Here is a 72,089-nt window from a genome sequence, read left to right as displayed (position 1 = left end):
TCCAACGTGATCTTCAAATCCTTGACTTGAGTTTTCAGGCTGGAATTCTCTTCCTAAAGCTTTTGTACATGAGTTGAGGTTTAAGTCTGAATAGGGTCAGTCAAGGATTCGGAGTTAGTCACTTCTTTAAGGGTTGCTACATCCTTTAGAAGTGATTTGATCCGAACGTTAGATCTAGCTAATTTACACATAAGATAATTGATTAGGTTATGCAATTGAGAAATACTTACTACGGGGTTACGCCCTTTAGAAACGGATATGGACCCATGGCTTCTCTAGATTTTGCTTCCGATTTGTTCTTGCTTTCAGATTCGTTGATTTGGTCTCGGGCCATCAGTGCAAGGAAGCTCGTCTGTTCGAGCTCTTCATCGGACTCCTCTAATGAGGACTCGTCCCAAGTTGCCTTCAGAGCTTTCTTCTTTCTTTTTTTCTTTGCATCCTTTTGATTCGGACAGTTGGCTTTGATATGTCCCTTTTGGTTGCAGCCGTAGCAGGTTACTTCGAACTTCACCTTTGAACTTGGTTGAACCTCCTTGGACTGGATCACCTTCTTGATGTCCTTATTGTTGAAGCCCTTCTTCTTTTTGTAGAGCTTTCTTACCAAGTTGATGTAACGCCCGCCCCTCCTGCTAGGGGTAGGGGTTACTTACAAACATACATGCATATTAATCTATTTCTAAAGCAGTGGAAGTATTTATTTATATATTCTTTTATGTTTTTAATTTACTTTTCTTTTTAAACACCAATAACTAATTATCTAAATATTTATAATCATGTGAGCATGTTAAGCATAATTTCAAATTTAAAAAGTCATGACATCAATTTCCAACATAAGCATGAATAGGTAATCATGCAAAACATTAACATAAGATAGGCATAGTTCATATCAAGCATAGACTAGCATAAGCAGGTCTTTTCCTTAACCGAGCCACTACCACACACATCTCTTGCCCCTCCTGTAGCTCCATTAGTTTATCCATCCTTTACCCTTATCTGCGGTACAAGGAAAGTAAGCTATAAGCACACAGGCTTAGTAAGATCCTTTCCTACTCACAAAAACCATGTATCATAGCATAATCACATAAGCATATAGCATGGAGACATAGTTATCTAAAACATCATATCATGTAAAGAGCATCATGTCATATCATATCATAGCATAAAAGAGCATCATGTCATATCATATCATAACATAAAAGAGTATCATGTCATATCATATCATAACATAAAAGTATATGCAAGATGTCTTTCAAAAACATGCGTCATGTCATGTGCGAGATGTCTTTTAAAGAAATATCATATAATACTTAAATATAATCTAAACATGAGGGCCCGGCTATGTACCACATAACATAAATGCGCGCAATCCCTAGGACGGGGTAGCTAATCCCGAACCTACTAGGGATACTAGGTCCGTACTACGTCCGTCGACCTAGGGGCAAACTAAGGACTAAGGTCCGGTATAAGCCACATAAAAAGTAAAGTAGCATGTCATATTTACTTATCATATCTTGAAGAGTGCTCTTAGTCCCAACTAATAGGGAAGCAACTCTTAGGCCTTTACTTGTCATATCATAAGGAATGCTCTTAGTCCCAACTAATAGGGAAGCATCTCCTAGGCCTTTACTGTTGGTGCAACCTTAGGTCAAGGTTGACCTGGTTGACCCGACTCGAGGTGACTTGACTCGAGTTGTATTTTGATGTTTAACTTGGGAAGATTGTCGGTGCAACCTTAGGTCAAGGTTGACCTAGTTGAGTTGCATATTGATGTTTGACACTCGTGAGAGAGTTCTATTCTTGATGTTTGACAAGAATAGGTGTTTGGGAGATTGTAGGTGCAACCTTAGGTCAAGGTTGACCTGGTTGACCTGATTCGGGAAAAGTCCAAGCAGGGAGCTTGGCACGCGAAAAGTCCAAGTATGGAGACTTGGCACTGGAAAAGTCCAAGCAGGGAGCTTGGCACGCGAGAAGTTCAAGTGTGGAGACTTGGCACGGGAAAAGTCCAAGTATGGAGACTTGGCACTGGAAAAGTCCAAGTATGGAGACTTGGCACGGAAAAGTCCAAGCAGGGAGCTTGGCACGAGGGAAAGACCTAACTGGGATGTTAGGCAGGTGGAAAAGTCCTGGTGAGTGAAGCCAGGCAGTAGGAAAGTCCTAACTGGGATATTAGGCAGTTGGAAAGTCCTAGTGAGTGAAGCCAGGCAGTGAGAAAGTCCTAACTGGGATGTTAGGCAGTGTGGAAATCCTAGTGAGTGAAGCCAGGTGGAAAGTCCTGGTGAGTAAAGCCGGGCAAGGGAAAATCCAGATAGATCAAGGGTAATCGGACATCTGGTGTTGAGAAGTCCAAGTGAGTGAAGCTTGGCATATGGAGTCGGAGAGGGCTCGGTAGCTCGTTCTCCGAGCTAGGTTAGAGAGGGCACTCTAAACCTAGGAGTTGGATCGGTCTGCAGACCGATCCAGTGAAACTCAGTGTTTCCTGATCGGTCTGGTGACCGATCAGATTCCACTCAGTAGCATACTGTGGAGTTCCTGATCGGTCCCTGAACCGATCAGGCGACGATCAGAAGTGAAGAAAGAAGCTCCTGATCGGTCCAGGGACCGATCAGGTGTATGCCTGATCGGTCTCCACGACCGATCTGGGAGAGCTGGGATCGGTTTGGGGACCGATCAGAATCCCCACAGAGAGTCGGGGTAAGCCAGACCGATCGGTGAAGCTCGATCGGTCAGTTCTAGCCGCTGCGTTGCAACGGCTAGTTTCTTCACCGCTTCTTCGCAGATATAAAGGCCGAGAGCTGCGCATTTACGCTTCTTTCTCTTCTTCTGCTGAAGCGCTGCATTACGTGTTTGAGCTTTGTTGAGCTCTTCTTCGCAAGCTTCGCGTGAGCTTCATTCCACGATTGGATCCGAGAAGTTGTTGCTTCATCCAGGGTTCTTGCTGACTTCAAGAAGGCAAGCTAGTGTTGTTGCATTCATATTGTCTTGTATTTCTTGTTGTATCTGTACTCTTTGCTGTTGCAAGATTTTGTGAGGTTTCTCCACCCAGAAGGAGTATATTTTAGCCGGGTTTCCGGGGATTCATCCACCGACGGATTTACAGGGCTCGTCCACCTTACGGACACGCCGAGGAGTAGGAGTATCATCTCCGAACCTCGTACATCGCTGTGTTAAGGTTTGATATTCTTCCTTTCGTTTCTAGTTTATTTTTCCGCTGCGCTAACGAAGTGTAGGAAGAAACGCGAGCGATTTGGGGTCGGCTATTCACACCCCCTCTCTAGCCGTACGAAGGATCCTAACAAGTGGTATCAGAGCGAGGTCGCTCTTCATCGGATCAACACTCGTGGGAGCAAAGCTAGAGAATGGATCTCTATGGAGAAGACATCACCATTCCACCCTTCTACGAATGCGGTGACTTCGCTTATTGGAAGGTAAGGATGAAGTACTTTCTTATGACTAACATAATGAATTGGTTTTGTGTACAAGAAGGTTTTATTCCTCCGGTGGATAAGGAAGGAAAACCACTTGAGAAGGAGTGGACAAGAGAACAAATTCACAAATCCGAAATCAATGAAGAGGTAACGAGAATAATTGAATTTTCATTGCCTTCTAACATCTTGTGTAAGATAGGTTACAACAATGCCAAGGAATTATGGGATAACTTGGCCAAGTTCCATGAGGGAAGCTCAAATTCAAGCCATGAAGAGGAGCTAAGTGAGCCAAGTAGCTCACATCATGGAGGAGAGGAATTAGAAGTTGAGGGTTACTCAACATCTAAGGACGAAGAGGAGGAGAGTTCTTCTTCAAGTTCGGAGCAAGAAGAAGAAGCTTCTACCTCCGAAAGGGATGAAGAAGAGAGCTCGCATCCACCCTCAACCCTAGGTAACTCAAGCAATTTAAGTTCAATTAAATTACACATTATGTGCTTTGAGTGTAGGGAACATGGACATTACAAGAGTAAGTGTCCGAAGAGGGTAAGAAAGACTCCACCGGCACCAAAGGTCAAGGAAGCCGGAGTCCCAACACGCAAGGGCAAGGAGCACGTGGTGTGCTTCCAATGCAAGCGAAGGGGACATTATCGGAGCCAATGTCCGAGAGGGAGGCAATCTCACAAGGACAAGAGATCGAGCACATGTATAGGGGGAGCTAGGGCAAACCCTAAGGTAATCTCTAAGGCACATTCTTGCAATTCTAGTAGGATGCATGCTAGTAGCCTTATTGCTATTGTCAAGAATGATAAGCATGTTAATTATAGAAATCGATACACATGCTTAGGTGCCAAACATGTGAGCCTAGATAAGGATAACACTAGGAAAGCCAATCCTAGAATTAACTCATCTAAGGCTAAGGAAAATCTAGGTAGAAATCCCAAATCATCTAGACATATGCCTAGGAATACCTCAAAGAAAAATGACAAATTAACACTTGAGGTATTAGAGAGGGAAAATCAAGTCTTGAGGTCAAGACTTGATAATTTAGAAAAGACTCTTAAAAACATGGAGAAGTCATCTCTAGGGTTTAAGAGTCAAAAACCCAAGTCCAAGGACAAGAAAGGTTTGGGTCACAAACCTAAGTCCCAAGTGGTCAAGCCCACTTATCATAGTGTTCCATTCGATTATGGAACAAAACCTAGGGCTAGGAAGACCATTACCAAGGTCACAAGGGAAGTCACCCCTATAGTTGACCTTGATGAGACCCAAATGACCAAGGCTTTAAAGCCTAAGAGGGTCATTAGGAGGGTTGCTAGGGAAGTTATCCCTAGTGAATATTTAGTGAACCCAATGAGCTCTAATAGGTATTGGGTTCCTAGGAGCATCTTCTCTACCCCATAAATGGGTTAGAGAGTGTCAACTCCAATAAGAAGGGTAGTTAACCCAACTTTGAGGAATTGACACTCAAGGAGCATTTTCAAGGTTTTGTGAACCTTTGAAAATGAAATGGAATTATCATTTACTCCTTGGAAGAGTAAAATGTGCCATTATGGAAAAGAATGATTTTAATGGGCACAATTTGGGAAAATCTAGAGAACTCTCGAGGAAAAATGAAACATGCCAAGTTTTGAGGATAAATTTGATCTTTAAGTGGCATGAATTAATCTAGAGTTCAAGAAGTGTCAAAATTAGGATTTGGGCATTTTAGGGCAATCAAGGGTTAAATTCTAGGTTAGCAAAGTGGTTAAGGATACTTAGATAGGTAATCTAGGTATATTTATTTATGCTAAATCTTGCCATAATTGTTTGCCTTCACATGTCATGACATCATGTTTAGTTTTATTATCATTTGAAATGTCATGATAATGCTTAGGCTAGTTTATATGTCATGTTTATTTAAGTTTCAAACTTTATGCCATGACATCATGACATTGGCACATATTTTCATTTATGATACCATTTTATGCCATGTCATCATCTCTTGCATTAATGATCAATGAAATTGATTTAAGGATGAAAAACACATTTTGATATTGAGATCAAATTTGTATTTAGAAAATGCATGAGAACTTAGCCTAAGTTGACCTTAATCCATATCTCACATCAAATTGACTTGAATGTGGTTTGATACACCTTAGATGCGTGTGAGATATTAGGATCATGAGTTAGGATCAAGGTGCATAGTCCTTGTACCTAGATGACCCTAATTCAAGAAATTGAGGATCATAGGGAAAACTTGTGTACAAGTCATGTACATCTAGCCCTAAGATTATGGTCCCAAATTCAAATGGTTTTAAAAGCATTTTAAAATTGATTTGAAAAACCTTGATGAAGTTTTCCTAGCGATAGCATTCATCATTGAACATTGTGATACAAAGTTGAGTTAAACTTGAACTATTTCAAAGTTTTTAAACTTTGTATCAAGATTGAAAAATGGAAGTTATTTTCATAGAAAACTATTTTTCCATGATAGTATATGTTATGAGGAATGTATCCTCAAAATTTCACAATTTTTCGAATTTTCTAGGAGTTTCTGAATTTCGGAAGGAAATGAAATCGCTTTCAGTGTCCGGATCGGTCCGGGGACCGATCCAGGAAAGTCTTGATCGGTCTATGGACCGATCCGATTGAAGCATGGATCGGTCTGCAGACCGATCCAAGGTGATCGAAGCGTGGATCGGTCTGGGGACCGATCAGTGCGTGCCAGTTTCTGATTTTCAGCTGTTGGTCTGAAATTTCAGCTGGAAGTTGGGTTTTGTGGATTTCTAAAGTTTTGAAACTCTCCAAGACATTGTTGGTGCAATGGTCAAGGGGGAGTTTTACCTAATTGTCAAGGGGGAGTTGACTTTTAGGGGGAGTTTTTACTCCAAAATACTTTTGAGGATTAGTGATATGAGATTATCACTAAGTTGATTGTTGAGTTTAGTATCAAGGGGGAAGTTAAGAGTTTCAATGAAAGGTATGGGACTTTCATTAGGAAGAAACTCTTGACCTTGATACCCTCCTTTTTCCTTTTTGATGTGTGTCAAAAAGGGGAGAGTGTTCATTGGAGAATTATTGGAGAACCCAAGTTAGGTTATCGGGTTAACCTAAGCTAGGGGAAGAATATCAAGGAATGTTCGAGGAAGAACATTGGAATTCTTTTTGATGTGTGTCAAAAAGGGGGAGAATTATTGGAGAACCCAAGTTAGGTTATCGGGTTAACCTAAGGGGAGAATGAGTTAGGTTATCGGGTTAACCTAAGGGGAGAATGTCCAGAGAATGTTCAAGGAAAGAACATTGGACATTGGAAGATGGCACTGGAAAACCTAAGTTAGGTTATCGGGTTAACCTAACTTGATTATGGGTTTTGTCAAACATCAAAAAGGGGGAGATTGTTGGTGCAACCTTAGGTCAAGGTTGACCTGGTTGACCCGACTTGAGGTGACTTGACTCGAGTTGTATTTTGATGTTTGACTTGGGAAGATTGTCGGTGCAACCTTAGGTCAAGGTTGACCTAGTTGAGTTGCATATTGATGTTTGACACTCGTGAGAGAGTTCTATTCTTGATGTTTGACAAGAATAGGTGTTTGGGAGATTGTAGGTGCAACCTTAGGTCAAGGTTGACCTGATTCGGGAAAAGTCCAAGCAGGGAGCTTGACATGCGAAAAGTCCAAGTATGGAGACTTGGCACTGGAAAAGTCCAAGCAGGGAGCTTGGCACGCGAGAAGTTCAAGTGTGGAGACTTGGCACGGGAAAAGTCCAAGTATGGAGACTTGGCACTGGAAAAGTCCAAGTATGGAGACTTGGCACGGAAAAGTCCAAGCAGGGAGCTTGGCACGAGGGAAAGACCTAACTGGGATGTTAGGCAGGTGGAAAAGTCCTGGTGAGTGAAGCCAGGCAGTAGGAAAGTCCTAACTGGGATATTAGGCAGTTGGAAAGTCCTGGTGAGTGAAGCCAGGCAGTGAGAAAGTCCTAACTGGGATGTTAGGCAGTGTGGAAATCCTAGTGAGTGAAGCCAGGTGGAAAGTCCTGGTGAGTAAAGCCGGACAAGGGAAAATCCAGATAGATCAAGGGTAATCGGACATCTGGTGTTGAGAAGTCCAAGTGAGTGAAGCTTGGCATATGGAGTCGGAGAGGGCTCGGTAGCTCGTTCTCCGAGCTAGGTTAGAGAGGGCACTCTAAACCTAGGAGTTGGATCGGTCTGCAGACCGATCCAGTGAAACTCAGTGTTTCCTGATCGGTCTGGTGACCGATCAGATTCCACTCAATAGCATACTGTGGAGTTCCTAATCGGTCCCTGAACCGATCAGTGGCACTGAACAGGCTCCGATCGGTCCGGAGACCGATCAGTATGCTGATCGGTCTCCACGACCGATCGAGACGAGTGCGCCACGGTGGAGAGTTGGGATCGGTCTGGGGACCGATCAGCACAGGGCCTGATCGGTCCCCACGACCGATCAGGCAAGCCCCAGACCGATCAGGCTGAAGCCTGATCGGTCCAGGTTCTAGCCGTTGCGTTGCAACGACTAGTTTCTTCGCTGTCTTCTTCGCAGGTATAAAGGGGTCGAGAGCTGCTGCTGCATTACTACTTCTTCCTCTTCTTCTCTGCGACAGAACTGCTGTTCTGGTGTTTGAGCTTTGTTGAGCTCTTCTTCGCAAGCTTCGCGTGAGCTTCATTCCACGACTGGATCAGCTGCTGCTGAGTTGCTTGTCGGCATCCGTCCGTGAAGTTGTTGCTTCATCTGGGACTTCAGTCGACAACGAGAAGGCAAGCTAGTGTTGTTGCATTCATATTGTCTTGTATTTCTTGTTGTATCTCGTGTACTCTTTGCTTGCTGTTGCAAGATTTTGTGGCGAGGTTTCTCCACCCAGAAGGAGTATATTTTAGCCGGGTTTCCGGGGATTCATCCACCGACGGATTGACAGGGCTCGTCCACCTTACGGACACGCCGAGGAGTAGGAGTATCATCTCCGAACCTCGTACATCGCTGTGTTAAGGTTTGATATTCTTCCTTTCGTTTCTAGTTTATTTTTCCGCTGCGCTAACGAAGTGTAGGAAGAAACGCGAGCGATTTGGGGTCGGCTATTCACACCCCCCTCTCTAGCCGTACGAAGGATCCTAACATTTACTTGTCATATCATAAAGCATGCATACTTGAGCATATAGCCCATCATAAGAGTCATTATCATGCATGATTCATAGGCATACATAAATGAGCATATGACATATCATAGGGAAAACATAATTCATGCATGGAAAAAAAACATTAACTAGCATCTCCTAATTCATGTCATAGCATGTGAGACACATAGTAAATCATAATCAGGTTTCTAACCCTAATTCCATGAAGTGGCCGAAACATGCAAGGTATAAATCTAGGTTACAAACAACATGGAAACATGTGAACCCTAAACCAATTTCATATCATATATCATAAGGAACATGATGAGCATGTTTAGTTTAGGTTCTAAGCTTCCTAAGTCCTTTAATCTTGTTATGGCCGAAACTTGCCAAGCATCAATCTAGGTTACAAACAACATGAAAGCATATGAACCCTAAACCAACTTCATAACACTTATCATAAAGAACATCATGAACATGTTTAGTTTAGGTTCTAAGCTTCCTAGGTCTTTTAATCTTGTTATGACCGAAACTTGCCAAGCATGAATCTAGGTTACAACAACATGAAAGCATGTGAACCCTAAACCAACTTCATAACACTTATCATAAAGAACATCATGAACATGTTTAGTTTAGGTTCTAAGCTTCCTAGGTCTTTTAATCTTATTATGGCTGAAACTTGCCAAGCATGAATCTAAGTTACAACAACATGAAAGCATGTGAACCCTAAACAAATTTCATATCATATATCATAAGGAACATAATAAGCATGTTTATTTTAGGTTCTAGGCTTCCTAGGTCCTTTAATCTTGTTATGGCCGAATGTTTAAGGAGCATGAAACTAAGTCTAAGCAACATACAAGCATAAGAATATCAAGCTAACTTCATATCATATCATAAGGAAGATCATGAGCATGATAGATTAAATTTTAAGCTTTCTTAGACCTTCATTTCTATCATGGCCGAAACCCTAAAACCCTAAAGTGGCATGGATTTAGGTTCCAAGCAACATACAAGTATGAAAACACTAAGAAATCTTCATACCATATCATAAGGAAAATCATGAGCATGATAGATTAAATTTTAAACTTTCTTAGACCTTCATTTCTATCATGGCCGAAACCCTAAAACCCTAAAGTGGCATGGATTTAGGTTCCAAGCAACATACAAGTATGAAAACACTAACAAATCTTCATACCATATCATAAGGAAAATCATGAGCATGATAGATTAAATTTTAAACTTTCTTAGACCATCATTTCTATCATGGCCGAAACCCTAAAACCCTAAAGTGGCATGGATTTAGGTTCCAAGCAACATACAAGTATGAAAACACTAAGAAATCTTCATACCATATCATAAGGAAAATCATGAGCATGATAGATTAAATTTTAAACTTTCTTAGACCTTCATTTCTATCATGGCCGAAACCCTAAAACCCTAAAGTGGCATGGATTTAGGTTCCAAGCAACATACAAGTATGAAAACACTAAGAAATCTTCATACCATATCATAAGGAAAATCATGAGCATGATAGATTAAACTTTAAACTCTCCTAGGCCTTCATTTCTATCATGGCCGAAACCTACTAGGCATAGATCTAGGTTACAAGCAACATAAAGAAAACGAAACATTAGAATTATAAACAAAACTCATATCCTAAGTTACATATCTTAAGGGGCATCGTGAGCATGTTTAGTTAGGTCTTAAGCTTTCCTAGGTCTTCTTTTCATGCCTTGGCCGAAAGTTTAAAGAACATGAGTATAAGTTCTAAGCAACGTACAAGCATAAGAACACTAACTAATCTCCTATTATAGTATACATATCATAAGAAACATAGTGAGCATGTTTAGTTTAGGTCTTAAGCTTCCCTAAGTTTTTCTTTCTTCTTTGTACCTTGGTGGCCGAAAGTTTCAAGAAGCAACCCTATATTTTTAAGCTATCTAAACTCATGGAAAAACACATGAACAACTTGTACCACAGGTGAGGGGATACTTACTTCCTCTTGCTTGGTTTTTTTTCTTAAAGACGGTACCCTTGTGAAGAGGAAGAAGAAAACTTCTCCTTCTAGTTTTCCCTTTTGCTTCTCTTGCTTGTAAGGAGTAGATCTTGAGGACTTCTTCTTGTGAATTAGTTTTCTTAGGGAGAAAACCTTAGCTTGGATTCAAAAATGGGAGAGGGAAGAGTTCCAGGTCTCGGTGGAGGAGGAAGAAGGAGAATGAAGGAGGAGGAAGAAGGAGGAAGAAGTAGCCAACCTTTCTTTCCCTTCTCTTCTTTCATTCCTATTTATTCTTAATGAGGAAAGAAGATGTCCCAATTCATCCTCTTGACTCCTCTATTCTCTCACCCTCTTCATTCCCATGAAAATAGAAAGAAGAAGAAGAAAAAGGCAACTTGCCTTTTGTCTTTTGCTTGCTTCTTCTCTTAACCAAGAGGAAGAGGAGGAAAGCTACTTGACCTTCTCTTACTCCCTTACTTAATCATACTCTTACTTTTAACTACAATTTCTATTCTTTGCTAATCATATATCATTCATGACTCTAGTGGTTATCATACTCATTTAGCTTTATCTATTGTGAGGGGTTCATGGTTCAAGCCTTAACTCCTCTCTTTTTATTTCTTTTTGGTTCTATTTCCCTTTTCCTTTTTATTCTAAAAGAGAATACCCATATGTGTAGCTAAAAATATTTCGTGGGTGTTACAGTTGATGAGTTCGGCTGTGATCTCGTCATCATCATCATCTGAGTCTAGTTCTTCTTCTAACTCCGGTTCGGTTCTACGTCTTGCTTTTGGTTCGCGCGCTCTGCTTGTACCTGCAATCAAAGCTATACCCCTCTCGGCCGATTGAGCGTTAATTTGTTCATGTAATTCAAATTCAGAAAATAATTCATCAAGTTTAATTAACGATAAATCCTTGGATACCTTGTAAGCATCTACCATGGATGGCCACAAGGTATTCCTCAGAAAGATGTTTAGGGCGTACCTTAGACATCACAGTTCTCCACTTACTATCTGATTGCGTGGAGTCCGTTGAGCAGATCTTGTATACGGGCATGCAATTGGCTTGCCGTTTCACCTTCCTTCATTTTAGTGTTATATAATTTATTAAATAGTAAGTCACGCTTACTTACCTTCGTGTCTGATGTACCATCGTGTAGCTCGATCAGTTTTTGCCACAACTCTTTTGTACTTGAGAAGGGGCCGACTCGATTTAGCTCTTCCTTGGTTAGGCCGCACTGAAGTGTACATGTTGCTTTGGCATTTGCTTCTACCTTCTTTATCAGAGTTGCATCCCAGTTCTCGCATGATATTAGTTTGTCGGTGTTGTCAATTGGGAGTTCAAGGCTGATTTTGACAATCATCCACACCTCGAAATGAGTCTGAAGGTATGACTCCATTCGACCCTTCTAGTAGCCGAAGTCCTCACCGGTGAAGAGTGGAGGATGGGCTATGCTGTAGCCTTCTTGATGGGACATTTGAGACATGAATCTCACACACAGAAAAATAAACAACAAAGATTCCAAGACTAGGTCTTGGATTTAGTAGTGCAGGTTTTAAAAAAATAAACACGCGAACTCGAGTTGTGTTGCACCAACTTTGAGGAAAAATTAGATTATGAAAAAACTAGATCAGAAGGTGGCAATAATACCGATTCCGATCGACTCCGAAAAACTGAAAATCACTACAAAAAATGCTTGATTGGTGGTTGCACCAAATCGAAGCGACCCCACTCTGATACCAATTGTTGGATCGAAAAGCGCTAGAGGGGGGAGGGAGGTGAATAGTGCTTGTGGCTTTCACTTTTCATTTCAGAAAATCAACAGTAAATGCAGTGGAAATATAAAACACAGAGACACAAGCAAACACAGGGATTTACTTGGTTCAGAGCCTGTGGTGACTCCTACTCCAAGGCCCATGCTCGTTGAGCATTTACGTTGGGCAACAACTATAATCTTGCAAATATTATAAGAGATTATTACAATAATATTGTACTGAAAAACTATACCAACAACAAGAAATTGAAGCTTCACAGCTTTGGGTCATCGGGGTCTTGTTATAGCTCAGCCGGATCATCTCGTTAGCAGTGCGCTGAAGAAGGATTGCTTCGAAAGTGTTGTTCTAAGCCTCTGCTCGAGACAGGCTTATATAGCCTATGGAGGGTGCCTCCAACACCATGGAGGGTACCCTCAATGCCACCGGATTCGCAACACCGATAAGGGCTGAAGAAGTCGCCCCTTATCTGCTTGAGGGTGCCCTCGCGCCAAGGTCAGGGCACCTTCAAGCTCCATGAGGGCGCCCTCGCACCTTGCAGCGAGGTTGCTTCTCCAGGTTCATTGCCTGCAAAATATGTTAGTCCAACATACCTATTGTTAGTTTGATCTTCTAGATCAACTGGGCTTTTGCTCAGCGCTTGAGTGTTCAGGTCTTTCCGCTGGACGTCTGCTCCACGACCCGCCCAGACTTTCCACTCAATTCGCGACACCAGGATTTTCACCTAGAGTTTTGACTCTAGGGCTTTTTCCCGAAGACCTCAACCTGCCAATGCTTTCCTCCTAGGGTTACCACCCCCTACGATTTTCTACCTGCCTGACCGCAGTTACGACTTTTGCCTAAGATACCTTAGGACTTTTCCTGCAAACTCATTCAAACACATTAGATCACAAATAACCTTAACTTTGAATCTTTTTTCCATCATCAAAACTCAGGTTCGATCGTCGGATGCTTCCCGCACCAACACATTATACAATTAAAGGTCATTAAGGATATGTTTTATGACCTAACTTCTTAAGTCCTAAGGATCCAAAACTATTATCACTTTGATGAGTTGTTAAGGTTCTTGATTTTCTAACATTTATCATGATACAAACTGAAACTAAAATATGACATGTGATATCAAACAAACTAGCATATCAACAACATCATTTTCAATGGTCCTACTACGTGAAACATGAAGATCCCCAAATATTTTCATAGTATTTAAAGGACCTTGAATTCTGATAAACATCTTAAAATGTTCTCTATACATTAATTATGAGAACTATAATCATGGGAGTTAATGTATGCCTCCATAAGATAAAGAAACGACATGAAGTGTGTTAGAGGATATTTGTATCATTTTACTAGGGTGAGATGCCCTATTGATAAAAAATTAAAGTGGGATATCCTATGACGATTTGAAAAAAAAAATGTCCTTTTGATTTTTTGCTTTGATTTCATTATAATCTTGGTTAATCTGCTACTTGAAAGTCTTGCTGATTGAATCTTGTGGATGAGTATGGTTTTGTTCAAAAAGGAAACCTAGGAAATGCTCCCTCAATTGTTGGGGGGCTGCTGATCATTTGCTGGCTGTCAAGGTTGCCTTATTGTCAGTCTCATAATGAAATGAAGAGAGTAAATTATGAAGACCGAGAGATCTCTTTAGGTGGGAGGGATTTTTAGTTTTCAAGAGATTATCTCCCGGGATTCGATTCTTGCTTTTATATGATAATTTATCATCCAAATATTAATTTGACTATACTAGTAAGCCACCCTACTTATTCTAATTGTGTGACTAAATTATTTATATTAAGTTCTTGCCAACATCATTGTATTTTCATTTTCTATTTAGTTTTAATTTTGGATTTCACCTAACAAATAGAACTTAATATATATAATTATTAACATATTATAGATTTTTTTAAAAAATTATTATTAGATAATATCATAAATTATTTGATAATCATCCCACCCGATCCCTCGTAACCTTAAATCCTCTTTGTCAACGCTTGCCCACCAAACCCCTTCCCCCTGCATGAAATAGAGACACGTACCACTTCCTCACTTCACTTCCTCACTTTTCTTTGGTTCCTGTACTATTACCTCCGGGATTATGGTGCAATAGTATGTCGTCTAATTGTCACCCAGATATCCATAATTTGATTCATAGATACGGTACATTTGTAAGAATTTTTTCTTCAAATGGAACTTGCAACCAAGGGATGATGAGCTTCTGAGTCGCCTATCATGGAGGTACCAACTAATTTGGAGCCTCCCAGGAATTATTGGATTTAGATTTTAAGTTTGTGTTGATAGTTATAATAGATTTGGTTATAATTTAAGTTTAAATTAATTTTGTATTTATTTAACTTAGGTTTAGATTTTGATTTATTTGATTTGATTTTATTCTTGAGGTTTGAATTTCATTTTAAAGGTTTAATTTTTGAGATTAAAATTGAAGGTTTAATTTTTGAGATTAAAAGTGAGTTATTTGATTTATTTTGATTTAGGTAGTGTATTTTATTTTTTGGTACATATTATTGATTAAGTCCTACTTGCATGGTTAGACATGTCACGCCCTGAGGGTAAGGTTGTTCGATGAAAATCGAACAACACCTCCCCTATAGCAATGACAAATGAAACATGTATACAATGCCATAATGATACTCACAAATAATCAACAACCCACACGACTTGATGTAAAATATAACCACGCAGTTTATAAGAAGCCCATATAGTTGGAAGTAAACACAACCACACAGTTGTTAAATAGCCCACACAACTGAAACAAAACACAATAGAAGTCACAAAAATAATGAACGTAAAACCATAAAAATAACTAACTAGAGTTGCCTCAGCTTGAAACTACAACATCAAACCTAATACAAGAAACCACAAGGTTAAACTCCAAGTCCACATCTAGTTATTGCAATACTAAGTTCACAAATTGAAAACACAAACAAAGAAGGAAACAAAATCAGAAAATTGTCATTGGATGTGACATTGGGCCGACAATCAGGATCCTCCAAGTATCCTTGTATCATCTACTTGTTACTTGGTAAAAGAAAAACTAGATCAAGGGGTGGTGAGTGTCGGGACTTAGCTGGTAATAAACAGATAGTGCATGAGCATTTTATATATATATATATATATATATATATATATAGAGAGAGAGAGAGAGAGAGAGAGAGCTAAAGGTATACAGTCTTATAGGAAAAAATATCAAAAACTATAGAGATATTATAATGAATGTCCATACTTGAATCCATATACTAAGTTAGTAATAAAAAGTTAGGGGTAGTGAGGAACTGTAATAGTACTGTTCATAACTACAAGAGAAACATGTGAGGTATATACATACTACCAAAACATGTGAGGACGAACTTTCTATGAGGTATGGGGTACTGTAACACCCAAAAAATTATAAGATAAGTATATGGGGGTTAGTTGCTTTAGAACATAGAGGTAAAAAGAATCAAAAGAAGAAATAAAAAGAAGAGGTGAAGGTTTGAACCTTGAACCTCTCACAAAGGATAGAAATAAAACTATGTATGATAACCACTAGGATAATGAATAATATGTGAATGGGAAAGGATGTGAATTGTAGTTAAAAGTAAAGATAAAAATTTAGTGAGGAAACAAGAGAAAATCAAGTAGCTTTCTTCCTCTTGTTTACCTCTTGGTTAAGAAAAGGAGTAACAAAAGACAAGTTGTCTTTCTCCCTTTTTCTTCTCTATTTTTGTGGGGTTTAAGGGGATAATGAAGAGAAGAGTTAAGGGGAAGGAATGAAGACATATTCTCATTAGAAAAATACATGCATGCATTAAGGAGGAAAGGAAGCAAAGTTCACCTTTGTAACTTCCACCCACTTAGCATAAAAAGGAAAGGAACTAAAGGATTTCATTTTTTTTTCCTTCTCCCTCACCCTTGCCGAGACTAGAAGCCTCCTTTCCTCATCTCCACAAGCCAAGTTTAGGTTTCTCTCTAAGAGAAAACTAAACTACAAGAAGGAGCCTTCAAGGTGTACCCTTCCAAGCAAGAGAAAACAAAAGGAGTGCTAGGGGAAGAAGCTCTCTACTTCCTCTTCACCAAGGGTACCAATTCTTTAAAGATTAACAAGTGAACACTAGGTAAGCTTCCCCTCACCTGTGGTACAATAGTTTATACGGTTTTTCCATGGAGATAGATCGCTTAAAAACCTAGGACTTGCTTTGAGAAAATTCGGCCAAAAACAAGAAGAGTCTAAGAAAGTTGTAATTGGTTATGCTTACTATTTTTCTTGTGACATGTATTTTATGTAAGAGGTTAATCTAAGGTTTCCATGCTATAATAAATAATGAAAAATTAGATCCATAAGCTCTAGACTCTCGGCCAAGCATGAACAAGAAGACTAGGTAAGTTAAGACTCAAACTAAGCATGTTTCCTTATTCTTTTGTTATGTACCTATGATGATGAGGTTGTTAAATTTTTCTCTTACTTGTATGTTGTTTGAAACTCCATTTCCAAGCTCATGAATACTCGGCCATATAAGAAGTAAAGGCCTAGAAGAGTTTTGAACCTAAGACTAAGCATGCTAAGATTTTTCCTAAGACAAGATGTGAAGCTAAAATGTTATGACATGATTTTTATGTTAGTTATGAATCTTGTTCCATGCTTTTGAAGGTTCGGTTATGATGAGATTTGAAGTCTCGGAAAGTTTAAACCAAGGCTAGGAGGCTCATGACTTCTTGATTAAACAATATGAAACTAGTTGATGATTTTATGGTTGCTTGTTACATAGAATTTTGGTTATAGAAAACTTTCGGCCACACCAAGTTTTAAGGCTAGGATGTGTAGATTTTTAACTAAGTTTACTCATGTTGTTCCTTGTTATGATGCCATGAAAAATTGTGTAGGGTTTCCATGCTTTTAGGCCATATGAAAAACAAGACCAAGCTCATATGTTTCGGCCACCTTTGGATTAAAGGCCTAGGAAAACTTAGAAACCAACTTATATATGTTCATGATGTTTCTTGTGGTAAGCACTATGAAAGGTAGTTGTGTTTTCCATGCTTTTATGCCACTAGAAATTTAGTTCATACTTGATAGGTTTCGGCCAAGACTAGAGTAAGGCCTAGAGAAATTTTGAAACCAACTTACATATGTTCATGATGTTTCTTGTGATAAGTACTATGAAATGTAGTGTGGTTACCATGATCTTATGCCACTAAAAACCTAGTTCCATGAGTTATAGGTTTCGGCCACCTTGAGTTAAGGGGTCTAGGAAGTTTGAAATTTTAAACAAACATGCTTATGTTGTTCCTCATGAAAATGTATAACATGTTGGCTTAAGGTTCAACACTTCCATGCTACTTGTAACCTAGAATGAGACAAGATAGGGTTCGGCCATGATAAGATTAGGAGCTTAAGAAACTTAGAACCCAAACTAAATATGCTTAAGTAGTTCCCTATGAAATATGATATGATATGAGTTTAGGGTTTACATGTTTGCATGTTGCTTAGAACTTGATTTTACTCATGAAAGGTTTCGGCCATGAAATAATTGGAAACCTAGGAGGGCTTAAAATTTAGGTTAACATGCTTATGACCTTTCTTATGTTAGTATGTGAAGATACCATGAGATTTTTTTTATGTTTGTATGTTGTCTAGAGATCATGTGGACCGACTTTCGGCCATATGAGTTTAGTGACTAGATATACCTCACATGCTATGAAGAGATGATATTAAATGATTCCATGAATGGTTATGTTTTTTTATGATATGTGTTATGTTCTTTCATGTATGCTTATGACCCATGTATGTGCTATGTGCTCAAACATGCTTACTTTATGACATGATAAAATGATACGTTCGTTATGCAAGCCTATGATTCATGCATGTGCTGTGTGCTCAAATATGCATGCTTTATGATAAGTGATATGTTCATGATGTATGTTATGATTCATGCATGTGCTGTGTGCCCAAATATGCATGTTTTATGATATGTTAAGAAATATGATATGCATGAAATAATAAGAACTATGATATGTAAGTCATGCTACTTTACTTTATGTATGGCTTGTACCAAGGGTGAGCTCCATAAGCGCCCCGGGGTCGATGGACTAAGAAACGAGCCTCGTTAGGGATGGACTCCTAAGTGCCCCTAGGTCGATGGACTAAGAAACGGGCCTAGTATGTATGCCTTGTAGGGTTCAAGACTTGCTACCTTGGACCTACATAGGACGCGCGCATTTATGTATGTGGTACAAGCCGGGGCCCTAATCATGTTGAGATTATGTTTAAGTATGTATTGTATAAGTTTTCAAAAGACATGTTGCATATGTTGCATGATATATGTTTAGGGATTTACCATGCTTATACTTTATGATTATGCCATGCTAGTTATGATGATGTTATGCTATGACAGGATACGTTTGATGATCATGTTATGTTATGCCATGATACTTTATGTTATGTTAAGATATTCCATGATATGCTCTTGACATGATACAATTGTCTTTATGCCATATGAGTTGTGATTTTAATATGCTTGTCGGTTTTTGTGAGTAGGAAAGGAACTTACTGAGCCATGAGTGCTCATAGCTTACTTTCTTGTACCACAGATAAAGGCAAGGAATGGATGTACTAGGGGAGCAGCAGGAGGGGCTAGAAGGATGTGTGCGGTAGTGGACTGGCTAAAAGAAATGACCTGCTTTTGTTTAATAAGAAATTTGCCTTGTTGATGTTTTTACCTTATGACTCCATGACCTTAAGTATGTGTTTGGGTATTAAGGCCCAAAAATTTATGATAGGTATGCTATGTGGATCTTTTATGTCTATTGTGATTTTTAAGTAAGAAAAGGTTTTTAAATTCTCTAAGTAAGACTTCCGCTGTGTTAAGTATGTATGTGTGACAATGTAACCCCCGTCGCCTTAGCAGGAGGGGCGGGGCGTTACACTTTAAGACCTCAACTATGTTTGATTATTAGTCCTCATGATATGACCATTATATGATGATAGTATATATTTTTCATGCTTCATGTTGCTTAGAAATTCATGCCATGTTCTTAAGGTTTCGGCCAAGGAAAGATTGGGGGGATTAGAGACACTTTAAGACCTCAACTATGTTTGTTTATTAGTCTTCATGATATGTAGACCATTATATGATGTTAGTTTAAAAATTTTCATGCTTCATGTTGCTTAGAAATTCATATCATCCTCTTAGGGTTTCAGCCATGGTTGGAACTTGAGGGTTAGAACCTTATTTATGCTCCCTAAGGGTCTCACATGTTATGTTAAGTAGTAGGAGAATTTAAGTTATGGATTTCATGTTTTAAGTTGCTTGAAACACCTATGTTTCATGATTATGAGGTTCGGCCAAGACAAGAAAATGGGGTTAAGAAGTTACCTAGGATTCCTAAGGGACTCACATGTTATGTTAAGTATTATGAGAACTTAGGTTATTGATTTCATGTTTTTTTTATGTTGCTTGAAAACCTATGCTTCATACCTAAATGTTTCGGCCAAGTTGTGATTAGGGTTTGCATAAAGTTTAAAAACCCAACTATGCATGATAATGACTCTTTATGATACAATATGAATTTTATGTCACCATGTTGATTGATATGTGCACTTATGCCATTATGCCATGCCATGCTATATGTTATGTGTATATATGTTATCATGTTATGTGTTCTCTATGACATGCCATATGATATGGGCACTTTGTGCCATCATGTTATGTTTTATGCAAGGCTTATGTATGAGGAAAAGCCTAAGAGATGCTTCCCTTAAGATGGGATTAAGAGCACTCTTCATGATAGCTTAAGAGATGCTTCCCTTAAGTTGGGATTAAGAGCACTCTTCATGATAGCTTAAGAGATGCTTCCCTTAAGTTGGGATTAAGAGCACTCTTCATGTTAAGACAAGGAATATGATATGCTATGATATGATAAGAACATGTATGCTATTTTACTTTTGTATGACTTGTACCAAGGGTGGGCTCCATAAGCGCCCCTAGGTCGATGGTCTATGAAACGGGCCTAGTAAAAGGGATGGACTCCTAAGTTGTCCCTAGGTCAATGGTCTATGAAACGGGCCTAGTTCCTAGTAGGTTCAAGATTAGCTACCTTTGATCTACTTAGGATGCGCGAATTCATGTATGTATGTGGTACAAAGCCAGACCCTCATGATGATATTATGTTTAAGTATTTATGTAAGATATGTTTTCAAAAGGACATCTTGCATATATTCATTTCATGATACATGTTTTCAAAAGAACATCTTGCATCTAAGTTCATGTTATATGGTTTCCTTTATGTTTATTTAAGATGCTCTTGAAAGAATGTCTATGGTATTTATTTGATAAGATTTTATATTTATGCTCTCACATGCTACATTATGATTTTATGTTTATGTTCTCACATGCTATGTTATGATTATGTTTATGCTCTCATATGCTATGATGTGACTCTATGATTATGCTCTCACATGCTAGGTTATGACTTCCCAAGTGAACATGTTAATATTTTATGTTATGTATGATTTATGTTTTTGTGAGTAGGAAAGGAACTTACTAAGCCTATGTGCTTATAGATTTATGTTTCCTTGTACTGCAGAAAAAGGAAAAGAGTGGCTAAACTAAGAGGAGCAGCAGGAAGGGCAAGAATGTGTGTGGAAGTGGCATGGTGGAAAGAAGATCTATCTTATGTTTTAAGACTTATTTACTCTCTAAGATTTTCTTATGAACTATTGTCCTACTAGATGATTTTGGATGATTATTACTTGTTGAGAACTTATGTTTCATGCTTTATGTTTTAGCAAGATGATAATGTTGCAAGTAGTGAATATTGCATCAAGTTATATACACTAGCATGTTGACACGTTTATTATGTTACATGACTTTATAGCTCACATGCCATGTTCTATTAGTAGTTAGTATGTTTTATGATAGCATGATTAGTAGTTAGTTCTTACCCACACTTCCGCTTCCATGATGTTTATATTTATGAATGTATAGTATGAATGTTTTAAGTAACCCCGTCCTTCCTAAGGCAGTAGAGGAGGGGCGGGCGTTACAGTTTGGTATCAGAGCTGGTCTGCCTTTCCACTACACACACATCAAGCCTCCATCCTGCCGCTCCAAGTAAGAATTGCTATGCCTACTCTATTTCTTTTATGCATGATAAGAAATGCTTTAATTTAAGTATGCATGTCTACTCTACTTTTTTTTTTATGATAAGTCACTGTTTTAATTTAAGTATGCATAATGGTAGGTTAGGAATAATAATAACTTATGCTAGCCTTGTTGTCATTTATGAAGATAAGCATGGCTAGAAGACGCAATACCAGAGCCGATGAAGCGGTACCCCCACCTGATCTGATGCATGTAGTCACTGAACTTCAGCGTCAGGTCACGGAACACCAACAAATAATAAATACTCTGATGAATCAGCAAGGGAACCCTGCTAGCCCACCAGGGAATCAGAATGCGATGACAGTCATACCGGCACCTGTACCACCGGTAGGCCATGCCATAGTGGTTCGACAGGAGGTGTACCTGATTCAATGGCAGAGGCTGAAATCGGAAGCTTTCTCTGGTAACTGTGAGCCATGGGATGCCCAAGCCTGGTTCAAGATTGTGGAGAGCATAGTGGAGCTATTGGATTGGCCCGAACATGAGAAGGTCAAGTGTGCATCGTTCTGCCTTACGGGTGATGCCAGAATGTGGTGGGACCGAGTCAAAGCAAAGAGACAAGTGAATCAAATGAGATGGACGGACTTCAAGACTGAATTCTTCGAGGAATTTTTCCACATGCGGGTGACAAACAAGCACTACGACGAGTTCACCAAGTTCTGACAAGGTGACCTACCAGTTAATGAAGCTGTGAAGAGATTCAACCATCTAGTGCGCCTATGCCCAGAGTTGGTCAGCACAGAAAGAGAAAGAGTCAGACTTATACTAAAGATGCTCAGACCCGAGATAGCTCTGAATGTGGCCAGCGGAGTTAACAGACCGCAGACTGCCGAAGAGCTAATCAGCAGTGCCCTGATCACCAAACACTATTTGAAGGCACTGCACGAAGGCAGGAGCCAAGCCCAATCAGGAGGATAGAAACCTCAAAATACCAGAATCAGCTGGAAAGGAAACCATAGTGGCTAGAGAAAGCAATGGAACGACTCTAAGGGTGGTCCAGCAAGCAAGCAACCTACGTTCCCTCAGTGTACCACATGTGGGAAGAAGCATCCAGGAATATGCCGTATAGGCACAAATAGGTGCTACAACTGTGGATTGGAAAGACATATGGGCAGAAACTGTCCAACCCAGATTCAGATACCTCCGCAACAGTATGTCCAAAACAGAGGTGCTCCCCCACAGCTACACCAGATGCAGGCTACTATAGAAGGTCCTCAGATAAGCCAAGGAAGATTGGAAGCCCCGCCTGCTACGACGAATGCCAGAATCTTCTCCCTCACCAAGGAGGATGTGGCGAATGCTTCTACCGTTGTCACAGGTCAGATATTTATTTTTAGTCAGCATGCTACTGTATTGTTTGATACTGGGGCAACGCACTCGTTCGTCTCTACACCCTTCACAAGGAAGATAGACATGCCACTGCAAGCCTTAGATCGCAAGTTCTTAACGACCCTGCCTTTGGGAGAAGTGATGCCATCCGCTCATATGCTATGAGCTGCACCCATCAGAATCGCAGACAGAGAACTCTACTATGATCTGATAGTGCTTGACATGTAGGATTATGATATCATATTGGGCATGGATTTCCTGAGCAAGTACGGTGCTTCGATAGAGTGCTGTAAGAGAAAAGTGATTTTCCGGCCTGAAGCAGAGCCGATGTTTGAATTTATTGGGAAGCCAAGAGGAATTATGTACTACGGGGTCGAAAATATGTCCGGACAGCTCTCTACCCTGACTATAGCACCGACACTGTTCGACGATATATTGGGGAAGCAAACCCGTGACCCAAGTATCCAAAGGATCAAGCAAGAAGTCTTAGAGGGAAAGAGTGATGGATTTCGTATCGCTGACAGTGGAATATTATACCTCAGGGATCGCTTATGTATTCCCGACGACCCAGAGTTGCGAAAGAAGATACTGGAAGAAGCCCATGTAACACCCTATGTGATGCATCCTGGATCCACCAAAATGTACCAAGACCTGAAAAAGAAATTCTGGTGGTTCGGTATGAAAAGAGACGTGGCTCAGTATGTCATTACCTGTCTGACCTGCCAGAGAGTTAAAGCAGAACACCAGAGACCTGGAGGAGTACTGCAGCCAATCCAAATTCCGGAATGGAAATGGGAAGATATCTCTATGGACTTCATTTCAGGATTACCCAAAACAACAAACGGCTACGACGCTATATGGGTAATTGTGGATAGATTGACGAAATCCGCCCACTTCCTAGCAATCAAGATGACCTATTCAATTGAGCATCTGGCTCAATTATATGTCAAAGAAATTATTAGATTACATGGGATTCCCAAGACCATTATTTCTGACAGAGATGACCGCTTTATTTCACATTTCTAGGAATGTGTTCAGAAGGCTCTTGGCACAAAGCTATTGTTTAGTACTACCTTCTACCCCCAGACCGACGGACAAACAGAAAGGGTGAACCAAGTACTAGAAGATATGTTACGAGCTTGCGCCTTAGATTTCAAGGGGAGCTGGTGCCGATATCTATGCTTAGCGGAATTCGCCTACAACAGTGGTTACCAAGCTACTATTGGAATGGCGCCTTATGAGGCTTTATACGGGAGGAAATGTAGATCCCCTATATGCTGGTACCAAGGTGGTGAAAAGAAGGAGATGAGATTCCGAACAGATTTCATCGACAACACCACCCGTGCTATACAGAACATCCGCCAAAGAATAGAAACTGCTCAGAGTCGACAAAAGAATTATGCAGATAAGCAACGTAGGCCGTTGGAATTTAGTGTCGGGGATTCGGTATTTCTCAAGGTAGCTCCTATGAAAGGAGTGATGAGGTTCGGAAAGAAGGGAAAGCTGAGTCCACGCTACGTGGGACCATATCAAATTCTGAAAAGAGTTGGCAAGGTAGCTTATGAGATAGAGCTGCCTCAAGAGATGTCAGCTATCCACAACGTGTTCCACGTTTTGATGCTAAAGAAATGTATTCCGAGCACAGACCAAGTGATCAAGCCACAGACAGTACAAGTTCAAGAGGACCTAAGCTATGAGAGCCGATTGGTTCAGATATTAGACCGAGATGTCAAAAGACTAAGGAACAAAGAGGTACCCTTAGTAAAGGTCCTATGGCAAAATCAACGATTCGAAGAAGCCACTTGGGAACGCGAAGACGATATGAAACAAAAGTACCCAGAGTTATTTTAAGTTCGAGGACGAACTTTTATGAGGTATGGGGGACTGTAACACCCATAAGATCTCTAATAATTTCATATGAATGTTATCATGATTAGAATGGACCTTATGTGAATTTTTCCAAAAATAAGAGGAAATAGAACTAAAAAGAGGCATGACCAAGGTTTGAACCTTGGACCTCTTGTTGGATGCATGTATGTGTTAACCAGTAGCCCCAGCAGGGGTGTGCTGTTAGAAAGAGGAGGGAAATGATAGTTAAAGGTAGGAAAGGTGAAGGCTCCCTAACTTAGGAGGAAAAGTTAGAGTTTTCTTCTCCTTCCACCAATGAAAATTTCATTTGTCTTCTTCTTTTCATGAATAGGAATAAGAGAGCTAAGGGAAGAAAAGATCATTTTCTCTTCTTCTCCTCCTTAGGAATAAATAGGAAAATGGGAAAGAAAATTTCATTTTACTTCCCTCTTCCTCCTTCCTCCTCCTCTCCACCGAAATCAAGCCCTCACCATCACCCTTGCCGAAATCAAGCCAAAGGAGTTCTCCTAGGGAAACTTCACAAAAGCAAGGTTACCTTCATTAGTAAAACAAGTGAAAGGAAGTAAGTAATCCCCCTCACCTGCAGTACAAGTAGCTTTTGCACGTTTTTACGTTTAAAAGTTTTTGAAAACCTAGGATCTTGCCTTGTAAATTCGGCCTAGGTAAGGTTAAGAGGCTATCTATTGTTACTAAAAGTTTCCATGCTTCATGTGGTTTAAAAATTTAGAATCACACCTCCTATAAGTTTCGGCCATGAAGTGATAAAGGGTTTAGAGGAAAAATTTGAAACCTAACCATGCTTGAATATGACTCCTCATGATGCATGATATTCTATGTGATGTTAGTTTAGGTATTTCATGCCTTATGTTACTCAAAAGTTAGAACCATGTTCTATAGGTTTCGGAAAAGCAAAGATAAAAGGTCTAGAAGAAGTTTAAAAACCTAACATTACTTGATTTTGAGTCCTCATAATATGTAGATCATTATATGATGATAGTATATATTTTTCATGCTTCATGTTGCTTAGAAATTCATGCCATGTTCTTTAGGTTTCGGCCAAGGAAAGATTAGGGGGTTAGAGACACTTTAAGACCTCAATTATGTTTGATTATTAGTCCTCATGATATGTAGACCATTATATGATGATAGTATATATTTTTCATGCTTCATCTTGCTTAGAAATTCATGCCATGTTCTTTAGGTTTTGACCAAGGAAAGATTAGGGGATTAAAGACACTTTAAGACCTCAATTATGTTTGATTATTAGTCCTCATGATATGTAGACCATTATATGATGATAGTATATATTTTTCATGCTTCATGTTGCTTAGAAATTCATGCCATATTCTTTAGGTTTCGGCCAAGGAAAGATTAGGGGATTAGAGACACTTTAAGACCTCAATTATGTTTGATTATTAGTCCTCATGATATGTAGACCATTATATGATGATAGTATATATTTTTCATGCTTCATGTTGCTTAGAAATTCATGCCATGTTCTTTAGGTTTCGGCCAAGGAAAGATTAGGGGATTAGAGACACTTTAAGACCTCAACTATGTTTGATTATTAGTCCTCATGATATGTAGACCATTATATGATGATAGTATATATTTTTCATGCTTCATGTTGCTTAGAAATTCATGCCATGTTCTTAAGACTTTAGAGACACTTTAAGACCTCAACTATGTTTGTTTATTAGTCCTCATGATATGTAGACCATTACATGATGTTAGTATAAAAATTTTCATGCTTCATGTTGCTTAGAAATTCATATCATCCTCTTAGGGTTTTGGCCATGGTTGGAACTTGAGGGTTAGGACCTTATTTATGCTCCCTAAGGGTCTCACATGTTATGTTAATTAATAGGAGAATTTAAGTTATGGATTTCATGTTTTAAGTTGCTTGAAAAACCTATGTTTCATGATTATGAGGTTCGGCCAAGACAAGAAAATGGTGTTAAAAAGTTACCTAGGATTCCTAAGGGACTCACATGTTATGTTAAGTATTATGAGAACTTAGGTTATTGATTTCATGTTTTTTTATGTTGCTTGAAAACCTATGCTTCATACCTAAATGTTTCGGCCAAGTTGTGATTTGGGTTTGCATAAAGTTTAAAAACCCAACTATGCATGATAATGACTCTTTATGATACAATATGAATTTTATGTCACCATGTTGATTGATATGTGCACTTATGCCATTATGCCATGCCATGCTATATGTTATGTGTATATATGTTATCATGTTATGTGTTCTCTATGACATGCCATATGATATGGGCACTTTGTGCCATCATGTTATGTTTTATGCAAGGCTTATGTATGAGGAAAAGCCTAAGAGATGCTTCCCTTAAGATGGGATTAAGAGCACTCTTCATGATAGCTTAAGAGATGCTTCCCTTAAGTTGGGATTAAGAGCACTCTTCATGATAGCTTAAGAGATGCTTCCCTTAAGTTGGGATTAAGAGCACTCTTCATGTTAAGACAAGGAATATGATATGCTATGATATGATAAGAACATGTATGCTATTTTACTTTTGTATGGCTTGTACCAAGGGTGGACTCCATAAGCGCCCCTAGGTCGATGGTCTATGAAACGAGCCTAGTAAAAGGGATGGACTCCTAAGTTGCCCCTAGGTCGATGGTCTATGAAACGGGCCTAGTTCCTAGTAGGTTCAAGATTAGCTACCTTGGATCTACTTAGGATGTGCGCATTCATGTATGTATGTGGTACAAAGCCGGGCCCTCATGATGATATTATGTTTAAGTATTTATGTAAGATATGTTTTCAAAAGGACATCTTGCATATATTCATTTCATGATACATGTTTTCAAAAGAACATCTTGCATCTATAAGTTCATGTTATATGGTTTCCTTTATGTTTATTTAAGATGCTCTTGAAAATATGTCTATGGTATTTATTTGATATGATTTTATGTTTATGCTCTCACATGCTACGTTATGATTTTATGTTTATGTTCTCACATGCTATGTTATGATTTATGTTTATGCTCTCATATGCTATGATGTGACTCTATGATTATGCTCTCACATGCTAGGTTATGACTTCCCAAGTGAACATGTTAATATTTTATGTTATGTATGATTTATGTTTTTGTGAGTAGGAAAGGAATTTACTAAGCCTATGTGCTTATAGATTTATGTTTCCTTATACTGTAGAAAAAGGAAAAGAGTGGCTAAACTAAGATGAGCAGCAGGAAGGGCAAGAATGTGTGTGGAAGTGGCATGGTGGAAAGAAGATCTATCTTATGTTTTAAGACTTATTTACTCTCTAAGATTTTCTTATGAACTATTTTCCTATTAGATGATTTTGGATGATTATTACTTGTTGAGAACTTATGTTTCATGCTTTATGTTTTAGCAAGATGATAATGCTGCAAGTAGTGAATATTGCATCAAGTTATATGCACTAGCATGTTGACACGTTTATTATGTTACATGACTTTATAGCTCACATGCCATGATCTATTAGTAGTTAGTATATTTTATGATAGCATGATTAGTAGTTAGTTCTTACCCATGTAACACCCATGAAATATTTAAGCTATACATATGGGTATTCTCTTTTAGAAAAAAAAGGGAAATGGAAATAGAACCAAAAAGAAATAGAAAGAAAGAGAAGTTAAGGCTTGAACCATGAACCCCTCACAATAGATAAAGCTAAATGGGTATGATAACCACTTGAGTCATGAATGAAATATGATTAGCAAAGAATGGAAATTATAGTTAAAGGTAAGAGTATGATTAAGTAAGGGAGCAAGAGAATGTCAAGTAGCTTTCCTCCTCTTCCTTTTGGTTAAGAGAAGAAGCAAGCAAAAGATAAAAGGCAAGTTGCTTTTTTCTTCTTCTTCTTTCTATTTTCGTGGGAATGAAGAGGGTGAGAGAATAGAGGAGTCAAGAGGATGAATTGGGACATTCTTTCCTTTTTCCTCATTGAAAATAAATAGGAATGAGAGAAGAGAAGAGAAAGAAAGTTTGGCTACTTCTTCCTCCTTCTTCTTCCTCCTCCTTCTTACTCCTTCTTCCTCCTCCACCAAGACCTAGAGCTCTTTCCTCTCCCATTTCCGAATTCAAGCCTAGGTTTTCTCCCTAAGAAAACTAATTCACAAGAAGAAGTCCTCAAGATCTACTCCTTACAAGCGAGAGAAGCAAAAGGGAGAACTAGAAGGAGAAGCTTTCTTCTTCCTCTTCACAAGGGTACCCTCTTTTAACGAAAAACCAAGCAAGAGGATGTGAGTATCCCTCACCTGTGGTACAAGTAGTTCATGTGTATTTCCATGAGTTTAGTTTGCTTAAAAATCTAGGGTTGCATCTTGAAACTTTCGACCACCAAAGTATAAAAACTTAAGGAAGCTTAAGACCTAAACTAAACATGCTCACTATGTTTCTTATGATATGTACCCTATGATAGAAGATTAGTTTAGTGTTCTTATGCTTGTACGTTGTTTAGAACTTAGATTCATGTTCCTTAACCATTCGGCCATGATAGGATTAAAAGACCTAGGAAAGCTCAAGACCTAACTAAACATGCTCACGATGTTCCTTATGATATGTAACTTAGGATATATGTTTTGTTTAAAACTCTCATGTTTTTATTTATGTTGCTTGTAGCCTAGACCTATGCCTAGAAGGTTTCAGTTATGATATGTACCCTATGATAGAAGATTAGTTTAGTGTTCTTATGCTTGTACGTTGTTTAGAACTTAAATTCATGTTCCTTAACCATTCGGCCATGATAGGATTAAAAGACCTAGGAAAGCTTAAGACCTAACTAAACATGCTCACGATGTTCCTTATGATATGTAACTTAGGATATAAGTTTTGTTTAAAACTCTCCTGTTTTTATTTATGTTGCTTGTAGCCTAGACCTATGCCTAGAAGGTTTCGGTCATGATAGAAATGAAGGCCTAGGAGAGTTTAAAATTTAATCTATCATGCTCATGACTTTCCTTATGATATGGTGAAGAATTCTTAGTGTTTTCATGCTTGCATGTTGCTTAGAACCTAGATGCATTCCACTTAGGGTTTCGGCCATGATGAGATTAAAGGTCTAAGAGAGCTTAAAATCAAATCTAATATGCTCATGGTTTTCCTTATGATATGATATGAAGTTAGCTTGATATTCTTATGCTTGTATGTTGCTTAGACTTAGTTTTATGCTCCGTAGACATTCGGCCATAACAAGATTAAAGTACCTAGGAAGCTTAGAACCTAAACTAAACATGCTCATGATGTTCTTTATGATAAGTGTTACGAAATTGGTTTAGGGTTCATATGCTTTTATGTTACTTGTAACCTAGGGTTAGGCTTGGCAAGTTTCGGCCATAATAGGATTTAAAGACCTAGGAAGCTTAGAACCTAAACTAAACATGCTCATGATGTTCTTTATGATAAGTGTTATGAAATTGGTTTAGGGTTCATATGCTTTTATGTTACTTGTAACCTAGGGTTAGGCTTGGCAAGTTTCGGCCATAATAGGATTTAAAGACCTAGGAAGCCTAGAACCTAAACTAAACATGCTCATGATATTCTTTAGGATAAGTGTAATGAAATTGGTTTAGGGTTCATATGCTTTTATGTTACTTGTAACTTAGGGTTAGGCTTGGCAAGTTTCGGCCATAATAGGATTTAAAGACCTAGGAAGCTTAGAACCTAAACTAAACATGCTCATGATGTTCTTTATGATAAGTGTTATGAAATTGGTTTAGGGTTCATTTGCTTTTATGTTACTTGTAACCTAGGGTTAGGCTTGGCAAGTTTCGGCCATAATAGGATTTAAAGACCTAGGAAGCCTAGAACCTAAACTAAACATGCTCATGATATTCTTTAGGATAAGTGTTATGAAATTGGTTTAGGGTTCATATGCTTTTATGTTACTTGTAACTTAGGGTTAGGCTTGGCAAGTTTCGGCCATAATAGGATTTAAAGACCTAGGAAGCTTAGAACCTAAACTAAACATGCTCATGATGTTCTTTATGATAAGTGTTATGAAATTGGTTTAGGGTTCATATGCTTTTATGTTACTTAGATTTATGTTTGGCAAGTTTCGGTCATAATAGAATTTAAAGACCTAGGAAGCTTAGAACCTAAACTAAACTTGCTCATGATGTTCTTTATGATAAGTGTTATGAAATTGGTTTATGGTTCATATGCTTTTATGTTACTTGTAACCTAGATTCAATGCCTTGTAAGTTTCGGCCACTTCATGGAATTAGGGATTAGAGCACTAATTATGATTTACTATGTGTCTCACATGCTATGATATGAATTAGGAGATGCTAGTTAATGTTTTCCATGCATGATTATGTTTCCCTATGTTATGTTATATGGCCACTTATGTATGCTAATGAATCATGCATGATAATGACTTTTATGATGCGATATTCACAAGTATGCATGCTTTATAATATGACAAGTAAGGGTCTAAGAGATGCTTCCCTTTTGTTGGGACTAAGAGCACTGTAAAATACCGGAAATAGGCGAATATTAATAAAGGAATTTTCCGGAATTTTTGGAAATTTTTCAGGAATTTTTCGGAGCTCGTACGAACGAGTTAACGGGGATGAAAATGGGGCCCAGGAAAAGCCTGTTTAGGCGACCCATTTAAGCGAGGAAATGTTTATAATCACATTTCCTTTTTCTTTTAATTTCTTTATTTGTTTTCTTTTTTTCTTTCCCCGCCGAAGCCCGCGTGCCATTCTCCTCTGTGCGATTCTGTGCCCTAACCGGCGCCGCACGAGTCCTTCTTCCTCCTCTCCCGAGCCTCTTCTCTTCTCCTCCGGCCCTGCCCAAGCGCCGGCGAGCGCAAGCCATTGCCGGCGATCCATCCTCTGCCCTAGACTCACTCCGCACCGCCGCCGAGCCCTAGCATCTCCGCCGACGCCGAGCAGTGCCGGCGACTCATCCTCTGCCTGGACTCACTCAGCACCGCCGGCCTTCTCTACACGCCGAGCTCTGCACAGAGCCACCGCCGACCGAGCCCATTCCTGTCCTCTCCTCCGCGCGGGCTGCGCCCCTTACTCCTCTGCCCTAGAACTCGAGCCGCTGTTGTCGACTGAGACTGTTCTGCCCTAGCACCGGTTGCCACCACCTCTGTGCCAGCCACTGAGCGCCGACGTCTCTGGACCTAGCACCGTCGCCGAGTTTGCTTCGCCGACGCTGTGCCCTAGCAGTGTCGCCGACCACAGGTTTGATCCATCACAGAGTGTAGGCTCTGTACCCTAGCTTTGATTGAAGTTGGGGTTGTATGATCCGTGATCTTCATTGCTTGAGCTTCTGTTTGATCAGTTTTGTTCCAGCAGCAATTTATCTTTGCTGGCCATAAACAACCCTAGTTGGACAACAAACTTTGTGACTTCCAGTAGCGGCTGACTTGAGGTAAGTTTGGGATTGTTGATTTTGTTAGGAAGAGATGTTTTTGAAGGTTGATTAGGATCTTACCCTAGTGGTCGTTGAGATTTTATTTAGCTATTCATTGAGTTCTAGCTAAATAAATGTATGTGTATCGACTGACGCAGGACTTTGACGCGAGACGAGCATCTCGACGTCGGATTGGACCTTTCTATTTTCGGAGGCGGGTACTTTGACTTATGTCTTTTGATATGCATGATAAAGTGTTTAACATATAGCAAGAATTGTGTTTCCATTTGATTCGGTTGGTCACTACATGATCTGTTACATGTTGTTTGTTTATTTATTATGCACTGCATGTTATTATTTATCTGACCATACATGCTTTCTGTAGTGACCCAACCATGTGATACATCATGTTCAGGACCTAGGGTTTATATGATACCCTATCTGTTTGTGTACCTTCCATCCGATACATTGACTTGTGGTACACCTTTTATTTATGTATGGATCTTGCTATGCTATTCATGAGATTGCCATGCTTAGTATCATGCATCATGTTTGCATGCTGTGCGATTGTCGGCTCCACTATGGTTGAGCCCATCGCCAGTTACATGTACTGCACACACCACCACAACCCATGGGTTAGTGGTATATCAGACAGGTGTGTGGCGGTTCTGCTGTTTGGCTCCGTTGGTCTGAGGACTCAGCGTGGTAGCCGGTAGTCAGTTCCGCTCTGTTTGGCTCTGTTGGCATTTAGTGTAGCAGCGTGGTAGCCGGCAGATGGTGGACTCTGTTTGGCTCTGTTGGCATTTAGTGTAGCAGCGTGGTAGCCGGCAGATGGTGGACTCTGTTTGGCTCCGTTGGTCAGGAGACTCAGCGTGGTAGCCGGCAGAGATTTTTCCTCCCCGTCATTGTGTACCGGGAGATGAGAGCATTGAGCTCCCCCATTTATGATTTGGGGCCAGAGGACAGGAGTACTCCGACAGCATTTCCGTCCACTCAGTCACTGTCAGGAGCAGTGATGTCAGAGTGCACGGTCACCATATGCATTTACTGCATTTTATTGTTGTGATTGCTGCACTTATATGTTGCATTTGTATGGATGCATTTGATTGACATGCATACAGGATTATGATTTCTTCGGTCTGACGACCTGTTACCTTTGTACCTTGATCCCGGTTAGTACAGTTATCTCCTGATTTCGTTTCAGTTGCATTTATTCCTTCTCGTATTCAGGAGACTGTACGCATGATTAGTGTTGTCTGTTATTTGTTTCTCCATTGTTGATATTTTCAGGTTGAGGCTGTCCGGAGCAGTTCCAGTCGCTGGCCCCCATCTGCACGTAGAGCCAGTTCTCTACTAGTTCGTTATTTGTTTTATTTTGGCCTTTTTCTATATCAGACTTTGTTTTAGTATTGTCTTTGGATTTTTCCTATGGATATTGTATGGAGTGATACCTTTTGATGGATTTTTGATATGATATTGGATTTCATTCTACTACGTGCCTGCCTGGAGGGCAGAAGAGGTGAGTTCGTTGGATTTGAGCTTTACGAGTGTAGTGGAGTGGGGTGGATTTCGAGTCAGAGTCCTATTGTTATTGATTACTATTATTAACTACGTGGTTGTGACAGCCAGAGGCTGAATATCTTTATAAACTGCGTGGTGTTTATTTTTTTATTTTTGTTATCATTCCAGCCGCCTGTGGCTGATGTATATGTGATATGTAGAAAGTTTCATATTGTCCGCCGTAAGGGGAGATGCTGCCGAAATTTCTTCGGACAGAGACTCCTCTGGGGCGTGATAATTTAGTGGTATCAGAGCAGGTATACGATACTTGCTATGTGTTCTGGATTTTTGAGAGCTTAAGTTTTACGATCTTTGTTTTCGTATTTCGGATAGTTGATATAACCTGATACCAATTGATATGGTATCAGAGCGCCAAAGTTTGGCGATATTTGTTTGATTTCCGTGTGTTGGATTTTCGAGATTTATCTGATACCAATTCATTGGTATCAGAGCAGGGTGTGATACTTGCTTTTGGTATTTTGGATATTTTTATACTAGCCCTAGTTGCGAGACATATTGGTGTGGGCAGTTATTTCCGGTTGCACGGATTTGTCCGTTTCGATTATGTTATGGACTTCCGTTTTGGATTTATATGGATTTCCGGTGTTTGTTTTTCTGTTGGGGACTGGACAGCGATGGAACATCTCCAGACGGCATATAGGTATGATGTTTAATTTTATAGTTTATGACAGGTATTAGCATTCTTTATTTAGTACCTATCTGGTTGCTGTAGCACATATTACTTGTGATGAGTTAGCCATTGAGGATGGTTGACCTTAATAGAGATAAGGGATTATAGTCTCTGGTGATTTTTCTTATCATACCATCAGTAGTTTTAGCTTCTGTTACTATTAGTAGGATGGGTAGTGGATGATACCTACATATTCCTGTTGACTTAGCCAGGAGAGTTTTATACTCATATCTTTTGGATATTAGGATACCAGGTACGATGGAAATTGGTCATTGGGGGTTACTATGTTAGATCATTGTTGAGAGTGGTTTGAGGTTGAGGGATATTGTGAGATCAGATATGGTAATATGTTGATTTCTAATGATTTATGAGAGTAAATGTTATGTGGTTGTCTGATGACCAATTACTAGATATTTGTTTTGATGATCTATTTGTGGATAACTATTTTGATGAATTATTTTTGGGATATCGTTGATGGTGACATAATGAGTGTCATATATGATATTTACAGTTTTGATGATTATAGTGGGTGATCAGATTAAAAATTGGGTGCTGGAGAGTTTAAGGTTAAATGTGCCTATGAGATTTTAATAAATCTGGTTGGTTATGGATAGTTAACAGGATGATATAAAAAAAAAATGATATATGCTTCCTCTGATATGGGACTATGTGGATAAATAATGATTAATGTTTTGAATGCTAACTTAACCTCATGGGGAGTAGAGATTTATTCATCTGATATAGTGTGGGCTGATATTTTTGAGGATGAAGATGAGAGTGTCTTGATGTTCTTAAATTCTGACTTTTTCTTTTGGGTCGTACACATTTATACATATGATATTATGTGGTTGGATATACCTTAGTTGCTTGTGGAGGATTAAGGTATTCTTGATTAGTTAGTAGATGAATGATTTAATTTTGTTGGTTGATCAGTAGAGGATTGCCATACTCTATTTTTAGAGGTTTGAACCTTTAGGTTATTTGTGCTTAGTTATATATCTAGAGCACATTTGAGTACATGTTTTGTACTGGCGTGGAAAGGACTGATTTAGCCATATATCATTGTCGGCTTGGATAGATTATAAAGGATCGATGTATCCTATTCCATGAAGACTTTGACCGTGGACTGTATATACCTGGTGGGATAATTTAGAGGGTGCATTGGAATATGCGACCCCGCTGATGTAAGGAAGTGTAGAGCTAATTGATTAACACTTATGGGATACAATCGTTACTAGTGTATACTGGGAGAGTACATTTTGGATTTATGAGGATAAAATTTTTCCCATTGGATATAATCTTGGTAGTGTATGACATTGACTGGCAATGTTATACCACGGTGTGTATATCTTTCTTGTCCGATACCAGTTCTTTTGAACCTAGAGCAGGGTTGTTACTGGATAATTAGACTGCTTTATTTTGGGTTGCTTTTGATTGATGTATTCATGCTTGATACATATGCATGAATTTTGTTTAGATATACCGGTAACCCATGAGTGTTGGTAGCATAAGGTTGGTCTCTTTATTGAGCTGGTATGCTGATTTTGCATGTATATCATGATTGTTTTGGGTTGTAGGAGTCCTGTGGTAGCCGGTCCATTTGCAAGTAGTATATGTATCCATGTTCTGATATGGTTTGGAAGTTCCTTGTGGATCATAGATATGTAGTTCGGTGTATGTATCTGGAGGTATTATTGAAGATATCTTGTTGATTAAATCCGAGATGTAGTATAAGTACATCGGTGGTGTTTTGATGGAGGCATTTTGTCGATTTAATCTGAGTTGTGATATGTACATATGTGTTTGGTGTGGTATCTGAGGTATCTTTTTGATTATGTTTGATATGTGAGTGCACCTGGGTTTAGTATGCTTTATTGGAAGTATATGTTGGTTATACTCTTGGCATAGGTGAAGATATGTCATGTGAGTGTTGTTTGAGGTGTATTATTGATTTTACCTACATTGATTTTGCACACGTGTTCGGTATGTATTGTTGGAGGTATCATACTGAATATACCTGAGTTGTGAGTATGTTTGGTGTATAATAATTGGAGGATTTTGTTGATCATACATATGTTGTGTGAGCATGTGTGCTAGGTGTATATATTGGTAGCAGTATGATGATTCTACTTATACTGAATGCAGAATTTGGAGTGACTGCATTATGTCATTTGTTGGATTAACCCATCAACTAATTTTCCATTAGTGGATGACCCACTAGGATGCTGATAGAGTTGATGATGGATTTGATTAGTTACTAGGTTGTTATAGCCTAGGCTAACCACAGTGAATTGTGGTAGAGAGATCTTGTACAGCCTTTAGCTGGATAGTTAGGTACCTTGGGGTACTTATGTATTATTTTGTGGTGGAGCGTTGCTCCCACATATCATGGATTGCTGGTAACGGAGCATTGCTCCTATATTTATTGCAGATACATATTTCAGATTATTGGTGGTGGAGCGTTGCTCCCACATATTGCGGATTCCTTGTAGCGGAGCATTGCTCCCATAATTATTGCAGATACATATTGAGGATTTCTTGTGGTAGAGCGTTGCTCCCACATATGTGGTGTTTCCTGTGATGGAGCGGTGCTCTCACACTGGAGGATTTATTCTTTGGTGGTTTATGTTATTGATGAGCAGATTTTTCGATTTATTATCGGAGATCCTATGGATAGGAATGTCTGTGATACGGACATTATGTGTTTTGGTTTTTGCCATATAGGCTTACAGTGCCTTAGATGTTTTCAGGGACTCGATGATCTTGGTATGTCGAGGATGTTTGGATAGGTTTCCATTATCTTTGTGGACGATGTTCTGATCTATTACGGATCCAAGGTGAGTCACGTACACTACCTTTGCATAGATCTAGAGATGATTCGACGAGAACATCTATATGTGATTATCAGTAGTGCTGGTTTGGATTGTCTTATGTGAGATGTTTGAGTCACACAGTCACCAATAGAAGTATACCGTGGTTCCACATGAGATCGAGATTGTTACCGTCGGGAGTAGACGGAGTCAATAGAAGAGGCTTGCAACCTCCTTGGTTTGGCCGATATTTCCGAAGATACGTTGAGGGTTTCTCACGGATTGTTATGTCACTTACACGCCTGACCATGAAAGGCGTGAAGTTTATTTAGACTGAGGATTTCAAGATCAGCTTCTAGGAGCTGAAGCGGAGACTAGTGTCGGCTTCGATTTTTGGTTTTTACTTTCTGGAGAGGACGGATTTGTCCTCTACACCGACGCGTTTCTACAGGGTATGGGTGCTGTTCTGATGCAGCACGGTTGAGTATTCTTATATGCTTCTCGATAGTTGAGGGAGTCTGAGAAGAAAATACTCAGTTCATGATCTGGAGTTGGCTGCTATTATTTTTACCCTGAAGATTTGGCGGCAGTACCTGTATGATATTACATTGAGATTCTCACTGACCATCGGAGTCTCAAATATCTGTTCACTCAGAAGGAACTTAATCTTCGACCGAGGAGATAGATGGAGTTCCTGAAGGATTATGATTGTACCATTAGCTATCACCTGGGAAAAGCTAATGTGGTTACCGATGCACTTAGCTAGAGGTCCAGAGGGACTTTAGCTTGCCACCGAGTTGTGGTCACAGATTTGATTCAGGATTTCTCTGAGTTAGACATTGAGGAGCAGGGACAGACAGAGCAGGGTATTCTTGTTACCATAGTTGCTCAGTCGTCGATCAGGACGAGAATCCGAGAGACCCAGTTGTTGAGACCTCATAGAGCTCAACGTGAGGCAAAGTGGTCCATATTATCAGACAGAAGATGTCAGAGGCATATGACTGCCAGAAGTGTTATCTTGATGGAGTCGGAGACCCTTAGAGTTCTCCATTTGCGACCAGTATTCTGCGAGTTTCACCCACGAAAGGGGTGAAGAGATTTGGCCTCAGAGGTAAGTCGGCTCCGTGATATATTGGTCCTTTGAGATCTTGGAGAGGATCGGAGCAGTAGCTTACTAGTCCCTGGAGGCGCCCACGATGTATTCCACGTATCTATCTTTGCGGAGATACGTGCCCGACCCGACGCATGTCTGGCAGCAGTTCAGCCTGATATTACATATGAGGAGATTCCGGTACGGATTCTTGACCGGAAAGAGCGTCAGTTGCGGAACAAGACCATCCGACTGGTTAAAGTCGGATGGCAGCATCATTCAGACGAGGAGGCTACTTGGGAGCTTGAGGATACGATCCGAGCTCGATATCCCCATCTTTTCACTTGAGGTATGTGAATTATTTACCGTTCAGCATTTATACTATATATCTGTTGTTAGTACTTGCCGATGGTAGATAACGAAATTTGTGGACCAAATTTTTATTAGTGGGGGAGAATGTAAAATACCGGAAATAGGCGAATATTAATAAAGGAATTTTCTGAAATTTTTAGAAATTTTTCAGGAATTTTTCGGAGCTCGTACGAACGAGTTAACGGGGATGAAAACGGGGCCCGGGAAAAGCCTGTTTAGGCGACCCATTTAAGCGAGGAAATGTTTATAATTACATTTCCTTTTTCTTTTAATTTCTTTATTTGTTTTCTTTTTTTCTTTCCCCGCCGAAGCCCGCGTGCCATTCTCCTCTGTGCGATTCTGTGCCCTAACCGGCGCCGCACGAGTCCTTCTTCCTCCTCTCCCGAGCCTCTTCTCTTCTCCTCCGGCCCTGCCCAAGCACCGGTGAGCGCAAGCCATTGCCGGCGATCCATCCTCTGCCCTAGACTCACTCCGCACCGCCGCCGAGCCCTAGCATCTCCGCCGACGCCGAGCAGTGCCGGCGACTCATCCTCTGCCTGGACTCACTCAGCACCGCCGACCTTCTCTACACGCCGAGCTCTGCACAGAGCCACCGCCGACCGAGCCCATTCCTGTCCTCTCCTCCGCGCTGGCTGCGCCCCTTACTCCTCTGCCCTAGAACTCGAGCCGCTGCTGTCGATTGAGACTGTTCTGCCCTAGCGCCGGTTTTGCTTCGCCGACGCTGTGCCCTAGCACTGTCGCCGGCCACAGGTTCGATCCATCACAGAGTGTAGGCTCTGTACCCTAGCTTTGATTGAAGTTGGGGTTGTATGATCCGTGATCTTCATTGCTTGAGCTTCTGTTTGATCAGTTTTGTTCCAGCAGCAATTTATCTTTGCTGGCCATAAACAACCCTAGTTGGACAACAAACTTTGTGACTTCCAGTAGCGGCTGACTTGAGGTAAGTTTGGGATTGTTGATTTTGTTAGGAAGAGATGTTTTTGAAGGTTGATTAGGATCTTACCCTAGTGGTCGTTGAGATTTTATTTAGCTATTCATTGAGTTCTAGCTAAATAAATGTATGTGTATCGACTGACGCAGGACTTTGACGCGAGACGAGCATCTCGACGTTGGATTGGACCTTTCTATTTTCGGAGGCGGGTACTTTGACTTATGTCTTTTGATATGCATGATAAAGTATTTAACATATAGCAAGAATTGTGTTTCCATTTGATTCGGTTGGTCACTACATGATCTGTTACATGTTGTTTGTTTATTTATTATGCACTGCATGTTATTATTTATCTGACCATACATGCTTTCTGTAGTGACCCAACCATGTGATACATCATGTTCAGGACCTAGGGTTTATATGATACTCTATCTGTTTGTGTACCTTCCATCCGATACATTGACTTGTGGTACACCTTTTATTTATGTATGGATCTTGCTATGCTATTCATGAGATTGCCATGCTTAATATCATGCATCATGTTTGCATGCTGTGCGATTGTCGGCTCCACTATGGTTGAGCCCATCGCCAGTTACATGTACTGCACACACCACCACCACCCATGGGTTAGTGGTATATCAGACAGGTGTGTGGCGGTTCTGCTGTTTGGCTCTGTTGGTCTGAGGACTCAGAGTGGTGGTAGCGGTTCCGCTCTGTTTGGCTCCGTTGGCATTTAGTGTAGCAGCGTGGTAGCCGTGGATGGTGGACTGTTTGGCTCCGTTGGTCGAGACTTGGTAGCCGGTAGAGATTTTCCTCCCGTCATTGTGTCTGGGAGATGAGAGCATTGAGCTCCCCATTTATGATTTGGGGCGGAGGGCGAGTACTCCGACAACATTCTCCACTCGATCCTTTGTCGTGATGTCGAGTGCAGTCACCATATGCATTCTTGCATTTTATTGTTGTGATTCTTGCACTTATGCATTTGTATGGATGCATTTGATTGACATGCATACAGGTGATTTCTTCGTCCGACGACTGTTACCTTTGTACCTTGATCCGGTTAGTCTGTTATCTCTCCTTTCGTTGCATTTATTCCTTCTCGTATTCGAGACCGCATGATTAGTGTTGTCTGTTATTTGTTTTATTATGCATATCAGTTGTACCTGCTGAGTGTTGGACTCACCCCGCCTCCATTGTTGATATTTTCAGGTTGAGGCTATCCGGAGCAGTTCCAGTCGCTGGCCCCCATCTGCACGTAGAGCCAGTTCTCTACTAGTTCATTATTTGTTTTATTTTGGCCTTTTTCTATATCAGACTTTGTTTTAGTATTGTCTTTGGATTTTTCCTATGGATATTGTATGGAGTGATACCTTTTGATGGATTTTTGATATGATATTGGATTTCATTCTACTACGTGCCTGCCTGGAGGGCAGAAGAGGTGAGTTCGTTGGATTTGAGCTTTACGAGTGTAGTGGAGTGGGGTGGATTTCGAGTCAGAGTCCTATTGTTATTGATTACTATTATTAACTGCGTGGTTGTGACAGCCAGAGGCTGAATATCTTTATAAACTGCGTGGTGTTTGTTTTTTTATTTTTGTTATAATTCCAGCCGCCTGTGGCTGATGTATATGTGATATGTAGAAAGTTTCATATTGTCCGCCGTAAGGGGAGATGCTGCCGAAATTTCTTCGGACAGAGACTCCTCTGGGGCGTGACAAGCACTCTTTATGATATGACAAGTAAAGGCCTAAGAGTTGCTTCCCTATTAATTGGGACTAAGAGCACTCTTCATGATATGATAAGTAGATAAGACATGCTATTTTGCTTTTTTATGTGGCTTGTACCGGACCTTAGTGTTCAAAGGGATGGGCTCCTTAGTTCGCCTCTAGGTCGACGGACGTAGTACGGACCTAGTTCCCTAGTAGGTTCGGGATTAGCTACCCCGTCCTAGGGATTGCACGCATTTATGTTATGTGGTACATAGCCGGACCCTCATGTTGAGATTATATTTAAGTATTATATGATATTGTTTTTAAAGACATCTTGCACATGACATGACGCATGTTTTTGAAAGACATCTTGCATATGCCTTTATGATATGATAGGTTATGACATGATATGATATGACATGATGCTCTTTTATGATATGATATGATATGACATGATGCTCTTTTATGATATGATATAATATGACATGATGCTCTTTTATGAAATAATATGATATGACATGATGATTTTATATAGAATGATATGCTAGGATATGTTGTGATACTCTTTTACCTAAAATGATGTTTTAGAAGATTATGTCTCCATGGTATATGTTTATGTAATTATGCTATGATACATGGTTTTTGTGAGTAGGAAAGGATCTTACTAAGCCTGTGTACTTATAGTTTACTTTCCTTGTACCACAGATAAAGGTAAAGGATGGATAAACTAAGGGAGCAGCAGGAGGGGCAAGAGATGTGTGTGGTGGTGGCTCGGCTAAGGAAAAAGACCTGCTTATGTTAATTTATGCTTGTTATGAACTATGCCTATCTTATGTTAAGGTCTTGCATGATTACTTAATACTTATTCATGCTTATGTTGGAAATTGATATCAGGACTTTTTAAATTTTAAATTATGCTTAACATGCTCATATTATTATAAATGTTTAGATAATTAATTATTGGTGTTAAAAAGAAAAGAAATAATAAAAACATAAAAGAATATAGAAATAAATACTTCCACTGCTTAGAAATAGATTAATATGCATGTATGTTCCCCGTAACCCCGCCCTACCAGAGGGGTGGGCGTTATGTTGGGTTTTTCAGGCCACGAAAACCGCTTTTTCGTGTCGCGGAAACCCCGAAACCCCCGCCACAAAGATCCGTACGAAGAAAAATGAAAACAAAATACGAGTACGAATTTACAAACTCTAGATCTACACAAGATAAGAGCGTTGCCCTCGATGCGATGCCCTTTATCTATCCCGCTAGTCCAATAGTTTGGTGGATCTCGAGATTATCAAAGTAGACAACCCTCTAGAAGTATCCACACGAACACAAGAAGGAGATCACCAAACTAAAGTGTGCTAGCACCTTAGTAGGGTTCGGCAAGATGAGGAGAGGAAGAGCAAGAAGAGAGAGCACTAGGAGGAAGAAGATGTGAATGAACACAATTGAATGAAAAATGAATTTTCTCCCACACACAAAAGTGGCCGACCACCATAAGATGTGTAACCCCTTTCACATTAATCACAATAAATGTGGAGGCCATTAAAGTGAATAATTGTAACCTCCAAGAGGTGACATCTCTCTTAAGTAACCATGATGATGTGGAGCATCATCATTGGTCCACATCTTGCCAACTCACTTATGATGTGGCATAAAGTCAAGTCAAACTTGACTTTTCCTCTTCCTCTCAAGTCAAGTCAAACTCGACGTGACGTAATCTCTCTCATGGTTGATCTAATCCAACCATTTAATTCAAGCCAATTTAATATAATGAATCTAATTCATTTAATTAAATTGATTCAATGAGTCATAATCTAAATTAGACTCATTGAACACATGAATCAACTTGAGTCCAACTCAATTAGCCCAATTAGGATTACTCTTAATCCAATTTGACTCATCAAATGAATCTAATCCTCTTGGTTCATCATATGAACCTAATCTCCATCTAATTATCCTTAGTGTGTGACCCTATAGGTTCTTGCAATGTTGGCAATGCCCCTAAACCCATTTAGAACCATAAGTAATGAGCGGTATCTAGCAACACATCATTACTACCCAGGTTACAAGAATGTTGAGATCCAACATCACCTTGTGACTACTAATTGTGACTCCTCACAATATATGACAAGTGTCCTTCTATCCTAGACATCTAGATTGATCAATGTGAGGCATAGACCATATCATCCTCTGACCAATCTAAATCTTGAACTCCAAGTAGACTCACTAAATCAAATGAGCTCAATATCTCATATTGACTCATTTGGGCATGACCATGTACTTCGTGGTCTCACTCTATCAAGAATATTGATGTCTCTCCCGTTATATAGGAGGGATAGATCCCATCTACATCACTCACATCCCTCCGCATAATTTGTTACATACCCAGTAATCGCCTTTATAGTCCACCCAGTTACGGGTGACGTTTGACGAAACCAAAGTACATAACTCCTTATGTAGGGAACCATGGTGACTTCAGGTCTAAGGACTAGTAGTCATACTAATAGTCACATGAGAAAGTATATGACACTCATATAACGATCCATGATACTTTCTCATGGCGGGTCATTCAGTATATATTCTCTAATGCATACCCATGTGTCAACTTGATATCTCTATATCCATGACTTGTGAGATCAAGTCATCGAGTTGACATACATGCTAGTCTTATTGCATTAACATTGTCCCTGAATGTTAATACTCAACTAGGAATGATTAAGAGTAGTGTTCCCTATATCATCTCACTATCGATTCAACCAATCGATTGACATAGGTAAGAACCTTCTACTCAAGGACGTTATTATACTTAGTTTATTTGGCACTAATATAAGTAAGCATAATAACCAAAAACCAAATGCCTTTATTTATATAAGAATATGATACAATAAGTCCATAATACAATCATCAAATGATTGACTCTAGGTCTCTAACTAACAATCCCCCACTAGCACTAGTGCCAATCAGTGTAGGCTCTAAGCCCTAATGACCTAGTGTGACCATCATGCTTTCTCTGTGCCAAAGCCTTGGTCAAGGGATCTGCGATGTTAGCCTTTGTGGGTACTCTGCAAATCTTCACATCTCCTCTCTCGATAATCTCTCGAATGAGATGGAAGCACCGTAGTATGTGTTTGGTCCGCTGGTGTGAGCAAGGTTCCTTCGCCTGTGCTATAACTCCATTGTTGTCACAATAGAGCTCAATGGGGTCAACGATGCTAGGAACCACCCCAAGTTCAGTGATGAACTTGCGGATCCAAACTGCCTCCTTTGCTGCCTCTGATGCAACAATGTACTCAGCGACTGTGTCCTGCTTCGAACTCTTCCAGCTCACAGCACTACCATTAATGCAAAACACGAACCCTGACTGCGATCGATAATCATCCTGGTCAGTTTGGAAGCTAGCATCTCTGTAACCCTTTACAGCTAGCTCGTCATTGCCTCCATATATCAAGAAATATTCTTTAGTCCTTCTTAAGTACTTAAGAATATTTTTGACCGCTATCCGGGTATCTGCTCGTCATGCTCAAAGCATACGAGACATCAGGACGAGTACATAGCATGGCGTACATGATAGATCCTATGGCTGAGGCATAAGGGATATGATCCATGCGGTCTCTCTCCTCTCTAGAAGAGGGACCATGAGTCTTCGAAAGACTCACGCCATGTGACATTGACAGAAATCCCTTCTTAGAGTTCTGCATGGCAAACCAAAGGAGTACCTTGTCAATATATGTACTCTGACTTAGGCCAAGCAATCTCTTAGATCTATCTCTATAGATCTGTATCCCTAGAATGCAGGATGCCTCACCTAAGTCCTTCATTGAGAAGCAACTCCCTAGCCAGGTGTTGACAGACTGAAGCAAAGGGATGTCCTTTCTAATGAGTAGTATGTCATCCACATACAATATGAGGAAGAAAACTATATCCCCTACAACTTTATTGTAGACACAAGGCTCATCTTCATTCTTGATGAAACCAAACTATTTGATTGCATCATCGAATCGAAGATTCCAGCTCCGAGAAGCTTGCTTTAGTCCATAAATGGACCTATACAACTTGCATACTCTGCTAGTATGTTGTGGATCTACACAACCCTTAGGTTGTGTTATGTACACATCCTCGAGTAGGTTTCCATTCAGAAACGCGGTTTTGACATCCATCTGCCATATCTCATAGTCATGGTATGTTGTAATGGCAAACATGATCCGAATGGACTTAAACATTGCTACTGGAGAAAAAGTTTCATCATAGTTAATACCATGAATCTGTTTGAAACCTTTAGCTACCAAGCGACCCTTATAGATAAATCCATCTATGTCAGTCTTTCTCTTAAAGACCCACTTACACCCTATGGGTTTTACCCCTTCAGGTGGATTAACTAAAGTCCATACTTGGTTGGCGTACATTGATTCCATCTCGAATCTCATGGCCTCTAGCCATTTCTCGGAATCTGGTCTCTTCACAGCTTCCTGATAGGTGGTAGGCTTATTATCTATGAGCACAATGTCATCATGGTCAGACAAGAGAAATGAGTATCTCTCAGGCTGACGACGTACCCTATCAGACCTGCAAAGATGTATGTCTACTTGAACTGGTTGTTGTTCCTCAACTCTTTGCGGAACAACATCATCCACAAAACTTTGCGATTCCAGTTTAACTTCCATCGAGGCTTCAATGCTATGGTCTGCATCTTGAACTTCTTCAAGATCGAACGTGCTCCCACTAGTCTTTCTAGAAACAAAGTCCCTTTCTAGAAAGACCCCAGTCTTTGCCACAACTACCTTGTGCTGACTGGGAATGTAGAAGTAATATCCCTTAGTTTCCTTGGGATATCCGATGAAATAGCACTTGTTGGATTTGGGTCCTAATTTGTCTGAGACTTGACGTCGTACGTAAGCCTCACAACCCCAAATCCTCATGAAAGACACCTGGGTATCTCTCCCAGTCCATATCCTATATGGTGTCTTTATCACGGCCTTTGATGGAACTCGGTTGAGTATGAAAGCTGCCGTGTCTAGAGCATATCCCCATAGATATGTTGGAAGATCTGTGTGACTCATCATAGATCGTACCATATCTAATAAGGTACGATTCCTCCTTTCGGATACACCATTCCACTGTGGTGTTCCAGGAGGAGTGAGTTGGGATAGAATCCCACACTCATCTAGATAGTCACGAAACTCATGGCTAAGGTATTCTCCACCTCGATCTGATCGAAGTATCTTAATACTCTTGCCAAGCTGGTTCTGTACTTCATTCTTGAATTCTTTGAACTTTTAAAAGGATTCTGACTTATGTGTCATCAAGTACACATAACCATATCTACTGAAGTCATCAGTAAATGTGATGAAGTACCTATAACCGCCTCTAGCAGCGACATTGAAAGGGCCACATACATCACTATGTATAAGACCTAACAAGTCAGTCGCTCTCTCACTGTACCCACTAAAGGGAGTCATGGTCATCTTTCCTAGTAGGCATGACTCGCACGTCTCATAAGATTCAAATCAAATGAGTCCAGCAAACCATCCTTATGGAGCTGGGATAAGCGCTTGTCATTTATATGACCTAAGCGACAGTGCCAGAGATAGGTTTGATTCAAGTCATTTGACTTGAACCTCTTGGTATTTATGTTCTAGATAGGGCTTTCAAGGTCTAGAATGTAGAGTCCGTTCATCAGAGGTGCACTACAATAGTACATATCTTTTAAATAAACAGAACAACATTTGTCCTTTATAATAAAAGAGAAACCTTTCTTGTCCAAACAAGAAACTGAAATTATGTTCTTAGTTATAGTAGGCACATAACAACAATCATCCAACTCTAATACAAGCCCAGAGGGCAGAGATAGAAAATAAGTCCCTACAGCAACAGCAACAACCCGTGCTCCATTGCCTACGCGTAGGTCCACCTCGCCCTTCGCCAATGCCCTGCTATTTCTCAGCGCCTGTACATTAGTACAAATGTGAGATGCACATCCGGTATCTAATACCCATGATGAAGAAATAGATAGATTGACTTCTATAACATATATACCTGAAGTGGAAGTCTCACTTCGCTTCTTCTTAAGATCTTCCAGGTACACCTTGCAGTCTGACCGCAGTGGAAGCAGGTAGCATCCTTGGCGACCCCTCCTTTAGGCTTCAGTGCCTTGCCTTTGCCCTTGGCTTGGGACTTTCCTTTGCCTTTGGGCTTGCCCTTGCCCTTGTGTTTCTGAACCATCAGAACAGAGTGGGGCTTTGCCTTCTTAAGGTTCAGCTCAGCAGTTCTTAACATGCTAAGCAGCTCGGGCAGTGGCTTGTCAATTTCGTTCATATTGTAGTTTAGAATGAACTGACTATAGCTATCCGGCAAGGATTGCAAGATCAGGTCAGTGGCCAACTCTTGGTCAAGCGGGAATCCTAACCTCTGTAGGTTTCTATGTACCCAATCATTTTAAGTACATATGGTCCTACGGGAGCCCCATCTAACATCTTGCATTGAAACAGTGCACTTGAGATCTCAAATCTCTCATGCCACGCTTGTCCTTGATACAGTTGACGAAGATGTTCAACCATATTGTAAGCGCCCATTAACTCGTGTTGCTTCTGAAGCTCAGAGTTCATGGTCGCGAGCATTAGACAGGACACATCTAATGCGAAATCTTGATGCTTCTTGTAAGCATCTTTGTCAGCTCGCGGGGCATTTGCAGGAGGAGCCTACGGAATGGGCTGCTCCAGAACGTATAGTTTACGTTCCTGGGTGAGAACTATTCTCAAGTTCCTGTACCAATCCAGGAAATTTGCTCCGTTGAGCTTGTCCTTCTCAAGGACAGAACGCAGGGAGAAGGAGTTCGTATTCGATGTCATGGTTATCTACAACAAAAAAATACAGAAAATAAATATCATATTATTTTAAATCATTTAATTAGGCCTTTAACTAAATGATGCTTCCATTGAATTCTATAATTCATGTGGGACAAGATCCACATCATACTAACCCTTGAGTTAGCTTTGGCTAATACGCCCAAGATTTAGTATGATCGGTAGGTAACGATTTACCAATTACATCTCTATGCAACTCTTGTTTATAGGATCATTATCTGCAGTTATATTAAAACTTGAGTTAGCTTTGGCTAATACGCCCAATAATTAATATAAACGTGATTTATGTCCTATCTTTCCAACCATTGGAAGAATGTCTATAGTTGTACTCGATCCAACCGAGTTAACTAAGAATACTCAATCTAATTGAGTTTGTACTCGCCCATGCGTTGATAAGCGGGACCAAGATTGTCCCTCCGTACCCTACCAAGATAATATGTGTTGCTCTGCTTCTACATGTGACGCGATTTAGATCTAATCTAATCGTCGATGTGTATCAAATATGCGATAGATCTAATCTAATCAAAAGGGTGCATCTTGTACACGATTTAGATCTAATCTAATCGTTAGGCATTAATTAATTACTAATCATGCATCACATACACACAAGCAATTAATTAAATTTATTTGTGATTAGTCATGGCCCTACTACGATCTTCTCAAGCCAATGAGAAGATCGGATGGTCAACCTAGGGTCAACAACTTTTCAAGCTCCTCCCTTTGACCACCTTGTGTTGCTCGCGCCCTCCTCGTAACTCCGTCTCGTGTGGACCATCCACGGCTCCAATTTTGTACATTACAATTTTGAAACTCGAGTTGCATTTGAGTCTAAACTAATTTACAACAAGAATACAAAATAGAGAAAGGCACGACGCGTAGGTCGCGAATTAAATGTACAACACGCACAACACAAATGACGGCGCGCAGGCCGTAATATGAATTACAACACAAATCCAATCAGATTGGGTCTTTTTGGGCCATGACTATCACAAATTATACATAATTCTAAATTATGTAATTTTCATAATTTTCTGTAATTTTAATACTAATTTTTATAATTTTTACGAGTAAAATTTCCCGGCGGACGTTTAGCGGTTTTCGGGCGCAATCGCGGAACGAATCCCCTTGCGGGGCTAGGGGCAGCGCCCCTACTCGCGATCTAACCATCGCGAGTGTCCCTAAGCGATCCTACAGCGTCTTAGCCTGCTGTCCCAAAAGTTTTGGGGCGAAACCTTGCCGTTTCGGAAAAATCTTCTCGGTAGTCGAAGCCTACAAGTGTATAAACACTTGTGCTTCGCTTCTACGAGAAAATTACTCATAAAAACCATAAAAACTTAAATTTATAGAAAATCACAGAAACTATATTTTTCATAAAAAATCAAATTAAATTCGTACAAGTCTTCGCACGTGGCTCTGATACCACTGTTGGGTTTTTCGGGCCGCGAAAACCGCTTTTTCGCGTCGTGGAAACCCCGAAACTCCCGCCACATAGATCCGTGCGAAGAAAAATGAAAAAAAAATACGAGTACGAGTTTACAAACTCTAGATCTACACTAGATAAGAGCGTTACCCTCGATGCGATGCCCTTCGCTATCCCGCTAGTCTAACGGTTTGCTGGATCTTGAGATTGTCAAAGTAGATAACCCTCTAGAAGTATCCACACGAACACAAGACTAAAGTATGCTAGCACCTTAGTAGGGTTCGATAAGATGAGGAGAGGAAGAGCAAGAAGAGAGAGCACTAGGAGGAAGAAGATGTGAATGAACACAATTAAATGAAAAATGAATTTTCTCCCACACACAAAAGTGGCCGGCCACCATAAGATGTGTAACCCCCTTTCACATTAATCACAATTAATGTGGAGGCCATTAAAGTGAAGAATTGTAACCTCCATGAGGTGGCATCTCACTTAAGTAACCATGATGATGTGGAGCATCATCATTGGTCCACATCTTGCCAACTGTCTTATGATGTGGTATAAAGTCAAGTCAAACTTGACTTTTTCTCTTCCTCTCAAGTCAAGTCAAACTTGACTTAATCTCTCTCATGGTTGATATAATCCAACCATTTAATTCAAGCCAATTTAATATAATGAATCTAATTCATTTAATTAAATTGATTCAATGAGTCATAATCTAAATTAGACTCATTGAACACATGAATCAACTTGAGTCCAACTCAATTAGCCCAATTAGGATTACTCTTAATCCAATTTGATTCATCAAATGAATCTAATCCTCTTGGTTCATCATGTGAACTTAATCTCCATCTAATTGTCCTTAGTGTGTGACCCTATAGGTTCTTGTAACGTTGGCAATGCCCCTAAACCCATTTAGGAGCATAAGTAATGAGTGGTATCTAGCAACACATCATTACTACCCAAGTTACAAGAATGTTGAGATCCAACATCACCTTGTGACTACTAATTGTGACTCCTCACAATATATGACAAGTGTCCTTCTATCCTAGACATCTAGATTGATCAATGTGAGGCATAGACCGTGTCATCCTCTGACCAATCTAAATCTTGAACTCCAAGTAGACTCACTAAATCAAATGAACTCAATATCTCATATTGACTCATTTGAGCATGGCCATGCACTTCGTGGTCTCACTCTATCAAGAATATCGATGTCTCTCCAGTCATATTGGAGGGATAGATCCCATCTACATCACTCACATCCCTCCACATAATTTGTTACATACCTAGTAATCGCCTTTATAGTCCACCCAGTTACGGGTGACGTTTGACGAAACCAAAGTACATAACTCCTTATGTAGGGAACCATGATGACTTCAGGTCTAAGGACTAGTAGTCATACTAATAGCCACATGAGAAAATATATGACACTCATATAATGATCCATGATACTTTCTCATGGCGGGTCATTCAGTATATATTCTCTAATGCATACCCATGTGTCAACTTGATATCTCTATATCCATGACTTGTGAGATCAAGTCATCGAGTTGACCTACATGCTAGTCTTATTGCATTAACATTGTCCCTGAATGTTAATACTCAACTAGGAATGATTAAGAGTAGTGTTCCCTATATCATCTCACTATCGATTCAACCAATCGATTGACATAGGTAAGAACCTTCTACTCAAGGACGTTATTATACTTAGTTTATTTGGCACTAATACAAGTAATCATAATAACCAAAAATCAAATGCCTTTATTTATATAAGAATATGATACAATAAGTCCATAATACAATCATCAAATGATTGGCTCTAGGGCTCTAACTAACACGTTACAAGTTGGTATCAGAGCCAGGTTAGCCTTCCCGCTACACACACATCAAGCCTCCATCCTGCCGCTCCAAGTAAGAATCTCTGTACTTACTCTATTTTCTTTATGCATGATAAGAAATGCTTTTAGTATGCATGAACATAAGTATAACTGATATGAATTGCCTTTATGTATGATAAGCGATGTTTTAATATGCACGGATATAAGTAGGGATGACCATGGACTTATGCTAGCCTTATTTTCATTTATGAAGATAGATATGGCTAGAAGATGCGGTAACAGGACCGATGAGACAGTGACTCCACCAGATATGACACAAGTGGTCACAGACCTCCAGCGTCAGATCATAGAACAACAACAAGTAATCACTGCTTTAATGAATCAACAAGGAAACCCTGTCACCCCACTAGCAAATCAAAATACATTGTCCGTCATACCTATAGCTGCACCAGTACCACCGGTAGCCCCTGCCCCAGTAGTCCGACAGGAGACTTACTTAATATAGTGGCTAAGGCTGAAGCCGGAGAACTTCTCGGGTACTTGTGAGCCATGGGACGCCCAAGCCTGGTTCAAGACGGTGGAAAGTATAGTGGAACTGCTGGACTGGCTCGTACCAGAAAAGATCAAGTGCGTATCATTTTTCTTTTTTGGAGACGCAAGGATGTGGTGGGAAAGGGTTAAGATCAAGAGACAAGTTAATCAGATGAACTAGGCGGACTTCGAAGCAGAATTCTTCGAGGAGTTTTTCATATGCGGGTAACAAACCGGCATTACGATGAGTTCACCGAGTTCCGGCAAGGTGACTTATCAGTTAACGAAGCAGTGAAGCGCTTCAACCGTCTCGTACGCCTCTGCCCAGAGTTGGTCAGCACGGAAAGAGAAAGGGTCAGATTGATGCTGAAGATGCTCCGACCCGAGATAGCTTTGAATGTGGCTGGCGGAATTAATAGACCGCAGACTACAGAAGAGCTGGTCAGCAGTGCCCTGATCACCGAACACTATCAGAAGGCGATGAACGAGAGTAAGAATCAAGTACAGACAGAAGGACAGAAACCTCAAGGTACTAGAGCAAGCTGGAAAGGAAACCCTAGTGGAAAGAGAAAGCAATGGAACAACACTAAAGGAGGTCCAGCGAATAAGCAACCTAAGTACCCTCAATGTACCACTTGTGGGAAGCAACATTTCGGGGTATGCCACAAGGGTACGAAAAAGTGTTACAGTTGCGGACGGGAAGGACATATGGCCAGAGACTGCCCTATCTAGTTCCAGGCACCATCCTAGTAGTATAACCAGAACAGAAGTGCCCCCTCACAGCTACACCAGATGTAAGTTGATATAGAAGGGACTTCGATTAGCCAAGGGAGATTGGAAGCCCCGCCAGTTACGATGAATGCCAGGGTTTTCTCTCTCACCAAAGAGGATGTGGCGAGTGCTTCTATAGTTGTCATAGGTCAGCTACCTATTTTCAGTCAGTATGCTAATGTGTTATTTGATACTGGGGCGACACACTAGTTTATCTCTACACCCTTCACGAAGAAGTTAGAGATGCCACCACAAGCTTTAAATGACAAATTCTTAACGACCCTGCGTTCGGGAGAAGTAATGCCATCTACTCATATGTTGCGAGCCGCACTCATCAGAATTGTAGGCAGAGAACTCTACTGTGATATGATAATGCTTGACATGCAGGATTATGATAGTATATTGGGCATGAGTTTCCTGAGCAAGTACGGTGCTTTGATCGAGTGCTGTAAAAGAAAAGTGGTCTTCGGACCTGAAGCTGAATCGATGTTTGAATTTGTTGGAGAACCAAGGAAAGAAACTGAGAGATTTTTATCAGCCATAAAGGCACAAAAGATGTTAGATAAGGGATGTACTGGGTTTCTAGCACACGTGGTCGATACAAGTCAAACCGAGGACCAGAAGCTAGAAGATGTCAGAGTGGTATGCAACTATCCGGAGGTATTTCCCGATGAGCTACCAGGGTTAGCCCCCGATAGAGAAATAGAATTTGAGATCAAATTGATTCCTGGTACTAAACCAATCTCTAAAGCACCTTATCGTATGGCGCCGGCTGAGTTGAAGGAACTTCAGGGACTTATTCACCCTAGTCACTCTCCATGGGGAGCTCCAGTACTATTTGTGAAAAAGAAGGATGGGTCTATGTAAATGTGTATAGACTACCGAGCTCTGAATAATGCGACAATCAAGAACAGGTACCCTCGTCCACGGATCGACGACCTGTTCGACCAGTTAAAGGGTGCAACCATCTTCTCTAAGATTGAACTAAGGTCCGGCTATCATCAAGTGAAAGTGAAACAGGATGATATACCGAAGACGACATTTCGAACAAGATACGGACACTATGAGTTCATAGTTATGCCCTTCGGAGTGACAAATGCTCCTGCTGTATTTATGGATCTGATGAATCGGGTATTTACGGCATATCTCGATAAATTTGTGATCGTCTTCATTGATGATATTCTTATCTATTCAAGAACCCAAGAAGAGCATGCTGAACACCTGAATACCGTACTACAGATTCTTCAAGAGAAATAACTATAGCAAAGTTCTCCAAATGCGAGTTCTGGCTCGATCGAGTATCATTCTTGGGTCATATTATCTCCAAGGATGGAGTAATGGTAGATCCGAACAAGATCGAAGCTGTAAGTAACTGGAACAGGCCAAAGAATGCCAGTGAAATCAGAAGTTTTCTCGGGCTAGCAGGCTACTACAGGAAGTTTATAGAGGACTTCTCCAAAATTGTAGCCCCAATGACAGTTCTCACCAAGAAGAACAAAAAGTATGAATGGACGGATGATTGCGAGAAGAGTTTCACAGAATTGAAAAGGAGACTGACCAGTGCTCCGATCCTTACTCTTCCGGAAAATAACAAAGGCTTCGATATGTACAGCGATGCTTCCATATTAAGACTTGGAGCTGTACTCATGTAAGATAGCAAGGTCATTGCCTACGCCTCTAGACAACTCAAAGAACATGAAAGGAATTACCCCACTCATGACCTAGAATTAGCAGCCGTGGTCTTTGCTCTCAAAACATGGAGACATTATTTATATGGAGCCCAGTGTAAGATTTATACCGACCACCAGAGTCTGAAATATTTCTTCACACAGAAAGACCTGAATATGAGACAACGCAGATGGCTCGAGTAATTCATTTCCGCAGATGGCTCGACTATAAATATAGCCTTGGTCCAGAAGCTTTTCAACGAACTCCAGTAATTCATTTCCAACACTTGTATGCTTTAGAGTTTAGAGTTAAGCTTCTATTTTTTGTGCTTCAATGTTGTAAGAGGCTTCTCCGCCTGAAGGAGTTTTTTTTAGTGCTTAATCTTTCTTGGATTAACAACCACATCGGTTGTAACCAAGTAAATACTCGTGCCTCTTCCTTTATGTTTTTGATTTACTGCTTTGCTTTTATTATGCAAGTATTAGCTTAAAGAGTTTGAGAAGGGTTGTTTGCTTTTGTGTTTATAGGACTATCCAACAACCCCCTCCTAGCCAGCCGCAATGATCCTACAAGTGGTATCAGAGCCGAGACGTCTCAGAAGGACTAACCATCGTCTGAAGCAACAAAACGATGGCTGGAGCTAGCGAATATCCACCAGCATTCGAGGGGGAGTTTTCTTCATGGAAGAAACAAATGGAGGTATATCTTAATTCTGATCTTGGTATTTCTTTAATATTGAAATGTGGCTATGAAGAACCAAATACAATGAATGGAGAAGAACTCGATCTACGCCTCTGGAACAAGAAGCAACGTGACGAATCAATGGCAAACAGACGTTCAGAATTTCATCTTCTAACCGTAATACCAAATGAAGATCTAGACAGAATCAGCGAATATAAAAGCTCAAAAGAACTTTGGGAAAAGTTCTTAAAGCTCTACGAAGAACCTTTGGAAGCCGACGACTAAATAGACACCGAGCCACCGACAGAACCAACAGCCGAAGTACATCTCGAGAACATAGAAAACCCTTCTTCACTAAGCATCGATGAAGGGGGAGAATCTTCGAAAGAAAACAATTCAACAGGGGAAAAACCAACAACCGATGAGGTAAGTAAGGTATGACCTCTATCCTCTGAACAATTGGTTCAATTAATCGAAAAATTACCTGAAGATTTTTGCGAATTAAAAATTGAATCATCGAAAGAATTTTTCAGATTATAAAATCAACTGCCGAACTCTTATTGCAAATTAGAAATATGATCGAAAGAATTTTTTAAATTACAAAATGTTTTGACGAAAGATTCTTGCGAATTACAAATTATTTTGTTAAAAAAATTTTGCAAATCAAAAATATTGCCAAAAGATTCTTGCAAGCTAAAATATTTTGTCGAATGAATCTTGCAAATTAGAAAAATTGTCAAATGAATTTTTACCAATTATTTTGTCAATACAATTTCTTGCATGTTTAATATTTGTTGCTTTAAAACTGAAAGAAATACCTTGTCGATTAAAGTATCTCGACAAACTATTAACCGAAATTAACATGATACAATTCTTCGCATGTTCAAATTTTATTACTTCAAATTTGAGAAATTGTAATAAGTTAAAATGAAAATTTAAAACTCTCTGATAAAAGCATTAGAATAAAATATATAAATAAATAAATACATAGAAAATTTCTTTTAATGTTATCAATTCTCTTAAATTTTCTTGCATAAATTTTTCGGCATAGAAATTATTGATGACGAATACTTAGAAATTTTTTCAAAAGTTATTTTTGACTTAGAAAATTTTCTTGACTTAGAAATACTTTCCAGAAAATCTGTGAAATAGATCTTTATAAATTTTCTAAGTGTCAACCCTTAGATTTTTCTTGCAACCCTAATTTTTTATGTGATCAAAGGGGGAGAAGAAAAAGTATAAGTCTATGGGGAGGTAGAAAATTAAAATTTTTTAATGTTTCTATCTTGAAATTTAATGTTTTTATCTTGTTGCACGTTAGTGCAAAATAAACTGTTTAATTTTCATATCCATTATTAACCCTAGCTTAACTTGGGTTGATCACATCAAAAAGGGAGAGATTGTTGGAACCCCAAGGTTGTTTTGGTGTGATCAACAAGTTAAGTTAGGTCCTGTGTGTTTCTAATCTTGTGTCTAAGTCTGCAGGAGCTTAGGAGTACAGGTACTCGAGCGGAAGACGTAGCTAGAGAGAAGGACGGCACGCAGTGTGTCCGAAGGATGAGGTGATGTGGAAGAGTACCCCGGTGGATGAGAAGGAAGCATGCGGTGGTTCCGAGGGACGAAAGCCGGAGCGGAAAATTGCTCGGGGAGCAAGAGACGCAGCTAGCGAGAAGGTCGACACGGGGTGTGACCGAGGGACGAAGACTGCGGATGAGTACGCTGGTGGACGAGAAGGAAACACGCAGCGATTCCAAGGGACGAGAAGCCGGAGCGGAAGGCTGCTCGAGAAGACCGAAAGTTAGGTTCAGGTGAGCCCTTTTCCGGATGACAGAGATCACCCAAGCGAGCGGAACCGGAGTTGAAGTCCCGGACCGAGGCGAAAAAAGTCAACTGGAGTTGACTTAGGGTCCGGGGCGCCCGGAACTATCTAGGGCGCCCGAACCAGCCTGGGGCGCCCGGAGCAGTCCAGGGCGCCCGGAATAGCCCGGGGCGCCCGGAACAGCCGGGGCGCCCAGAGCCAGGGGCGCCCGGAATGGCTCTGGGCGCCCGGAATGGCTCTGGGCGCCCGGACCTGGAATTTGACCAGATCGAGTCAAAACTCTATCTGAACATTGGGGATAAAGTTTTATCCCCCCAGAGCGGCCGGAACCCCTTTGGGGCACCCCGACTAAGGTTATAAATATAGTCTTGGTCCAGAAGTTTTTCAACGAACTCCAGTAATTCAGAAGCTTTTCAACGAACTCCAGTAATTCATTTCCAATGCTTGTATGCTTTAGAGTTTAGAGTTAAGCTTCTATTTTCTGCGCTTCAACGTTGTAAGAGGCTTCTCTGCCCGAAGGAGTTTTTTTAGTGCTTAATCTTCCTTGGATTAACAATCACATCGGTTGTAACCAAGTAAATACTCGTGCCTCTTCCTTTATGTTTTTGATTAACTACTTTGCTTTTATTATTCAAGTATTAGATTAAAGAGTTCAAGAAGGGTTGTTTGCTTTTGTGTTTACAAGACTATTCGACAACCCCCTCCTAGCCGGCCGCAACGATCCTACAGTTTCCAGCTTACCGGAGGCGTTCCGCCGGCGTTGCTGAGCATTCGTAGATTCATTTGCAGCTAAGGGTTCTACATTGATGACCGGAGTTGGGTGTTCTCGTCTCCAGCCTCTTGTGTGACGGCAAGAGTGTGAAGTTTCTTTAGATGATTGCGAGATTGGAACGGTTTACCATTTAGTTTCTTTTGTTACTGTTTTAGAAGCTAGAATAGATTTCGCTTATGTTTGTTATTTTGTTATCAAGTAATTTAGCATTTCATTTCCTTGTTGAAGTTTAATTTGTGTTTAATTTGCGTTTGGTTAAATTGTTAGGTTGATAAGTTTAAGTTAGGGTTTAAATTAATGCTTTAGATCATATTTATCTTGTGTCTTGTTATTTCATTCTTTAGTATAGTTGTGTTGATGATGAAACTCATGGCGTAGTGTGACAATGCGTTCTGGATTGATCGTTGGCACCTAGTTAGGTTTCATTTATGTGCTTTTCATTTGTTAGATTTAGATTCAAAATTCAAACCCCCATTTATATATTAAAACCCCAAAAATAGGAATAACATACAATCCTAGATTACATCCTGCCGTTAGTTCCTTGAGAGATTCGATCCTGGGCTCGTTATTACAATATCATTGTGTAGTTAAGGGGTTTAATGGATATCATTTGTTAATATGATTTGCGGGTGTGAAAGATTCGTCTCATCAGTGCCCAAGCAAGGGGCCGGCCATGCCCTCTTGGTGCCCAAGATGTGGGCTGACCAAGCCATGCTTGGTGGCATGGGGTCGACCATACAAGAAGAGAAAAGGAAGTTTTGTTGAAAACAAAATTTTACTAAAATCTTTCCTTTTATAGCTTTCTATAATGGATTAAAAGAGAGATTTTAATTTTGTTAAAATCTTTCCTTTTTTGTAGTTATCTACAATGGTTAAAAGAGAGATTTTAATTTTGTTAAAATCTTTCCTCTTTTGTAACCAACCATTATAGGAATAAAAGGAAGATTTTGTTTAAAATAAAATTTGGTTATAATCTTTTCTTTTATAGCTATTTACAATGGTTTAAAAGAGATATTTTAATTTTGTTAAAATCTTTCCTTTTTGTAACAATCTACAATAGCAAATAAAAGGAAATTTTATTAAAAACTTTCCTTATTAGCCGTTAGCAAAGATTATAAAAGAGGAGGAGTGAGGTGCCCAAAAACTAATATAACCTAAGCTCTCTCTCTTTTATTCACTTGTGTGGCTGACCCTCTTCTGTTGTTTTCTTTCTCTTGAGGCCGGCGGCACCTTGCTTTAATCTTTGTGGTTGGCGGTGCTTGGAAGAGAAGAAGAAAAGGTTTGAGTGCTTTGTCTTGGTAGATCGTCGCCCACACGACGTCCAAGAGGAGGAGAGGAATACAACATAAGTTCAAGAGGTATTTGTCTACGAAGAAAGATACAACTAGTTCTTTATTCCGCAGTGAAACTAGTTTAGTTTTTCTTTATATGGATCCTAAAATACCAACACAAGAGGCTATCGATTTTGTGCTTCAATTGAGTTCTCTGAGTTAAACCTAGGGTTTACTGTAAGGAGTTTAAATATTCAATTTCTTTGAAAGGCTTTGTCTAGGAAGTGGTGGATGATTCCATAACCAAGAAGGTCGAGTGCCTCGCCAATGACTTGGAAGCCAATCCTTGAAATAGATATTTAATCAACTTTTGTAATATGGGTTTAACTTATGAAGAACACATGAGTTGAACTTGGATTAATAATGTTAATTTTTATTTGCAATCCAAGTTTAACTTCTGAAAAGCACATGGGTTGCTAGGAAAAGTTCTGTGCTTGTACAAATTTTTGTACAGGGGAAACATAACGGAATTCCGAGTAGCACCAATAGATAGAAGAAGGGTCGGCCACACAAGAGAATAAAAGAGGAGCCTTAGGTTGTGTTAGTTTTTGGGCACCTCCCTCCTCCTCTTTTATAATCTTTGCTAGCGGCTAATAAGGAAAGTTTTTAATAAAATTTCCTTTTATTTGCTATTGTAGATGGTTACAAAAAAGGAAAGATTTTAACAAAATTAAAATATCTCTTTTAAACCATTGTAAATAGCTATAAAAGGAAAGATAATAATAAAATTTTGTTTTAAACAAAATCTTCCTTTTATTCCTATAATGGTTGGTTACAAAAAAAGGAAAGATTTTAACAAAATTAAAATATCTCTTTTAACCATTGTAGATAACTACAAAAAAGGAAAGATTTTAACAAAATTAAAATCTCTCTTTTAATCCATTGTAGAAAGCTATAAAAGGAAAGATTTTAACAAAATTTTGTTTTCAACAAAACTCCTTTTCTCTTCTTGTATGGCCGACCCCATGCTTGGGCACCAAGCATGGCTTGTCTGACCCACATCTTGGGCACCAAGTGTAACACCTGCTGGGTGGCGGGGTTACTTACGGGAAACATACATGCATGCATATAAATCTATTTCTAAGCAGCGGAAGTATTTATTTTATATTCTTTAATTTCTTTTCTTTTAACCACAATAATTAATTATCTACACATTTATAGTCATGTGAGCATAATTTTAAATTTAAAAAGTCATGATATCAATTTCTAACATAAGCATGCATAAGTGCTAAGTAATCATGCAAAACATTAACATAAGTAAACATAGTTCATGTCAACATAAAATAACATAAGCAGGTCTCTTTTTTTTTTCTTAGCCGAGCCACCACCACACACATCTCTTGCCCCTCCTGCTGCTCCTTTAGTTTATCCATCCTTTACCTTTATCTGTGGTATAAGGAAAGTAAGCTATAAGCACACAGGCTTAGTAAGATTCTTTCCTACTCACAAAAACCATGTATCATAGCATAATCACATAAGCATATAGCATGGAGACATAATTATCTAAAACATCATATCATGTAAAGAGCATCATGCCATATCATATCATAACATAAAAGAGCATCATGTCATATCATATTATAACATAAAAGAACATCATGTCATATATTATCGTAATATAAAAGAGCATCATGTCATATCATATTGTAACATAAAAGAGCATCATGTCATATCATATCGTAACATAAAAGTATATGCAAGATGTCTTTCAAAACATGCGTCATGTCATGTGCAAGATATCTTTTAAAACAAATATTATATAATACTTAAATATAATCTCAACATGAGGGGGGCCCGGCTATGTACCACATAACATAAATGCGCGCAATCTCTAGGACGGGGTAGCTAATCCCGAACCTACTAGGGATACTAGGTCCGTACTACGTCCGTCGACCTAGGGGCGAACTAAGGAGCCCATCCCTTGGACACTAAGGTCCGGTACAAGCCACATAAAATGTAAAATAGCATGTCTTATTTACTTATCATATCATGAAGAGTGCTCTTAGTCCCAACAAAAAGGGAAGCAACTCTTAGGCCTTTACTTGTCATATCATAAAGAGTGCTCTTAGTCCCAACAAAAAGGGAAGCAACCCTTAGGCCTTTACTCGTCATATCATAAAGCATGCATACTTGAGCATGTAGTACATCATAAGAGTCATCATCATGCATGGTTCATAAGCATACATAAATGAGTATATTACTTGTCATATCATAAAGCATGCATACTTGAGCATATAACACATCATAAGGGTCATTATCATGCATGGTTCATAAGCATGCATAAATGAGCATATTACTTGTCATATCATAAAGCATGCATACTTGAGCATATAACACATCATAAGAGTCATTATCATGCATGGTTCATAAGCATACATAAATGAGCATATAATATATCATAGGGAACATAATCATGCATGGAAAACATTAACTAGCATCTCCTAATTCATATCATAGCATGTGAGACACATAGTAAAATCATAATTGGGTCTCTAACCCTAATTCCATGGAGGGCCGAAACATATAAGATATTGTATCTAGGTTTTAAGTAACATAAAAGCATGTGAACTCTAAACCAATTTCATATCATACACCATAAAGAACATCATGAGCATGTTTAGTTTAAGTTCCAAGCTTCCTAGGTCCTTGGTTTTGTTATGGCCGAAAGTTACCAAGCCTAACCCTAGGTTACAAGCAACATAAAAGCATGTGAACTCTAAACCAATTTCATATCATAAACCATAAGGAACATCATGAGCATGTTTAGGTTAAGTTCTAAGCTTCCTAGGTCCTTGGTCTTGTTATGGCCGAAAGTTACCAAGCCTAACCCTAGGTTACAAGCAACATAAAAGCATGTGAACCCTAAACCAATTTCATATCATAAACCATAAAGAACATCATGAGCATGTTTAGTTTAGGTTCTAAGCTTCCTAGGTCTTTTAACTTGGTTATGGCCGAAACCTGAGGAGCATGAACTAAGTTCTAAACAACATACAAGCATAAGAATATCAAGCTAACTTCATATCATAAGAAAAATCATGAGCATGTTAGATTTGATTTTAAACTTTCTTAGACCCTAAAACTCATCATGGCCGTAACCCTTAAACCCTAGAGAGACATGTATCTAGATTACAAGCAACATTCAAGCATGAGAACCCTAAGTTAGCTTCATATCATGTCATAAGGAAAGTCATGAGCATGCTAGACTAAGTTTTTAAGCTCTCCTAGGTCTTTAATCCCATCATGGCCGAAACCCTAAGGTGGAATACATCTAGGTTCCAAGCAACATACAAGCATGAAACACTAAGAAATCTTCATACCATTTCATAAGGAAAGTCATGAGCATGATAGCTTAAATTTTAAACACTTCTAGGCCTTTATTTCGATCATGGCCGAAACCCTAATTCCCTAAGGTGGCATGCATTTAGGTTCCAATCAACATACAAGTGTGAAAACACTAAGTACTCTTCATACCATATCATAAAGCAAATCATGAGCATGGTAGACTAAATTTTTAACCTCTCCTAGGCATTTATTTCCATCATGGCCGAAAGCTTTATGAACATGAATTTAAGTTCTAAGCAACATACAAGCATAAGAACACCAAACTAATCTCCTATCATAGGGTACATATCATAAGAACATAGTGAGCATGTTTAGTTTAGGTCTTAAGCTTTCCTAGGTCTTTTATTCATACCTTGGCCGAAAATTTAATAACATACCCTAGGTTTTTAAGCAATCTAATCTCATGGAAGAACACATGAACAACTTGTACCACAGGTGAGGGGATACTTACAACTTCTTGCTTAGTTTTTTTTTTCTTAAAAGAAAGTACTCTTGTGAAGAGGAAGAAGAAGCTTCTCTTCCTAGTTCTCCCTTTTTCTTCTCTTGCTTGTAAGGAGTAGATCTTGAGGACTCCTTCTTGTGAATTAGTTTTCTTAGGAAGAAAACCTTAGCTTGGATTTCGGAAATGAGAGAGGGGAGAGCTTTAGGTCTCGGTGGAGGAGGAAGAAGGAGAAAGAAGGAGGAGGAAGAAGTAGCCAAACTTTCTTTCCCTTCTCTTCGCTCATTCCTATTTATTCTCAATGAGGATAAAAAATGTCCCAATTCATCCCCTTAACTCCTCTATTCCCTCATCCTCTTCATTCCCATGAAAATAGCAAGAAGGAAGGAGAAAAAGACAACTTGTCTTTGTCTTTTGCTTGCTTCTTTTCTTAACCAAGAGGAAGAGGAGGAAAGCTATTTGTTTTCTCTTGCTCCCTTCCTTAATCATACTCTTACTTTTAACTACAATTTCCATTCTTTTCTATTCATGTATCATTCATTACTCTAGTGGTTATCATGCACCAATTTAGCTTTATCTATTATGAGAGGTTCATAGTTCAAACCTTAACTTCTCTTTCTTTTTATTTATTTTTTTGGTTCTATTTCCATTTCCCTTTTATTCTAAAAGAGAATATATCCATATGTATAACTTAAATATTTCGTGGGTGTTACACCAAGAGGGCTTGGCCGGCCCCTTGCTTGGGCACCAAGCAAGGATGTGGCCGACCCCTCATTTGGGTAAGAAGGAAAATCAAAACGGGTGAACGCGAGGCTTTATAGAGGCTACAGCAGGAACCGAGAGGAGGAATTGGTTTTGGCCTCCCGATGAGCTTGAGCTTCCTGTGTTCGACCCGAACAACCAACTCAAGTTCATCAATAATAACTCATACCACAAAAGAGTTATTATTAAACTACCACACCAATCCCATATTACATTATGGGCTCCTTCTTATCATGAGTGCATTAATCTCCCTGTGTTTAAGATATTGAATGCTCATTAATTAAATAAGTTACTGACAACTCACTTAATTAATATCTAGCTTCAAGAGTAGTACCACTCAATTTCGTTGTCATGTTGGACTAAGTCCACCTGCAGGGTTTACATGACAATCCTTATGAGCTCCTCAAGGGGATATCATCAACCTAGATAACTAGGACACAGTTTCCTTCTATAATCAACAACACACCATATAAATAATATTATTTCCCAACTTATCGGGCCTATTGATTTAACGAATAAATCTCACCCATTGATAAATTAAAGAAATAAATACTAAGTATATGTGCTTATTATTATATCGGGATTAAGAGTACATACATCCATAATAACAGAGATTATATTCTTTTATGCAACCAGTATAAAAGGAACAACCTCAAATAGTCCTGCTCAATACACACATAGTGTACTAGTGTAATTTTATAGTCAAGATAAACTAGTACCAAATTACACTACAACCATTCCAATGGTTTGTCCCAATCCATCTTGGTTGTGAGTTACTATTTATAATTTATAAGGAACTGATAACATGATCTTCTGTGTGATACCACACACCATGTTATCTACAATATAAATTAAATGGACAACTGCATTTTACTAAATGCTGACATTTGACCAATGTGATTCTCATTTCAAAATAAATGTTCATACAAAAAGCTAGGCTTTTAATATACATCCTAACACACTAACCATTCCACAATCAACTCAGATTATGCTAAACTTGAATCAATTCTATTAACTTATTCAACTATAGGAATACCTCTGTTAACTCTCGATTGGAGAAATTACTGTCGAAAGTTGTAGTCGGAATTAGGCATAGCTACTTCCCTCTGTCAAGTATTCTAAATCTGCACTTGCTAGCCATAATTCAATAGAGATGTAATGCTACTGATTGGATTTGCAACGTATATACAAATTGGATAAGTACCATGGCTAGTGATCAAATAGGAAGTAAACAAAGACAGGGATACTCACCATATCCTCTTGTGCATAGAGAAAAGCATCTGGCGGCTTCTCGTAGCTAGATGGGTGGTGTACAATAGCTATGCCTCGGCCGGTGATGGTGATCGACAACGTCATGATGTCCCATGACAGAGATGAAGGAAGGACTACCCTCTTGTGGAAGAAGGTGTGGCAGTGGTAAAGTTAGGGCATGGGCATGACCTCAACGATGGAGGGGCTTCGTGGCTCTAGCGACATCCGACGACATCGCCTACTGGTTCCATGTGAATGGACCATGACAAGTGGCGGCAACCAGCAATGGAGAGATCGGGAGAAAGAGTGCTTGGTGGTGGAGATGAATAGGGGCTAGGGTACAACCTGGTGAAGTGATGGTATCTGTGCGGTGGTGACCAAAGATCGGGTAGCGCGGCGAGATCGAGAAAGAGAAGGGCGACACCCATGGGAGATTGGAGAGAGGATTGATCGGGACTGCACCGGCGGTCAAGACGAGATGATGGCTGGGCAACGGCTCAATGCTCGCACATGAGGAGACGACGATGAATGGAGGGAGAAAGGGGAATCGGGGGTGAGGAATTAAGGTACTTAGGCTTTTATATCAATACTTAAGTTTAAGTTAATCAAACCCTAAGTTAATTTTTCAATCAACTCCCACTTAAATGGTTATTCCAAATAGACTTTTTCCAAGATTAATTGATTCATCCCTTTAATGTGTCCTATGGGTTCCGTTTAAATCTCTAAAAAATTTCAAAAATATCTAATAAGGCTATTTTTCTATTAACACTTATTATTTAATTATCGGATCTTACAAGGCATGCTTTCATAACCCAAGCTTTAGTTAGTTTTTTTATTTTGAGTTAAAGTTAAAAATGATATAAAGATAGAGTTAGACTTGTATCCAAGTCCGAATTTATTATACACAGCTCTTTCGGATCCAAGTATCATGTTTAGATACTTAGATCCTGAGGTAAACGTTTCCAACTATTCTTTTAACTCTTTAACATAACTTTTCAAGACAAAATTTTCTTCCTCAAGATTTATAACTTGAGTTGAATTTTTATCTTGAACTTGGTCAGTTAAGGAGATCAAACTCAGTTGTTCCATAAGAATATTATTTTCCTTAAGGAGGAGTTTAGCGTGTTCCTCAATTTTTAATAATTTTTTATTTAAATAGGAAATGATTTTAAAAAAATTTATAATAAAATTAAATTTTACCCCAGTTGGTTCGTCTGAACCGGATGCGGATTCATTGCTCGACTCATATTCAAACTCTTCTTCTTGATCTGATATGCCTCTAGTTGCTATTAGTGTGAGGTAGCTTGCTTGCTTTGGTTCGTCAGCTTCTGATCTGTCTCAGGAAGACTTGTCCCATGTTACCTTGAGTGCTTTCTTTTACTTTGTCTTCTTGATCTTGTCTTCATTCGAACATTCATGTTTGATGCGCCCTTTCTTGTTGCAACCGTAGTATGTGATGTTCTCCTTTGAGTTGTTGGATGCAGACTTGGACATCTTCTTCATGTTGTGTTTGGTGAAGTTTTTCTTATGTATAGTGAATATCTTTCTTACCATGTTTACTAGTTACTTTTCTTTATCTAATTCTGATTCAGACTCAGTTTTCGCTACAAGTTTACTCCCTTTGAAGTATCTACAAGAAGTGCAATTTCTTTCTCGGCCTTTGTGGAGTTAGTTTGTTCATGCAGCTCTAATTCACAAAATAACTCATCTATTTTTAACTTTGAAATATTTCTCAAAACTTTATAGGCATCTACGATCGATGCCATAGTGCGGTTCAAGGAAACGAGTTCTGAGCATACCTAATAATGTCTCAGTTCTCGAGTTGATGTCCGATCATGTGTAGACCATTGAGGATATCCTTGATCCTCGCATGTAGTTGGCTTGCGGTTTCTCCATCCTTTATTTTAATATTAAGCAAGGAATTTAAAAGCAGGTCTTGTTTGGTTAGCTTGGCATCATTGGTTCCTTCGTACAACTCGATGAGTTTGTCCCACAGCTCCTTTGTGTTTTGGAGTGAGCTAACTCGATTGAGTTCTTCTTTCATGAGTGCGCACTAATGTGTTTAATGCTTTTGAGTCAATCTAAGCCTTCTTCTTGTCATCTAGGTTCCATCTTTCTTGATCGAGAGGTACTTTAGTTGCTTCATCTACAGGGGCCTGGTATCCTCATCAGATGATGAACCACTATTTGATGTTCATCTTTAAGTAGACCTCCATTATGTTCTTCCAATACATAAAGTCATTTTCATTAAAGAGATGAGGACGAGTGGTGTTGTATCCCTCAAGTAGGGCCATTTGAAATATCTTGCAAAAAAATGAAGAGAAATATCCCAAGACTAGGTCCTGGATTAGCATAGTTTGAAGTGAAAATAATATCGAAGACTCGAGTGGTGTTACACCAACTTCAAGTTAAAATCGAATGAGAAAGATTTATTTGAAAAGGCAAAAATTATCAATTCAAATAAAACATGAAAAATTGAAATAAAAAAATAAAAATAATTTCCCTGGCTTGATTGAGGGCTCTGATACCACTTGTTGGATCGAGATGGACGTGAGAGGGAAGGGGGTGAATCACGTGGTTTTTAAAATCTTTTATTTTTGATTTTGAAATCAAAGTAAGTGTAGTGGAAAACATAAAACAAGAAAACACGACTCAGTCAGTTTTACTTGGTTCAGAGCCTTCGACGACTTACTCTAAGACCCAAGTCTTGTGGATCTATCAATGGGTAATCCACTAAATATCTCTTCCGAAATGGCCAAAAGAGGGATTCGAGTACAAAGAGAATAAGAACAAGTGTAACACACTACAATTTTCTTTTTGCAATAATTACATACATAATTTAAACTTCATTACCCAACACTCATTGTAGACAGTTAGCTTGAGCTCGGTATTGGACGACTCCTTAGTTGGACATAGCAAAGTCATAGCAGGGCAGCAACAGGAAGCCAGAGTAGTTGGAACCCCAATCGAATGTGTAGAAACTTGTAGAATTAATGATGTGAAAGCCTTGGTCGAGATGGTCTTTTATAAGGTGTGGAAGGCGCCTTCTATAGCACTAAAGGTGTCTTCTATAGGAAAAATCTTATCCCGCAAAGAGCTACTCCTTATTGTCGAGAAAGCCTGATTTTATCCTTTGGAAGGCGCCTTGCAAGCCTTTGAAGCTGCCTTCCATGGACAGTACTCAAGGCGCCTTGGATACTATTCACTCGAGGTCTTTTGTTCTCCCTTTGCCCTATAAAATGTGTTAGTGTAATATTAAAATATTTAATATACAAAATAAGATTAGCACATGGTTAGTCACTCTTCTCCAATGACTTATCTTCACTTACCAAGTGTCGAGAGACCTCCTCGACGTCCAATCTGACCCATCAGGTCTTCCTATCAAAATCGCACATCCGAAGTTCCTCCCATCAAGAATAGAATATCCTAATCTCCTACCAGAATCCCACATCTAGACTTTGCCAATTAGGAATCACACATCCCGACTGGACTTCTTGCCTAGTGTCAGGTCCTCTTGATCCGTCAAGTTAGTAAACCCTGCACACTCTATAACAAGGTTACTTCAACAACACATGTAATTTCAATCTATTTGTCATTTATCAAAACTTAGGTTTGATCATTAATGTCAAATGCACCAACAAAGAGGAGCGACGATGAGGCTGTGTTCAGGAAAATAACAACCTTAGGTCGCTAATCCAACTGAAGAAACTAGGAAGGTTTCTAAATTAAGATCAAGATAATTTTACTGTCAATTACTACTCATGCATATTACTACTCATGCATCATATATTATCACTGTGCTAACTTTATTTTATAGAAGTATTTATTTTAACTTGTTTTTATAGGAAATGAAGTTATTGGTCGACCGAACACCATGATTAGTTGACAGAACTAGGTTGATACACTAAAGATATCCTATAGTGCTATAGAAAACATGGAAGTCTGATTGGTTGATCAAACTCGAGGATCGGTCGACCGAACAATTTATGCATTAATGGAGAATTAATGGCGAATGTCAATAAATAGGGAAACTTGTTGGAACCCCTTGTTGATGCGGGAAGCATTCGACGATCGAACCTGTGTTTTGATTATGTCAAAGGGTCTCCTGATTCAAGTAGGTGAGGACACGTTCCTGAAGGCGCTGGAATTCCGTTCTGTTTAAATATCCCTGTACAAAAATTGTACAAGTACAGAACTTTTCCTAGCAACCTGCATGTTCGATGAAACATGTGTTTGATCAATCAAGCAAGTTCTTGACGGATCAAAGCACACCTTGATCGAATTACAAGATCGTTGGCCTCTTGTGTTGGTATTAAAAATTGATACAAAGAAAACCAAACTAATTACGTAGTGGAATTAAAGAACTAGTCGTATCTTTCTTCATAGATAAAGACCTCTTGATCTTCTATTGTATTCCTCTCCTCTTGTTGGACGTCGTGTGGGCAACGATCTACCAAGACAACAACACCCTCCTTCTCTTCTCGGTTTCCAAACCGTCGGCTACAAAAGGAGGCTCTAGGATGGGGCACCTTCTAATCTTCTTCCTGTTGGTTGCTACTCGGAATACCATCCTAGTTCCCATGTACAAAAATTTATACAAGCATAGAACTATCCTAGCTTCCCATGTGCTCTACTAAAGTTTAATTTGGATTGCAAACGATGTTTAACATTATTAATCCAAATTTCCCTTTAGAAATTAAACTTGGATTGGGAACGAAACTTAACATTCTTACTCCAAGTTCAACCGATGTGATCTTCCTAAGTTAAACCATATTACAGAAGTTATCAAATATCTATTTCAAAGATCGGCTTCTAGGTTAAACATGGCGAGGCACTAGGCCTTCTTGGGTATGGGATCATCCACCACTTCCTAGACAAAGCCTCACAAAGAAATCAGATATTTAACTTCTTACAGTAAACTAGGTTTAACTATAGAGACCTCAATAGAAACACATTATCGAAACATGAAATCGAAAAATAAAATCGATAACAAAAATGATAACTTAAAATCGATAACCTCGTGTTTGGTTTTTCAAAATCTATACAAAAGATGAACTAGTTATGATGCGGAAACTAATAACTAGTTATACCTTATAGACCTCTTGATCTTCTATTGTATTCCTCTCCTTCTCTTGGACGTCGTGTGGGCGACGATCTTCCAAGATGAAATCCACTCAAATTTCTTCCAAGGCTTCCAAGATCCAGCCACCAAATAACCTCCAAGGGATGCTAGACAAGAGAGCTTCCTTCACTTCTTCTTCTCCTTCAAGCAACCGACCACCAAGAGATCTCCCATAATTGATGCCGCCAGCCTCCAAGAGAGAAAACAAAAGGAGAGAAGAGAAAGAACAAGGGTTGGCCACCAAGAAAGAATAGAGAGGAATAGAAGATGTGTGTTATGTGGTGAGGCACCCCCTCCTTCTCTTTTATATTCCTTGGTCTTGTCAAAAAAGGAAAGTTTTATAACAAAAAATAAAATTTCCTTTTCTCCCATGACATGACCGGCCACAAGCTTGTGATCCAAGCAAGGAAAGATTTTAAACAAAATTAAAATCTCTCTTTTAAAATCCCTTTTGTGGATAGTTATAAAAGGAATGTTTTATAAATTAAAATCTCTCTCTTTTTTAAATCCTTTTATGGATATCTATAAAAGAAAATATTTAAAATAAAACATGGTTACAAAAAGGAAAGTTTTATAACAAAAATTAAAATCTTTCTTTCACATTATAGATAACTACAAATAAGGAAAGATTTCAAATCTCTCTTTTATTCCTTTGTAGAAAGCTATAAAAGGAAAGATTTTAAAATTTAAAACTCTCTTTTAAAACCATCATAAAAGGAAAGTTTTTAACAAAATAAAAACTCCTTTTATTTCCTTTTGTGACCAATCTAAAAAAGGAAAGTTTTATATTAAAATCATCCTTTTAAATCCTTTTTATAGATCTCTATAAAAAGAAAGATTTTACAAAAAAAATAAAACTTCATTTTCTTCTTGTGTGTGGACGGCCCCTTGCTGGGGCACCAAGCAAGGCTTGGCTTGCCCTAGCTTGGGCTCCAAGCTTAGCTTGGCCGACCCCTTGCTTGGTCTCCAAGCAAGGCTTGGCCGACCTTAGCTTGGGCTTTAAGAAGCTAGGCTTTTGGGTGGATATAAGGTTTTATATAAGAGGCTACAATAAGGACCTAAAGGAGGAATTGTTTTGGTCTCCCGATGAGCATGAGCTTCCCATGTTCGCCCTGAACACCCAACTCAAGTTCATCAATAATATCTCATTCCACTAAAGAGTTATTATTGTACTACTGCGCCAATCTCATATTACAATATGGGCTCCTTCTTATCATGAGTGTGTTAGTCTCCCTGTGTTTAAGATATTGAATGCCCACTAATTAAATGAGTTACTGACAACTCACTTAATTAATATCTAGCTCCAAGAGTAGTACTACTCAACCTTATTATCATGTCGGACTAAGTCCACCTGTAGGGTTTACATGACAATCCTTATGAGCTCCTCAAGGGGACATCATCAACCTAGATTACTAGGACATAGTTTCATTCTATAATCAACAACACACCATATAAATAATATCATTTCACAACTTATCGGGCCTATTGATTTAACAAACTAAATTGCACCCTTTGATAAATTAAAGAAATAAATATTAAGTATACGTGCTTGTTATTATATCATGATTAAGAGTACACACTTCCATAATAACAGAGATTTTGTTCTTTTATATAGTCAGTATAAAAAGAAACTATCTTAAATGGTCCTGCTTAATACACTCATAGTGTACTAGTGTAATTTTATAGTCAAGATAAACTAATACCAAATTACATTACAACCACTCCAATGGTTTGTCCCATTCCATCTTGGTTGTGAGATGCTATTTATAATTTATAAGGAATTGATAACATGATCTTCTGTGTGTCTCCTCACACAATGTTATCTATAATTTAAATTAAATGGGCAACTACACTTAGCATAAATGTAGACATTTGACCAATGTGATTCTTATTTTAAAATAAAAGTTTATACAAAAAGCTAGACTTTTAGTATACACTCTAACAATCTCCCACTTATACTAAAAGACTATGCTGCCATAAATGCTGCCATACGTTTGATTCCCGTCCCCTCAACATGCCGATCAAAAGTTTTCGCCGAAAGGACCTTAGTGAAAGGATTTGCCAGGTTATCTGTTGATGCAATCTTGGCGACAACAACTTCTCCTCGCTTTATGATGTCTCGTATCAGGTGGTACTTGCGCTCAATGTGTTTACTCGCCTTATGAGCTCGTGGTTCCTTCTAGTTTGCTACTGCACCGCTATTACCACAATAAATTGTGATGATTTTGGGTAAACTAGGAATCACATCTAAGTCCATTAAAAAGTTCCTG

The sequence above is a fragment of the Zingiber officinale genome, chromosome 11B (genome assembly GCF_018446385.1).
Source record: "Zingiber officinale cultivar Zhangliang chromosome 11B, Zo_v1.1, whole genome shotgun sequence".
NCBI classification, from domain to species: Eukaryota; Viridiplantae; Streptophyta; class Magnoliopsida; order Zingiberales; family Zingiberaceae; genus Zingiber; species Zingiber officinale.
The sequence above is the reverse complement of the archived record's forward strand: the minus strand, read 5'-3'. Positions refer to the sequence as shown.